Source organism: Triticum urartu, chromosome 6A (genome assembly GCF_056163025.1).
Source record: "Triticum urartu cultivar PI428250 chromosome 6A, HENAU_Tu73, whole genome shotgun sequence".
Taxonomy (NCBI): domain Eukaryota; kingdom Viridiplantae; phylum Streptophyta; class Magnoliopsida; order Poales; family Poaceae; genus Triticum; species Triticum urartu.
Window position 1 is genome coordinate 74,156,587 of NC_141878.1, and position 72,089 is coordinate 74,228,675.

Sequence of the window (72,089 nt, forward strand, 5' to 3'; positions counted from 1 at the left end):
GAGTGAGAACCGGAACCAGGGTGGTACTGGCGGCGGTGGTAGGGGCGGTACTACCGCTTGTGAGCAGTACTACCACCTCTACTGCCGCCTCTAGTGCCGCAAAACCCGACACGAGAGGCGACACCCTCGAGTCGAGGTGGTAGAAGCATAGCACACCAGCGGCACTACGACTGAGATCCTCAGGCGGTACTACCGCTGGGGAGCGGTACTGCCGCTTGTGGCTCTTAAGTGGTACTGCCGCTGGGGTCTGCCGTATTACCGTTGGGACCATATCTCACACAGGAAGCAGCTAAAGATCCTCCATCGAGGCGGGAAGGCTCAGAGGGTGCAAAGGGGATGTGTACGTTCTGATTCCACCCTAGCCTTTCCAATACGGACCCCCTCTTGATAGTACGGTGACTCCTATGAAACAAGTCCACCAAAACTGAAACGAAAGAGCTACACCATCTTTGCTTAAAACTCCGAGGGGAAGGGATCGTCTTGTGCCAAAGGATGAATCTATGGAATACTCAACGCACACGATTAGTCCACAAAAGCGTTGTCATCAATCAACAAAACTACTTAGAGAGAGACATGCCTTAACAAGAGGGAGGTGCACCAAGTGGGCACAACCCACCTGGGCGCGCCAGGACCCCCAGGCACGCCCTGGTTGGTTGTGGTTCCCACGTGGCCCCCCTCACTTATCTCTTCATATCACATCATCACCTACCTCCAGAAAAAAATCTACCTTGCTCTCCCTCCTGTGTTCTTGCTCTCATGCCCGTGGATTTTGATCTCTTCGCTCGAAGCTCCATTTCCGAAACTGTTTCGGGGGATTGTTGCTTGGTATGTGACTCCACCGTTTGTCTAATTAGTGTTTGTTTTAGTGGTTTATATTTTGAATAATTAGCTACTCTTGGTGCTGCTGTAGATGATATTGCATGTTGAATTCTTAGTGTTCTAAGTAGTTTGAATGCTTTCTATGGCCTCTATGTATCCCTATGAGTAGTTGGTATCATTTTTGTGAAGTTTTGTTGAGAAAATTTTGGGGGCTAATAAATTTCAGAATTTTGTTCATAGGAAAACCATGAATATCTTTAGGAAGTTTGGCTCTAGGAAGAACTCCAATGGTGTTATTGGGGAGTCATCTGATAGTGATCTCCATCCTCGAAGGTTGGCGGAAGTACGGCCGTGTGAATGGCCGCACACCCCGTTCCTGGAAGAGGCTAGAATCCTTCAGGAGTTCATGCAATATGCTGCCAATGCCAGCCTCACCGACTTCATCACAGATGAGTGTGAATAGCACCAAATCCTCACAAACATCTTTGTTCAATGTTTAACTTTCCTGCCTAGGAAAAATCCTCCTGAATTGAGCTTTGATTTATATGTTGAAAACCATCATATACCACTTACTGAATTTTGTGACATATGCATGATCCCTTCTGATGGGAGCTTAGCCGAGCCTAGGCCGGCTGAGTTTGAGGCCTTTTATCGTACTTTGACAGTGGGAGGAGAGAGGGGTGTCAGCTATCACTGCCGTTGGCTTGCATTTTCCTGCATTTCATTACTTTGCTCTTTTCATTGCAAACTGCTTTCTTGCTAGGGAGAAGGTGGGTGCGCTCAGCTCAACAGACCTTGTTGTTTTGCGTCGTGCATTAGAGGGAGACAACACTTATAGCTTGGGAGCTATTGTGGCTCGTCACCTCCACCTTAATAAATACAAGGGTAAAGTTCATGGTGGGATTTATGCTACTCGTTTGGCGGCTCACTTCGAGGTTGAGATACGCCCTCATGATTACCCTCTGACCAAGGTTTACCTAGACTGAGCAGCCATGGATCACCATCATTTTACTGATGATAGATCTCCTGACATTCCTATTCCATATACCCTGGTTTTTAGCATTGAAACTCATGATATTATTCCGTTGCCTGCTCCTTCTTTGTTTGATTCTGTTGCCATGGGCGGATATAGGATCATGCCTGCGAACATCATCGCCTACCGGAACGCTCAAGCTGCTACAGAGGCAGAGGAGGATCCTCCGCAGTGGGATCAGTGTATGCCCACTCCTCAGTACCCCTACTACCATCCAGATTACTAATCGACTACCAAGTTAGGCCAAAAGCCTAAGCTTGGGGAAGTACGTGTTTCTCACCAACATTACATTCATGTTCACTCATTCCATTTGTCGGTGTTCACACTTTTTCATTGTATCATCCATGCTTAGATTTATTTTTCTTGCTTTCTTCTTGTGTGTTTGAAAAACTTTAGAAAAACCAAAAAAATAGTTGTAGTTAGTTTACTTTCTATGCAAGCTTAGTTGTAATATTAATATAAAAAAGAAAACCCAAAAATATTTCCTTGTTCTCCTTTTTCTTGTTGGGAGCTTTGCTGTTTAAATAGTTTTTCTCATTTTTGCTTTTCCCTTTTATTTGCTTGCTCAAGAAAACTAAAAACTTCAAAAATATTTCAGTGTGTTTCTCTGATTTTCTTTTCCTTTTATTCGAGTTGTGCCAAGGAGAAGACCACGATGAAAATGTTGAGTGGCTCTCATATGAATAATTGCTGAACTAATAAAGAGCTCATTTTACCTTGTCTTCTCCTGTTGAATAAAATGTTTTGCAGATTCCAGCTTAGTCCATGGAACTCTTGCACTATTATTATTTTCACATCGTTTGGTCATGCAAGTGAAAGGCAATAATGACGATATTTGATGAACTAGCTGTGGCAGAGAGAAACTGGTATGCACTCGACTTGTTCTGTTTGTGTAAGTATGTTTAACCTAGTAACCATGATTCAGCCCATTATGATTAAACATGTTTGCAATGACAATTAGAGATTGTAGTTTCTCATGCCATGCATAAGTAGCTGGGAGTGCATAATGATTTATCTTTCATATCAACATTGCGTTAAAATGACTGTGATGTAGTATGATGATATGGTATCCTCCTATGAATGTTCGAGTGGCTTGACTTGGCACATGTTCATGCATGTAGTTGAATCAAAACCAACATAGCCTCTATGATATTTATGTTCATGGTGTTCATATCCTACTCGTGCTAGTGTCCAATGTTACTTATGCATAATGTATGATCATGATTGTTGTTGCTCTCTAGCTGGGCGCCTCTCAATCTAATTGCTAGCCTTCGCCTGTACTAAGTGGGGATTCTACTTGTACATCAAAAACCTTGAACCCAAAGTTATTCCAGATGAGTCCACCATACCTACCTATATGCGGTATTACCCTGTCGTCCTAAGTAAATTTGCATGTGCCACCTCTAAAAACTTTTAAAAAATATCCGTTTTGTGTGCTTGGATTGTTCATGGAACGATAGGAGGTGGTCGGTATCTTCCATGCTAAGTGGGTTATTCTCAGGTCAAGTCTTTATTCACTCGCCATCGCATGAGAAAAGGGCGGTAATAGGGATGCCCAGTCCCAAACTGCAAAGTACAAAAAGAGTTAATCGCTCGAATAATCAAACAAAAACTCCCAATGGAGTCAAAACCTTTACTTTTTATCGCTTGGGAATCGCCACTAGCTTGTTTAGCATGGGAGATATTGATAACTGATAGTCGTGAAGTAAATGAGAAGGGTGCATGTATCAAAATATCATTTATCTCTGCTTTAAAACTTGAGCTCTGGCACCTCTGCAAATCACCGCTTCCCTCTGCAAAGGGACTATCTATTTACCTATATGTTGTGTCATCACCTTCTAAAACAAGCACTAGAACCCGAGAGCACAGCTGTCATGACTTATGCATTGTGTGCAGCTAATGTTGGGTGCATCATGACTGGATCTTTTCTACCATGAATTACAATGTTTAGTCGCTGCTTGGACTTTGGAGGTGCTCTGCATTTATGTTTTGCGGTCTCAGAAAGGGCTAGCGAGATACCACTACTGTCATATTATATCATGGTTGTTTTGACAACATGTTGCCGTTTGAGATGTCTTATTATTGCTTGGTAGCTGATTATGTCATTGATATGAGTTAATATAATCTTTAAGAGTTATTGTCGACATGGTTAGTTATAATGTTGGCTAAAAACCTGGGTGCTGTTTAAGCTTATTTATGCAAACAAGAGCAAAAGAGTTTGTAAAGTTTTAATTTTTCACTTTTAGTTTATAAACTGAATTGCTTGAGGACAAGCAAAGGTTTAAGCTTGGGGGAGCTGATACGTCTCCAACGTATCTACTTTTCCTAATGCTTTTCCTCTTGTTTTGGACTCTAGTTTGCATGATTTGAATGAAACTAACCCCGGACTGATGCAGTTTTCAACAGAACTACCATGGTGTTGTTTTTGTGCAGAAATAAAAGTTCTCGGAATGGAACGAAACTTTGTGAGGAATTTTTATATCAGAAATAAGAATTTCTGTAGCCAAGACCGACCAGACGGGGGCACCTAGGTGAGCACAACCCACCAGGGCATGCCCCCCTCTCCTGGTGTGCCCAGGTGGCTTGTGCCCACCTGGTGGCCCTGCAGACCCTTAAATCGACGCTATAAAATCTTATTTTTCTAGAAAAAATCAGGGAGAAAGAATTATCACGATCCATGAGACGGAGCCGCCGTCACCTCGTTCTTCGTCATCACCAACCCTACTCCATCGCCAATTCCATGATGCTCCTCACCCGGAGTGAGTAATTCCTTCGTAGGCTCGCTGGCCGGTGAGGAGTTGGATGAGATTCATCATGTGATCAAGTTAGTTTTGTTAGGGCTTAATCCCTAGTATCCACTATGATCTAAGATTGATGTTGTATGACATTGCCATGCTTAATGCTTGTCACTTTAGGCCCGGGTGCCATGATTTCAGATCTGAACCATTTATGTTATCACCATTATATCTGTTCTAGATCCGATCTTGCAAGTTATAGTCACCTACTACGTGTTATGATCCGGCAACCCCGGAGTGACAATAGCCGGGACCACTCCCGGTGATGACCGTAGTTTGAAGAGTTCATGTATTCACCGTGTGTTAATGCTTTGTTCCGGTTCTCTATTAAAAGGAGGCCTTAATATCCCTTAGTTTCAATTATGGACCCCGCTGCAATGGGAGGGTAGGACAAAAGATGTCATGCTAGTTCTTTCCATAAGCACTTGTGACTATTTACGGAATACATGCCTACATTATATTCATGAACTGGAGCTAGTGCCATATCGCCCTAGGTTATAATTGTCTCATGATGAATATGATCCAACAAGTCATCAATCTAATGCATATGAATTTATCCTATATTGTTCTTGCTAAGTTACTACTGCTATCGTTACTATTGCGCTTGCTACAAAACTACTGCTATCACTGTTACCGTTATTGTTGCTGCTACTACTATTATCAAAACTATCATATTACTTTGCTACTGATCACGATGCTGCAGATAATTAATCTCCAGGTGTGGTTGAATTGACAACTCAGCTGCTAATACCTTCAAATATTCTTTGGCTCCCCTTGCATCAAATCTATAAATTTGGGTTGAATACTCTACCCTCAAAAATTGTTGCTATCCCCTATACTTGTGGGTTATGAGAGATCATCAGGGTTGTCACATCGGTGAAGTACCATCTGGGTACGGGCATCCTTCATAGAAAAACCAACACCGTCAAATTCAACAGTAAGTAGGTTCTCATGAGTAAGACGATGAACGGGGACTAAGCTAGTGACTAAGTCAGGTGAAACAAGGACATTAGAGATAGTGATAGGTGTGGAACTAGAAGGAAAACTAGTGCCAACGACATGAGTGATAGGTAAAGAAGAACCGTTGCCAATGGTGATGCGAGTGGGTGTGTTAACGGGAGTGGAAGAGGACAGGTTACCAGGATGAGCGTTCATGTGCGCAGTAGCACCCGAGTCCATGTACCAGTCGCCTCCACTGCCATAGTTACTCAGCGACGGCGCAGAGTGCAAGGTGGCCAGGAGGGCGGGATCCCGTGGCGCAGGTATCGGTGGCGGGTGTGGAGCTCTGTAGGGCGGCGCTTGGCCGAGCGGGCCATACCATCGAAAGGCGGCGACGTGAGGGGAGTGTCGTAACCGGTGCCAGCCGGCTGGTATGGTGCGCTAAAAACACCTACTGGCCCACAAGATGAGGAGCGAGGAGACCTGGCGCAGGAGCTCGTGTGACGGGCATATGATAGGCATGCATGACGCGGGTTCTGCCCGGCCGCCCACGGCGGAGGGGGCTGCTGATAGCGCCCCCGGCGCCTGATAATCCCCAAGTGCAAAGAATCATCATAGCAATTTCCAAAGTTAGAAGTTATAAGTATGGAGTGTTGAACCCAAAAGGAGCTAAAGGCAAGATCAATATTCTCTCAAGTCCTATCTGCCACTGATATGACTCTATGTACACAGAACGTTTGCTTTCATCTAGAAACGAGAAATAAAACTACGTTGTGGGTATGAAGAGGATATCTTTGCATGATATCGGAGAGCGAAAATATAAAAATAGGTGTTGTTAATATAACGTTAGAATATATTACTATATATTATAAATATCGAGTGTGGAATAATGATGGATCGGTGTGTGGAATTATCCTAGGAAATTGTTAACAAGATCGGTAATCGTCATTATAATTTTATATGAGGGAGAGGCATAAGCTAACATACTTTTTCTTCTTGGATCATATGCACTTATGATTGGAACTCTAGCAAGCATCCGCAACTACAAAAGATCATTAAGGTAAACCCCAACCCTAGCATTAAAGTATCAAGTCCCCTTTATCCCATACGCAACAACCCCCTTACTCGGGTTTATGCTTCTGTCACTCAAGCAACCCACTATAAGAAAATCATGAACATATTGCAACACCCTACAATGGGAATCCTTCATGCGTGTGTGGCACGGAAGGCACCATAGGACAGCACCAGAATAAAACATTCAACTCAAACCAATGTAGATCATCAATCAACCCAAAGGACCAAAGAAATCTACTCAAAACATCATAGGAGGGCAACACATCATTTGATCATAATATGTGGGATAAAGCACCATGTTCAGGTAGGGGATTACAGCGGGGTGCAGGAGAGTGGACCGCTGAAAAATGATGAGGAACATGATGAAGATGGTGATGTTGATGAAGATGATCACCACGGCGATAGTTCCCCCGATGGCACTCTGGCGCCATCGAGAGGGGGGGAGAGGGTCTCCCCCTTGTGCTTCCTCCTTCATGGCCTCCCCCTAGATGGGGAGAGGTTCTTCCTTTGGTCTTTGGCCTCCATGGTGACGATGGCCCCCTCCGAGATCCTCCTCCATGGCCTCCGATGATGATGGCCCCCTCCGGCAGGGTGCTAGAGAGGGCCTAGATTGATTTTTCATGGCTACAGAGGCTTGCGGCGCCGGAACTCCCGATCTAGGTTTATTTCTAGGGGATTTGGTATTTATAGTAATTTTTTGCATCGGTCTCATGTCAAGGGGGTCCACGAGGCAACGACAAGGTAGGAGGACCCTCCTAGGGGGTAGGGCGTGCCCCCTACCTTGTCGTTGCCTCAAGACTCTTCTAATCCAACTCTTGTGCTTCGGGGTTCTCTTTTGGTCCATAAAAAATCACCGTAAATTTCCAGCCCATTCCGGGAACTTTTATTTCTTCACAAAAAATGACACCACGGTAGTTCTGCTAAAAACAACGTTAGTCTGGGTTAGTTCTAATCAAATCATACCAAAACCATCTAAAATTATTGTAAACATGGAATGAATACTTCATTAATTATAGATACGTTAGAGACATATCAGCATCCCCAAGCTTAATTCCTGCTCGTCCTCGAGTAGGTAAATGATCAAAGAAATAATTTATGAAGTGTGAATGCTAGCATAGTGCATAAATTTGATCAATGATAGTTCCAAATACTTTGTCTAGCATTATTCTTTATCATAAAAAGTATCTCATCTCATAAAACTTCTCATGATCAAATAGCAAGCTATTCACATGTTAAAGTATAGACCATAAAGTTTCTTGAATACTAACAAACCATGTTCTCGGTCACCAAACAATTGCAATTCATCTTATTTTCAGGAAGGGTCTATGTAAGAGCTTTGATTTAGAAAATTTCACATACTCAACTATCATATAGCCTTCCATGATTGCTAACACTCAAAACATATTTTTAGAACAAATAGCATCCGTCAAACACAGAGAAAGATAGGGGCTTAATGTTTCGCCTCCCAACTTATTTATCATATAGATAATTGTCAACAATAATAATTCATGATCGAATATATTTGAATGGCCATATATGCTTGGATCTTTCCCACCACATGATGCTTGCCAACTAAAGAATAATGAAGGTTGAAATAAGAAGGAATACTACTAACTCTTGCATAAAAGTAAATACATGAAAGTAAAAGATAGGCCCTTCGCAGAGGGAAGCAGAGGTTGTCATGTGTTTTTTAATTTTGGATGTCCAAACCCTTAATGCAAATAAACGTCACGTTGTATTGCCCGATAGCAACCTTTATTATGTAGTCTGTCGCTTCTATTTCTTTACCATCACAAGTTCGTACAACGCTTATTTTCCCTTACAATAAAAGATCATACATATTTAGGAGCAATTTTTATTGCCTTTTGCACCGATGAAAACTTACTTGAAGGGTCTAATTCAATCCATAGGTAGATATGGTGGGCACTCATGGCATGAAATGGGGTTTAAGGGTTTTGGATGCACAAGTAGTATCTCTACTTAGTACAAAATTTTGGCTAGCATAAGATCCTAAGCAAGCACCACATGTTAGAGGATCAGTAACAATACAAGTTCTATGAAAATATACCCAAACATAACTCATTATGTTGTCTTCCTTGTCCAACTTCAACTAATTTTCTCGAGTTTGAAAATAATTAATGGGGCTCACAATCATAGAAGATGTCCAAGATAGTATATTTATATGTGAAATCTCTCTTCTTTAATATTCTTTCATGAATTGTTCAAGTGACCAATGTTGTGTTTGCTAACTTTCAATAAATTTTAACTCCTATACTTCTTATATGTGAATTCATTACTCCCCATGAGATAAGCATATGAAGCATATATAATTTCAGATTTATGATATTCAATTCATTCAACCATTTACTCATAGGATATAAGTGAAGCACGAGAGTAAATGAAAAAACTACTCCAGAATGATATAAGTGAAGATCAATGAGTAGTCAAATAGTTAAATAGCCATGGGAGGACTCTCTCTCATTAAAGGTTTCAGATCCAATGATTTTATTCAAACAGCAAGTAAAATTAAAATACGCTCCAAGCAAAACACATATTATGTGACGAATAAAAATATAGCTTTGAGTAAGGTATACCGATGGTTTTGAAGACGAAAGAGGGGATGCCTTCTGGGGCATCCCCAATCTTAGGCGCTTGAGTCTTCCTTGAATATTACCTTGGGGTGCTTAGGCATCCCCAAGCTTAGGGTCTTTCCACTCCTTATTCTCCTCGTATCCATATCTCACCCAAAACTTGAGAACTTCAATCACACAAAACTTAACGGAACTTCATGAGATGGGTTAGTATGATAAAGAGGAAATCATTCACTTTGGTACTGTCAAGATAAGATTCATAATTTTTATCACACAATGCCTACTATACCATATCATTTCTACAATTTATGTTGAGCAATATAAGTCATAGAAACTAGAAAACAAGCAAACTATGCATTGATAACAGAATCTGTCAAAAAACAGAATAGTCTGTGATTATCTGAACAACAACCATACTTATGTTACTCCAAAAATTCTAAAATATTAGGACAACCTTGGAAATTTTCATATTAACCTTGTTCAAAAAGAATCAATATTTTATCGTGCTTCTGTTAGAAACAAAAATTATTTTACTGGAAGCAAAAGTTTCTGTTTTTCAGCAAGATCAAATCATCCATCACTGTAAGCCACCCCAAAGGTCTTACTTGGCACAAACACTAAAACAAAATTACTACATAAGTAATAATGTGTATTTATTGAAAAACAGAACCAAAAACCAAAAAACATAAAAACAAAATTGGGTTGCCTCCCAACAAGCGCTATTGTTTAACGCCCCTAGCCAGACACGATATTCTAATGATACTCTTCCAAGCACAATTCCGATGATAATTTTATTCATACTCTAAAAGATAGTTGAGGGAGTCCTGGATTAGGGGGTCTCCGGACAGCCGGACTATATCCTTTGGCCAGACTGTTGGACTATGAAGATACAAGATTGAAGACTTCGTCCCGTGTCCGGATGGGACTCTCCTTGGTGTGGAAGGAAAGCTAGGCAATACGGATATGTAGATCTCCTCCCTTGTAACCGACTCTGTGTAACCCTAGCCCCCTCCGGTGTCTATATAAACCGGAGGGTTTAGTCCGTAGGACAACATACAATCATACCATAGGCTAGCTTCTAGGGTTTAGCCTCTACGATCTTGTGGTAGATCAACTCTTGTAATACTCATATCATCAAGAACAATCAAGCAGGACATAGGGTATTACCTCCATCAAGAGGGCCCGAACCTGGGTAAACATCGTGTCCCCTGGCTCCCGTTACCATCCGCCTTAGACGCACAGTTCGGGACCCCCTACCCGAGATCTGCCAGTTTTGACACCGACATTGGTGCTTTCATTGAGAGTTCCACTGTGTCGTCACCGTAAGGCTTGATGGCTCTTTCGATCATCGGTAGCGATGCGGTCCAGGGTGAGGTTTTCCTCCCCGGACAGATCTTTGTATTCCGCGGCTTCGCACTGCAGGCCAATTCGCTTGGCCATCTGGAGCAGATCGAGAGCTACGCCCCTGGCCATCAGGTCAGATTCAGAAATTTAAACTACACTGCCGACATCCGCGGAGACTTGATCTTCGATGGATTCGAGCCCGTGTCAGGTGCGCCGCACAATCACGACAAGCACGACGTAACTCTGCCGTCGGACAGTTTTCGAGAAATCACCTCTGCAACTACTCCGGCCTTCAATCCGGAGCAAATTGTGCCATCCAAGTACGGAGGGATAGACCCCGCCAGGGAGGCCGCACTCTCAGTGGTGATGGAGCCAGATACTGACTTCAACCCTTACGAGAGCCGTGTCACCGAACCACTGGATTCATCTCTGTCCACGGACTCCGAGCCGCCTGCATCCGTGCCTATCGAATCCGACTGGGCGCCAATCATGGAGTTCACCGCCGCGGATATCTTTCAGCACTCGCCTTTCGGCGATGTGCTAAATTCATTAAGATCTCTCTCCTTGTCAGGAGAACCTTGGCCGAACTATGTCCGGCTAGAATGGGATGCGGACGACGAAGAAATTTGCTGCCCACCCACCACCCACTTAGTAGCCAATGTTGACAACTTAACCGACATGCTCAACTTCGACTCCGAAGACATAGACGGCATGGATGAAGATGCAGGAGACGAACAGGAACCAGCGCCCACAGGGCGCCGGACAACCATTTCATCACATGACATATACATGGTGGATACACCCAAAGAAGGCAATGGTGAAGAGACAGCGGAGGATGGCCCCTCCAAGAAGCAACCCAAGCACCGACGTCAGCGGCGCCGCTCTAAGTCCCGCCATAGCAAAAACAGCGATAACAACGCAAGAGAAAATAACACTCTAGTCGACTCTAGAGGAAACGACGACCACATTGCCCCGGTGGCAGAGCACGATGAAGATGCAAGCGGCGAACATAGTACGGATCCAACGTCCGAACATGGCGATGCCGAGGATAAACCTCATCAAACCCCCTCTCGGGAGGAAAACAGTCCGGACGAAGATGCACACATCATCCTGGAAACACACTTGAAGCAAGAGAACCTCCGCAGAAGGCTTATTGCCACAGCGAGGAGTCTGAAGAAGCAGAAGCAAAGGCTTAAGGCCGCACGAAATACGCTCAACAGCAGGTGGAACAAGGTGCTCGACAACGAAGCAAAGTACGGTGGAAGTTACCACACAAAGAGCTATCCAAAGCGCAAGCTATTACCTGAATTCGATGATGAGGCCTTAGAGCCCACACAGCCAAAAAATGAAACGGCCAAACGGCCGGATCCACCACCTTGAGACCGCGATAGAGCGGCTAACAAAGTCGCACATAAGTCAACACACGATCTACGTGAGGACTTGCGCCAAAAGTCCGGTACGACCAGATCCATCTATGGATCTAGGAAGCGCGCTCCAGCACAAAATCAAAACCGAATACTACAACCGTCCGAATGCCATGGCACATACCAATACAGGGGTGCCGCACACCCCCTATGTTTCACCGATGAGGTGTTGGACCACGAATTCCCAGAAGGATTCAAACCAGTGAACATAGAGGCATACGACGGGACCACAGACCCTGGGATCTGGATTGAGGACTTTATCCTCCATATCCATATGGGTTGCAGACACGATCTCCATGCCATCAAATACTTGCCCCTCAAGCTTAAAGGACCAGCTCGGTACTGGCTGAAAAGCCTCCCTGAAAACTCAATTGGAAGTTGGGAGGAGCTCGAGGACGCTTTTCGGGCTAATTTTCAAGGGACATATGTCCGACCTCTGGATGCAGACGATTTAAGCCATATAATTCAACAGCCCGGAGAGTCCGCCTGAAAGCTTTGGAACATGTTTCTCACTAAGAAGAACCAAATCGTCGACTGTCTGGACGCCGAAGCCTTAGCAGCTTTCAAACACAGCGTCTGAGACGAATGGCTTGCCAGACACCTCGGCCAAGAAAAACCGAGAACAATGGCAGCCCTAACAAGCCTCACGACCCACTTTTGCACGGGCGAAGATAGCTGGTTAGCCCGCAGTAGAACCAGTGACCCAAGCACATCCGTAGTTAGGGATGGCAATGGAAAACCACGACGCAATAAAAACAAGCTTTGAAATAAAGAAGATAGCCCAGATAATACGGCGGTCAACGCCGGATTCAGGGGCTCTTGACCAGGTCAGCGGAAAATGCCTTCCAAAGACGGACCATCTGGCCTAAACAAGATTCTTGACAAACTATGTCAGATTCATGGCACCCCTGATAAAACTACAAATCACACCCACAGAGAATGCTTGGTCTTCAAGCAGGCCGGTAAGCTAAATGCTGAACACAAGGGGGGGAGACACCAAGCAAAGACGAGGACGAACCTCGCCAGCAAAGCACTGGAGGACAGAAAAAATTCCACCAGAGGTCAAAACAGTAAACATGATCCATGTGACGAAGAGGAGAAGCAAATATGCACTCCGAGACACACGCGCCATAGAGCCCGTCACCCCTAGGTTCAACCCCTGGTTGGCCTGCCCGATCACTTTTGTTCGCGGGGATCACGCGACAAGCATCCGGCACGAAGGATTGGCTGCCTTGGTGTTAGACCCAATAATAAACAGATACCATCTCACACGAGTCCTCATGGATGGCGCCAGTGGTCTAAATCTAATATATCAGGACATAGTCCGCAAAATGGGGATAGACCCGACACAAATAAGCCACAGTAATACTACCTTCAAGGGAGTAATACCAGGCCAAGAGGCCCGTTGTACGGGCTCTCTATTGCTAGAGGTTGTATCCGGTTCTCCCGATAACTTCCGAAGCGAAAGGTTAACTTTCTACATCGCTCCATTCCGAAGTGGCTATCAAGCACTACTCGGAAGAACGGCTTTCGCTCGTTTTAATGCAATACCGCATTACACTTCTCTCAATCTTAAGATGCCTGGTCCACATGGCACCATCACAGTTAGCGGAAATACTGAGCGTTTTCTACGCGCGAAAGAGTGTGCTGCGGCTTTAACAGCCGAGCACTAGACGGCCTCACCAACCAGAAAAATGACAGGTCGTCAAGACCACGGGCACGGTTAGACGAGTCCAGTGCACCATTACATATAAATGAGATTGGTTTGATGATCAAACCCTCCTAGACGGTACCAGGGGCTTCCCGCATGTAATCAAGGCTAGTCCGGCTCGACTTGACTTATCTTGAGTTTTAATAGTTTATTGATAATAACCAATTTTTTGGCACGGCAACTTTCACCTAAGTTCTTCTCTTTTACAGATGACAATCGTGCTACACCCGTCCAGGACACGGCACAATGGAGACACAGGCGCAGACATGTAGCAGGGACCCGCTCAAAGGTTTCTTTTCAGATTAAGACCCTACGGAAACCTTTTTTACTGTCTCTTGTTGTTCACATCATCCGGATACTCAATACAACCGAGAAGGATGCTGACGTTATTGGCATGTGGCCATGTCAGGATATTGCATGTACCTGGACACTTGGGGTTTATTATTAAGGGCATCGTTCATCCCGACATAGGCTATAAAGACCGAATACCTTATGGAGTGTTCGGCGTCGCGAGTTTGGCCTTATATGCATGAGCTCCGAATCATGTCTTTGGTCAAATGTTGGGTTTGCCTGGCTCCCACGTTTTGGTACCTTACGTTCCGCTATATCGGCTAAGGTAGCACTGGGAGAACTACTGCGATTGTGCCCTGGTTCATCCGGATGAGCACCTCAGTAGAGAAAGCCGAAAACTAACTATCATAATAAAGCGCGAGACTGGTCAACCACTCGATGACTCAACGGAATCTTCGGGATTCCTCCGCATTAACGAAGGGCCGTTTCCCAGTTATGTACGTACGTGCCCCGTATTCGGACGAGCGCAGAAGTACCAGGGGCTATATAGTAGCCCCACCATCAAACTCCTATGGCTAAGTGAAAGTGTTAAAGCAATATAGTCCGATTGCCTCGTTCGCTGCGCTACCACCTCCTTAATGGACCAAGACGTTGGATCAAGTGTGAATACGCGTTTTTTGCGAACACCCCTACATTATATGCATGCGGGCGAAAGCCGACGACTGCAAACTTTGAGGTTATATACATATATACATAAACGGCCGCACAGGAGGCATCATAATACTTTCAGGCAAAAGTATAAACATAGCCTTGATAACTCAATAAAACATTGTTTTTACAATGGGAGTACATATCACTAGAACATAATATTCTTCGAGTACTGATCCTCTATCGAACAAGCGCCTTCAAGAACTTCTTCAAAGTAGTGCTCGGCAGCCACTTGGCCCACGGCCAAAGCCTGTGTTGCAAAGTGGTGGCCTCCATCTCCGCCCAGTATGTCTCGACACGGGCAAAGGCCATCCGCGCACCCTCTACGCACGCTGACTTCTTCATAGCATCGATGTGCGACACAGTACCAAGGAATTGTTGCACTAAACTAAAGTAACTATTTGGCCTTGGCCCTCTCGGCCACAGATGATCCACAACAGACCTCATGGCAAGTCCGGACAACCTATGGAGCTCGGCCCACTCGGCCATTCGCTCATTCAACAGCAGCTGACGCACTGGAGCATGGAACTGTGACCAGAACGGCTTTTCCACTTCGCGATCTTTTTGATCCTTGAAGTACTCGGCCGCATCAGCAGCACTTGCCGCCAAATCCATGTAGGCGTCCGCAAAACTCCATAGATGATCAAGAGGAGCATTCTTCAGATCTTCGAACTTAGTCCGCAACAAGAAGAGCTTCCCAGCCATGATATGTGCAGCTTGACGAAGCTCCTCCTTCGCCGCTCTGATTTTGGAGCGGGCTTCCTTGGCGGCTACCATGGCCTTCTCTAGGTCCATCGCCCTCGCTCGGCTTTCTTTTTCAAGAAGCTTGTAACGGTTAGCGGCATCTTTTAACTCAACGGCCATCTTGGCTATTCTTTCCTTGCTCTGGCTGTGCGCGGCCTGTTCATCCCTCAGCTCTTCGACCGCCTTTAGAGCGGCCGCATCGCTATTCCTTGCTTGTTTCTTGGCTCGGGCAAGCTCTGCCCGAAGGGTCTCCATGGTGGCAGCTCCATCTGCAGTAACAACGTATTAAAGATATTGGCATCATGCTCCTCTCACTATATGTTGATCACCGGAGAAATCACTTACCCTGTGCCTCGTCAAGCCGCTTGTTGACAAGCACGATGTCGGAATCTGTCGCATCAAGTTGCCGATTTAGCTCGGCAAACCACTACTAGGAAAAGGGCTATAGATGGAATTGACACTAATGGCGCACCAGACATGTGGTGCGCCATTACTATATACTAATAGCACACCATGTGTTGGTGCGCCATTAGTGTGCAAATACTAATGGCACACCAAATCCACGGTGCGCCATTAGTAATTTTTTTTCAAATTTCATCAGAACTACTAATGGCGCACCATGTGAGTGGTGCGCCATTACTAGTTGAACTAGTAATGGCGCACCACTTCCACGGTGCGCCATTAGTAAAAAAAGTTTTTTTAATTTTTTTTTCAAAACTACTAATGGCGCACCGTGGGAGTGGTGCGCCATTACTAGTTGAACTAGTAATGGCGCACCACCCCCACGGTGCGCCATTAGTAACTTGGCCACCACTTCCACCGAATGACCCCCCCCCCCCCCGTGGACCGCCTTTTCAGTTTTAAAAAAATAAACAAAAATGATGGAAATGTTAAAAAAATAAAAGAAAAATTCAAAAATCCTCAAAAATCCCCCGTGGAACCCCGTTAAACATTTTCAAAATCATCAAAAACCTAACAGAAAAAAAGATACGGGGCTTTTCAGATCTGGGGAGGCAAAAAAATTCAAAAAAAATCAAACTTACTAATGGCGCACCTACCCATGGTGCGCCATTACTATCTTCCCGCCTTCAAAATTCAAAATAAGTCAAAAAAAATAAAAAAAGTTACTAATGGCGCACCTGCCCATGGTGCGCCATTAGTATCTTCCCGCCATCAAAATTCAAAATAAATCAAAAAAAAGTTAGTAATGGCGCACCTGCCCGCGGTGCGCCATTACTATGCCATATATATGGCTGGGCGTGGTCCTCTCCTCCTTCATTTTTCTCCTCCACTCCACCTCTCCTCCACTCCATCTCCTCCTCTCCTCCACTCCATCTTCCCTTCTCTCCTCCACCATACTACCCTCCTCCTCTCCGGCGACCTCCTCCTCCTCTCCGGCGACCTCCACCTCCTCCTCTCTGGCGACCTCCTCCTCCCTTCTCTCCTCCCCTCCCCTCCCCTCACGGTTTCTCCTCCCTCCTCTCCGGTGAGCTCCTCCTCCCTCCTCTCCAGTGAGCTCCTCCTCCCTCCTCTCCTCCCATCCCCTCATGGTTTCTCCTTCCTCCTCTCCGATGCTCCGGTGAACTCCTCTCCGGCGACCTCCTCCTCCTCCTCTCCGGCGACCTCCTCCTCCTCCTCTCCGGCGAACTCCTTGTCGTGGTTCTAACTCTGACAGAGATGTAGGGGGGTGAGTATGGAGAGGCTAGATCCTAGCTATTGGGAAGTTGTTACACGCGAGGTTTACGAGTTCAGGCCCTTCTCGGAGGAAGTAATAGCCCTACGTCTCGGAGCCCGGAGGCGGTCGACTGGATTATGCGTGTATAGATTACAGGGGTGCGAACCCTTCCTACTGAGGAGGGGGGTGGCTTATATAGAGTTCGCCGACCCCCTCCTGCCCTCAGTAATGCAGGGTTTTAAAGTACATTTAAGATGGGGCGTTACTGGTAACGCCTCTAATAAAGTGCTGCAATGACCATGAAGACTACTTAACAGCTGACCGTTTGCCTACGGAGTGACTATAGATCTCCTGGCAGTCGAGTGAATAGCTTCATGGTCGAGTGTCTTGAACCCGTCGAGTGGAGTACCTTCAAGTCGATTGATGGGTGATTTCTTCTAGGGATGTCCTTGGGTAGGACTCTTTGGGACGGGTCCGTGCTCCTACCCCAGGTACATAGCTTCATCACTCCTCCTCCTCCTCTCCAGTGATGTAGGCGTGCACCTCTCCGGTGACCTCCTCCTCCTCCTCTCTGGCGAACTCCTCTCCAGCAAAATAACATGGCAAAAGAACGTACAAGATCCAAAAACAGGAACAAAATTTGAAATAATATTGTGCCAAAAAACGAGCAAAAAATGGGCAAAAAAATCATGATCCAGATCCAAATTCAAAATTCAAAAATAGCAATGGCGCACGATGGGGGTTAGACGGTGCGCCACTACTATTTTCCCGCAATCAAAATTCAAAAATACTAATGGCGCACCAGTGGCCTATACTAATGGCGCACCAGTGGCCTATACTAATGGCGCACCAGTGGCCTATACTAATGGCGCACCAGTGGTGCGCCATTAGTAAAAAATACTAGTGATGTGATACTAATGGCGCACCAGTGATGCGCCATTAGTAGGCAAAACTGGTTCTTCGAGGTTGTAAGAGTGCCTCGCTTAGGGTCAGTTGTCGCGGACGACGTCACCAACCTCTTTCAGTCGCCTTGATCCATTCCAGGCCCTTCGTCGAGTGAATATCCTTGCTTGCGACATGCCGAGTGTTGGTACGAGCGGGATACTCTGTTTTTGGCAAGCGGTTTTGCGGCCCGCGGATCTCACGGGATTTGGATTTTGGGAAGCGCGCGGGACGGGAGTAGCCGCAGTAATCGGAAGTGAAAAAGCGGAAACTCCTCGATCCTCGCGTCGCCTTTTTCGCTACGTACTGCGCGCGCGTCTATTGCGGGATTTGACTGGGCTGCCTGGGCCTACCGGTCAGTCACTCGGGAGCAGCCCCTTATAAGTTGCCGGCTCGGGGTTTCCAAGCCGCGCGCTTCTCTTCTGCTTCCTTCTTTCTTTCTTCCTCTCTCCCTTCGCCAGCTCTCCTGCGACCCTCGGCCGTACCCTAGCACCGTTAGCCCGTGCGAGACCTCGCCGGCGACGATGGTGAAGGGCAAGACCACTGCTTTGGAGCGCGCGAAGAAGGCGGTGGCGGCGGGGAAAGGAAAGAAGTCTTCGCGAGGTGGATCTTCCTCCCGGACCACCCTGCCCAAGGGTTGGATTCAGGGCGATTGGATGCCATCGGTGCTCCGGCAGGAAGATCTCGACGACATGGTCGAGGGAGGAGCCATTCCCCACGAGGCCGCGCGTCTCCCGGGGAGGGAGATTGAGCCGCAACCCCGCGACGGTGAGTGTGTGCTCCTCGCCACCCACATCGACCAAGGGTTTTCTCTGCCTCCCCATCCATTCTTCCGGAGCTTCTTGAATTTCTTCGGAGTGCAGCTCGATCACTTTATCCCAAATTCCATAGTCTACCTTGCCGCGTTCATTTCCATGTGCGAGGCCTTCCTGGGTTGCCGTCCGCATTGGGGGCTTTTCAAGCATATCTTTACTTGCCGCTCCCAGTCGATGAAGAAGGCCAAGTCGAGTGACGAGAAGACGCAAGTCATCCAGTTGTGCGGGGGTCTGGCGATCCAGACGAGGGGGAAGAGCTGTTTCCCCTCTATCACCTTCCCGGAGTCGGTCCGCGGCTGGCAGTCGACCTGGTTCTACTGCCAGGACCAGGCGACCCCCGGGCAGTTGACCGGTCTTCCTCCTTTTTCACTCGACCGAGCCGAGAAGCCTATCTCTCTGAAGGTCACGCCGGAGGAAAGTGCCCAAGTCAAGGTATTGGCGGGTCGAGTGGTTGAACTTGTCCGTGAGGGGGTGGCTGGGATGGACCTATTAGAGGTCTTTCTCCAGAGGCACATCCAACCGCTCCAGGCGCGAGACCATCCGATGTGGCTGTATTCTGGCCTTGAGGACACCACTCGGATCCACTCGGAGGAGGTCACCGATGAGATGCTGGAGGGGTGGCTGTCAAGCATCACGGGGAACAAAGACAACCCCCGAGGAGCCAGAAGGGTGATTCCACTCGACAACTCATATGAAGTGGATCAGGTATGTCTTTGTGTCGGATATCTGGCCTTCTGTATTAGTCTTCTTTGTGTAAGTCGACTGACTTTCGTCCTGTCCGTTGTCCTCCAGGCTACCACTGAGATGTACTCGACGCCCAACGGGGCACAAGGGCCGACCGAGGAAGGTGAGGGGAGCGGAGGCGAGAGCGGGGACGACCAGGTCGAGTGGGAGTCCGACGGTGAGGGAGAGGAGGGCGACAACATCTTCTCCAGTGAGGAGGAGGAGGAGGAGGATGAACCCTCCCGCCCGGAGGGACGGTCCAAGCTCGCCCACGATCCAGCGCAGGAACGTGGCAAGGCGGCCACCCCTGTTGGGCAGTCGTCGAAACGCCCTCGGACTTCTTCTCCTCCGCCGACCGGGAAGGCTCCCAAGCACCCACGAACGGCGCCATCTAAGCCGCCCAAGGCCTTGCCCAAAATGAAGATAGCTGTTCCCACCATTTCAGGGTAACAACAACACTTGCTTTCCTTTGTCGACTGTGGACGGATCCTTGGTCGATTCACTGGGCCAACTGACTAACTTTCGAGATTTGCAGTGGTGCAACTTCTGAGGTCTCCGCCAGGAACGACGACCAAGAGATGGAGGACGCTGTCACCTCCAACCCTGGTACAATCACTGCCGTCCTGCTTACGAGTCGACTGAAGCGTTGGTCGATTGAATGTTTTCCTTGCAGCTCCTCCTCATGTTATCGACCTCCCGGACGACGACGACAACACACCACTGAGGGTGAAGAGGAAGAAGAAGGTGTTGGCTGGCAAGGCTCCGCAATCCACTCCCGCGCCTGAGGCTGCAGTTCGGGATGATGGCGAACCCACTCGGGCTTCCGTGATTTTCGCTGTTCCTTTGACGAGTGTGCAGCCTTCAGCGTCAACTGCAGATCCGTCTTCGCTTTTTGCTGCGTACCCCGTCCCTGAGGACCAAGCGGCTGCTGCGAAGGAGGCTGTACGCCAGGCTGGAGTCATGATGGAGCAGGTAAAAGTGGCTCGGGAGGCTTGCCAGGCGGCTTACGATGCAAGCTCGGCTCTTCAGAGCAATGTCCAGGTCAGTCGACTTCAACACTTGGTCGGTTTTGGTATGTTCTTTGAAGAATCTCTTTTCCGAAGATCTTTAAGTTTGTACACCCACTGGGTGTTTTTTTTTGGACGAGTGGGGGCATGCTAAGTGCACCCACTGGGTGTAGTCCCCGAGACTACGGTCGACTGCTGGCGGTCGGCTGTAGTCTTCAAAGTGAGTCGTAGTTGAGTTTCTTCGCTCTGTCTGATCGGGCCATGTAAAATTGAAGTCGACTGCGGGCAGTCGACGTCTTTCTCTCTCTTTTTTTACTGGGTGTAGGCTTATTGTCTCTCAGCTGCTCGGAAGCAACTTGTCTTTGACTCAACTTCAGGGGTCAGTCGGGTGGTCTTTGACTCGACTTCAGGGGTCGGTCCGGTGGGATAGGAACCGGTGGGGGCACGCTAAGTGCACCCACTGGGTGTAGTCCCCGAGACTATGGTGGACTACTGGCAGTCGACCGTAGTCCTAGTATTTATTGTCTTTGTTGCTCTTCTTCTTGGTCGGTTTTGGTATGTTCTTTGAAGAATCTCTTTTCCGAAGATCTTTAAGTTTGTACACCCACTGGGTGTTTTTTTTGGACGAGTGGGGGCACGCTAAGTGCCCCCACTGGGTGTAGTCCCCGAGACTACGGTCGACTGCTGGCGGTCGGCTGTAGTCTTCAAATTGAGTCGTAGTTGAGTTTCTTCGCTCTGTCTGATCGGGCCATGTCGAATGGAAGTCGACTGCGGGCAGTCGACGTCTTTCTCTCTCTTTTTTTTACTGGGTGTAGGCTTATTGTCTCTCAGCTGCTCGGAAGCAACTTGTCTTTGACTCGACTTCAGGGGTCGGTCGGGTGGTCTTTGACTCGACTTCAGGGGTCGGTCCGGTGGGATAGGAACCGGTGGGGGCACGCTAAGTGCACCCACTGGGTGTAGTCCCCGAGACTATGGTGGACTGCTGGCAGTCGACCGTAGTCCTAGTATTTATTGTCTTTGTTGCTCTTCTTCTTTTTTTACTGAGATTGCAACTCCTCCCCTTTGACTTCAGAAGTCTTGTGATCTTGGAACCCGCTTGGCTGACCTGGAGAAGCAGCAAATTCAAATGAACCTCGATCTGGAGCTGGCCAGGACGGAGCTGCAGAAGGTCAGAGACGGCGCCGCAGGTAAGACGCCTTTGTCGACTGGTTAGTTTTCAGGCTTGAGTATCTCTTCGCTTTCTCCGACTCAATCATCATTTTTGCAGAAAAACTGAAAGAAGCTCTGGCGAAGAAGGATCAGGACTTGGCTGCTGCCCGTAAGGAGGCTGATGACAAGACCGCTTTGGCCGCGCAGAAGCTGGCTTCGGTCGACCAATTAGAAGGGGAGAACACCAAGTTGAAGACCGCTCTGAAGGAAGCCAACAGGGAGTGTTCACGTTGGAAGAAGGAGCACCTCACCCTGAGCGAGAAGATGGAAAGCATCGCTCGCAGGAGAGACGACCTGGAGAGCTACTTGAGGAGCTTTGCCAAGAAGCTGTACATCAAGCTCGAAGGTGCACAATCAGTTTTGACTGGTTCTTTTTGTGTCGACTCAGTTTTATGAAATTTGACTTATCTTTGGGTCGTGCATGCAGAACTTTGCCAGAACTTCGAAGAGGAGACCGGGCGGATCGAAATAGGTTTGGATCCAATCAACTCTCCGGTGCAAGACGAAGCTGCCATGAACCTGCTCCGACTGGAATCCCGCGTTGACGGCGTCGTGGATTACTTGGCTCGACTGAAGGTCGCCATGACGCGGATCGACCCGACGCTTTGGCCAGAGTCCACGCTCCAGAACGATCTCGAGTCTCTGATGACTCGACTCAACGGAATCCCTGACCGAGTGCAAGAGTGGAAGAAGTCTTCAGCTCGGTGTGGTGCCGACGTGGCTCTGTCTCTGGTCCGCGTCCATTGTAAGGAGGTGTGGGAGGAGAAGCTGGCCGCCATCCAAGTTGCCAACACGAGGAAGCACAACTTCCAGGAGTTCATGGAGACATTTATTGCTGCTGCTACCCGCATCGCAGATGGGATCGACTTGGATGAGTTTGTCGCCCCTGCCAGTCCTCCTCCTCCTGAGGAATGAAAAAACTTGCCTCGGGATGCCGAGTGTATTTTGTAATCCGTTAAACTCTGCCTTAAATTTGCCTCAGAATGCCGAGTGGAAGTGTAACAGTTAAACTCTGCCGAGCTATGGGCTCGAGTACTTCGATCTGAGGTCTCTCGGATATTTTAGGCTTTATTTGAACTTGATTTGTTGTTGAATCTCTTTGTGGATGACCCGTCGAGTGGGATTTGATCTTCACTCGAAATAACTTTGTGTCTGTGGTGCAGCTCCGAAGGAGAAGGTGGCGGTCGACCTGCCTCTCGTCATCCTTGTGAAATGAGAAGCGTTTCATACTTAGGCGAGTGCGGGACTGCAGCTAAGCCTCCGAGTGGGAGGATTGCTCTCCACTCGGTAGGATTTTCCAAACTTAGGCGAGAGCTGACTGCAGCTAAGTCTCTTGTAAGAGAACTTAGGCGAGTGCTGGACTGCAGCTAAGCCCTCGAGTGGGAGGTTTGCTCTCCACTCGGTAGGATTTTTCAAACTTAGGCGAGTGCCGACCGCAGCTAAGTCTCTTCGTAGGAGAACTTAGGCGAGCGCTGGACTGCAGCTAAGCCCCCGAGTGGGAGGTTGGCTCTCCACTCGGTAGGATTTTTCAAACTTAGGCGAGTGCTGACTGCAGCTAAGTCTCTGCGTAGGAAAACTTAGGCGAGTGCTGGACTGCAGCTAAGCCCCCAAGTGGGAGTTTTGCTCTCCACTCAGTAGGATTTTTCAAACTTAGGCGAGTGCTGACTGCAGCTAAGTCTCTTCCTAGGAGAACTTAGGCGAGTGCTGGACTGCAGCTAAGCCCCCGAGTGGGAGTTTTGCTCTCCACTCAGTAGGATTTTTCAAACTTAGGCGAGTGCTGACCGCAGCTAAGTCCCTTCGTAGGAGAACTTAGGCGAGTGCTGGACTGCAGCTAAGCCCCCGAGTGGGAGTTTTGCTCTCCACTCGGTAGGATTTTTCAAACTTAGGCGAGTGCTGACCGCAGCTAAGTCTCTTCATAGGAGAACTTAGGCGAGTGCTGGACTGCAGCTAAGCCTCCGAGTGGGAGGTTTGCTCTCCACTCGGTAGGATTTTTCAAACTTAGGCGAGTGCTGACTGCAGCTAAGTCTCTGCGTAGGAGAACTTAGGCGAGTGCTGGACTGCAGCTAAGCCTCCGAGTGGGAGGTTTGCTCTCCACTCGGTAGGATTTTTCAAACTTAGGCGAGTGCTGACTGCAGCTAAGTCTTTGCGTAGGAGAACTTAGGCGAGTGTTGGACTGCAGCTAAGCCCCTGAGTGGGAGCTTTGCTCTCCACTCAGTAGGATTTTTCAAACTTAGGCGAGTGCTAACTGCAGCTAAGTCTCTGCGTAGGAGAACTTAGGCGAGTGCTGGACTGCAGCTAAGCCCCCGAGTGGGAGTTCTGCTCTCCACTCAGTAGGATTTTTCAAACTTAGGGGAGTGCTGACCGCAGCTAAGTCTCTTCGTAGGAGAACTTAGGCGAGTGCTGGACTGCAGCTAAGCCCCCGAGTGGGAGTTTTGCTCTCCACTCGGTAGGATTTTTCAAACTTAGGCGAGTGCTGACCGCAGCTAAGTCTCTTCATAGGACAACTTAGGCGAGTGCTGGACTGTAGCTAAGCCTCCGAGTGGGAGGTTTGCTCTCCACTCGGTAGGATTTTTCAAACATAGGCGAGTGCTGACTGCAGCTAAGTCTCTGTGTAGGAGAACTTAGGCGAGTGCTGACTGCAGCTAAGTCTCTGCGTAGGAGAACTTAGGCGAGTGCTGGACTGCAGCTAAGCCTCCGAGTGGGAGGTTTGCTCTCCACTCGGTAGGATTTTTCAAACTTAGGCGAGTGCTGACTGCAGCTAAGTCTCTGCGTAGGAGAACTTAGGCGAGTGCTGGACTGCAGCTAAGCCTCCGAGTGGGAGGTTTGCTCTCCACTCGGTAGGATTTTTCAAACTTAGGCGAGTGCTGACTGCAGCTAAGTCTCTGCGTAGGAGAACTTAGGTGAGTGCTGGACTGCAGCTAAGCCTCCGAGTGGGAGGTTTGCTCTCCACTCGGTAGGATTTTTCAAAGTTAGGTGAGTGCTGACTGCAGCTATGTCTCTGCGTAGGAGAACTTAGGTGAGTGCTGGACTGCAGCTAAGCCTCCGAGTGGGAGGTTTGCTCTCCACTCGGTAGGATTTTTCAAACTTAGGCGAGTGCTGACTGCAGCTAAGTCTCTGCATAGGAGAACTTAGGCGAGTGCTAGACTGCAACTAAGCCTCCGAGTGGGAGGTTTGCTCTCCACTCGGTAGGATTTTTTTTTGAACTTAGGCGAAACTGGTTCGCGTCTAAGTCACCCACTGGGGGTTCTCGTATGTAAACAGAAGTGACAGCAATCATTGGAACACTCTTGACTTTGATAAAAATGAACTGCGGAAGTTTCTCTTATTACATCTTTATGGGAAGGAACTTAAGTGTAAAAGGGGCGGAGTAGTTCCACATTCCAAGCTCGCGGCTCGTCAATCTGCGATCAACATTGTAGAGGTGATACGCTCCGTTGTGGAGGACTCTGGTGATGATGAAGGGGCCTTCCCAAGTAGGAGCAAGCTTGTGTGGTTTCTGTTGATCCACTCGGAGGACCAAATCTCCTTCTTGGAAGGCTCGACTCTTCACATGTCGGGCATGGAATCGACGCAAGTCTTGCTGATAAATGGTCGATCTGATCATGGCCATCTCTCTTTCTTCTTCCAGGAGGTCTACTGCATCTTGCCGAGCCTGTTCTGCTTCTTCTTCGGTGTAAAGCTCGACTCGGGGAGCGTTGTGAAGGAGATCACTTGGCAGAACGGCTTCGACTCCATAAACAAGAAAGAACGGGGTTCTTCCAGTCGACCGGTTAGGGGTGGTCCTTAATCCCGACAAAACTAACGGAAGCTCGTCGACCCAGGAACCTGCTGCGTGCTTGAGATCACGCATTAGCCGAGGCTTTAGTCCTTTGAGGATCCGACCATTTGCTCTTTTAGCTTGTCCATTCGACTGGGGATGGGCGACTGACGCATAGTCGACACGAGTGCCTCGAAAGGCGCAAAAGGCTCTGAACTGGTCTGAATCGAAGTTTGACCCATTGTCAGTGATGATGCTGTGAGGGACTCCATATCTGAATGTTAGTCCTCTGACGAAACTAATAGCAGTGCCAGCATCGAGGTTCTTGATGGGTTTAGCTTCAATCCACTTGGTAAACTTGTCGACTGCCACAAGCACATGGGTGAAACCGCTCCTACCTATTCTCAGAGGACCGACCATGTCCAGTCCCCAAACAGCGAAGGGCCAGATGAGTGGAATGGTCTTCAGGGCTGATGCGGGTTTGTGGGACATGTTGGAGTAGAACTGACACCCCTCACACTTGTCAACTATCTCCTTTGCCATCTCATTTGCTTTTGGCCAGTAAAATCCCGCTCGGTATGCTTTGGCCACAATGGTCCGGGAGGATGCATGGTGACCGCAGGTCCCCGAATGGATCTCATCAAGGATCATCTGACCTTCTTCCGGAGTTATGCACTTCTGACCGATTCCAGTCACGCTTTCTCTGTACAACTGCCCCTTTATGACTGTGAAGGCCTTGGATCGGCGGACGATCTGTCGAGCCTCTTCCTCGTCCTCTGGGAGCTCTTTCCTTAGGATATATGCGATGTATGGTATCGTCCAGTGGGGAGTGATGGCCAAGACTTCCATGATCAGGTCGACCACAGCAGGAACTTCGACTTCAGTCGGATCAGTGGCACTTTTCGGTTGTGGGACTTCTTCTGTGAAAGGATCCTCCTGGACTGACGGTGAGCGGATGTGCTCCAAAAACACAATGCTGGGAATGGCTTCTCTCTTGGAGCCTATCTTTGCCAGATCATCGGCTGCTTGATTTTTGAGTCGGGGGATGTGATGAAGCTCTAACCCCTCGAATTTCTTTTCTAGCTTTCTCACTGCGTTGCAATAACCGGTCATAGCCGGACTTCTGACATCCCACTCCTTCATCACCTGATTAACCACCAAATCTGAGTCGCCGTAGACCATGAGGCGGCGGACGCCGGGTGAAATGGCCATGCGCAACCCATACAGAAGTGCTTCATACTCTGCTTCATTGTTGGAGGAATCGAAGTGAATCTGGAGGACGTATCTGAGCTTTTCTCCTCGGGGGGAGACTAGAACTACCCCAGCACCGGAACCATTCAGCATCTTAGATCCATCGAAGAACATGGTCCAGTGCTCCGAGTGAACTTGAGTCAGAAGATGCTATTCAATCCACTCGGTGACAAAATCTGTGATTGCTTGGGACTTAATAGCCTTCTTTGCTTCAAACCTGATATCTAAGGGAAGGATTTCAATCGCCCACTTGGCCACTCGACCAGTTGCATCTCTGTTATGCAGTATCTCTGACAGTGGGGCGTCGCTGACGACTGTAATGGAGTGGTCAGAGAAGTAATGTGCAACCTTCTTCGTGGTCATGTAAATCCCATATACAAGCTTCTGGTAGTGAGGGTATCTTTGTTTTGAAGGGGTCAAAACTTCAAACAGATAATAGACTGGGCGCTGAACTCTGAAGGCCTTTCCTTCTTCTTCCCGCTCGACCGTGAGTACTGTACTGACAACTTGTCCCGTGGCCGCAATGTACAGCAGCAGAGGCTCTTTGCTGATTGGGGCAGCAAGCACCGGCTGGGTGGAGAGCAGAGCTTTGAGTTCTGCAAACGCTGCGTCAGCTTCTGGAGTCCACTCGAACTTGTCAGACTTCTTCATCAGTCAGTAGAGAGGCAACGCCTTTTCACCGAGGCGAGAAATGAATCGACTCAAAGCGGCCAAGCAGCCTGTAAGCTTTTGGAAATCGTGCACGCGAACAGGACGCTTCATCCGGAGTATGGTGCCAATTTTCTCAGGATTGGCGTTGATCCCTCGTTCGGAAACAAGAAAACCGAGTAACTTTCCGCCTGGAACTCCGAATGTGCATTTTGATGGATTGAGCTTGATATCATACCTCCTGAGGTTGGCAAAAGTTTCAGCAAGGTCAGCTCGCAGGTCGGAATCTTTGCGTGACTTGACCACAATATCATCCATGTATGCCTCCACATTCCGACTGATTTGAGTGAGTAAACACTTCTGAATCATTCTCATGAACGTGGCTCCGGCGTTCTTGAGGCCGAACAACATAGTGACATAACAGAAGCATCCGAAAGGGGTGATGAAAGCTGTTTTGATTTCGTCAGGTCCATACAGACGGATCTGATGGTACCCGGAATAAGCATCTAGAAAAGACAATCTCTCGCACCCCGCAGTCGAGTCGACTATTTGGTCGATGCGAGGGAGAGGAAAATGATCTTTCGGGCAGGCCCGATTGATATGTTTGAAATCAATGCACATGCGAAGTGTCTTGTCCTTCTTGGGGACCATGACGACATTGGTGAGCCACTCGGAGTGGTAAATTTCTCGGATGAACCCTGCTGCTAAGAGCCGAGCCACCTCCTCGCCAATGGCTTGCTTCTTCTGGACGGCGGACCGTCGAAGATGTTCCTTCACAGGCTTGAATTTTGGGTCGACCCGTAGACGGTGCTCAGCCAGCCCCCTGGGAACTCCAGGCATGTCGGAGGGTTTCCATGCGAAGATGTCCCAGTTCTCACGGAGGAGCTGGATGAGCGCTTCTTCCTATTTGAGTCAAGCGTCGTTGAGATGTGAGTCGGGGCAGCGTCGGGGTCGGTCGGGTGAATGTTGACTGTTTTTGTTTCACCGGACGACTGGAAAGCTGATTCTGAAGCAGGCTTCTTGGCTCGTAGCAACTCGCTTGGGTCGGCAGTCTTTTGGTACTCTTGCAGCTCGACCACTGCCATCTGAGCATCTGCAATCTTTGAGCCCTTCTGAAAGCACTCTTCCGCCTTCTTCCGATTGCCTGTGACAGTGATCACACCTTTGGGGCTAGGCATCTTCAGTTTGAGGTACACGTAACATGGCCGGGCCATGAAGCGTGCGTAAGCTGGCCTGCCCAAAATGGCGTGATAAGCACTTTGGAAGTCCACGACCTCGAATGTCAACTTTTCCTTGCGGTAATTCTTTGAATCACCGAAAACCACATCAAGAGCGATCTGGCCGAGTGATTGGGCTTTCTTCCCAGGAATGACTCCATGGAAACTCATGTTACTGGTGCTGAGTCTGGACATCGGAATGCCCATTCCTTTCAATGTTTCAGCATACAGTATGTTCAGGCCACTGCCTCCATCCATCAGGACTTTAGTCAGTCGAGTGCCTTCAACAATTGGGTCGACCACCAAAGCTTGCCTCCCAGGGGTGGCAATGTGCGTCGGGTGATCAGACTGGTTGAATGTGATGGCAGTCTGGGACCACTTCAGGTAACTGGGTGTTGCCGGGGCAACCATGTTCACCTCTCGATTAATGACTTTCAGTCGACTTTTGCTTTCGACATCGGCAAAAATCATCAGGGTGGAATTGACTTGGGGGTATCCATCGTCACTGTCTTCCTTGTCCTCGACTCTGTCCGACTCTTTTTCCTTATCCTTGGACTGTTTTCCTTGGAACTGCTGGATCAGGAGCCGGCACTGTCGAGTGGTATGCTTTGGGTAAATAAAATTACCCTCTTCATCCTTCTTGGTGTGGATGTGACATGGCAGATCCAAAACATCATTTCCGTCTTAATCCTTGACTTTTTTGGGCTTCCAGGTGCCCTTGGGTTTTCCCTTGAAGTTTCCCTGGGTTACGGCCAGGGCCTCTCCAGGGGCGGCTGGCTCGGCCTTCCGCTTCTGCTTCCCACCGGAATTGCCTCCAGTTTCCTGGGCGATTGTTTTCTGCTTGCCACTCCGGAGTCGATCTTCGTCTTCTCCGTTAGCATACTTGGTGGAAATCTCCATCATCCGATTCAGAGACATCTCTCCAGTTCGACCGAACTTCAGATTCAACTCTCTGTATTTAACACCTTCCTTGAAGGCACAAACCGCTTGATGGTCCGGCACGTTCTCAACCGAGTGATGCAGCGTGATCCACCTCTGGATGTATTCCCTCAGAGTTTCATTCGGCTTCTGCACGCAAGACCGCAGCTCGGTTAGGCCTGCAGGTCACTTGCATGTTCCTTCAAAGGTTGTGATAAACACTTGGGAGAGGTCCTCCCAAGTGTAAATGCTGCTGGGTGCCAACTGATTTAGCCATGCTCTGGCCGAGCCCTCTAACATGAGAGGCAAATGCTTCATGGCCACCTCGTCATTGCCACCGCCAATCTGTATAGCCACTCGGTAATCTTCGAGCCAGGTGTCAGGCTTAGATTCACCGGTGAACTTGCCGATTCCAGTCGCCAACCTGAAATTGGGAGGTATCACTGCGGCTCTGATGGCTCGACTGAAACACTCTGGCCCTGAAGCACGTACTCTGCTGCTGGCAGGCGCATCCCTGTTGTGGCCTTCTCGATGAGCTCTGTTCCTGTCAACCAAACCTTGAACGAGGATGGATCTCGCATCAAAGCCTGGGTCTCTGGGGTCGACTGGAATCCTCTGCCCAACACTATGAGGGCGTCTGTCATCTTGCCGTCGAGGCGCATATGACCCACTCCTCGGGGGAGGGGTTGGCACTCGACGTCGATCATCACGGTCGAATCGGTGATCATACTGCTCGTTCCTCCTGTACTGATCATGCTGGCCACCACGTCCCTCACGCCTCGGGGGCGATCTCGGGCTGTGAGCTGACTCGACTGTATCTGTTGCGACAGACCGACTGTGGATCCTATTCCGCGACTGTGAGATAGCGGAATTCTGGTCTCCCGCCGCCCGGAGCAATGCTCTGATCTGTAACAAGCCCCTGCCAGCCTCCGACTGGGAGGGCTGAATCAATTCTGCTATATGGGCCGCGGCGGCCAGATTCTGAACTGGGTTCGATATACCTGCGTCGGCCGGAAGAGCTGGCGTCGACTAGACTCGGGAGCCCGCTGACGCGCTTGCTCGTTGAGTGCTCGCTGGAGATTCTCCAGTCAAGTGCGCTCGGCCAAGTTGGCCAAACGCGCATCCTCCAAGGCCCGGGCCTCGGGGGTCTCTCCGACGATAGGAGTGCGGAACGCGTCCATGTTCCGGCGGCGAAGCTCCTCTCGCTGCAATGACGTGAGAGGTTCGGGGAGATACTCATCATGGGGATGCGACGGATCTCCCCCACCCGCGCCTCCATCAGTGCGAGGGAAACCAGGGGGACTGTGTGTTCCATCGACCGCCAAAACCTCAGCCGCTGGATCGCTGCTGTCGCACTCGGATGCGGTCTCCATGGAGCCAGTCGACAGGTCGAACATGCCGTAGAGGGATTCGATGGGCTCGATGGCCGCGACTTGCGGGGCTGCCGATTGGCGGGCCACGGCGTGCCTCACCCACCGCTGAAGTCTTGACCGACCGGAGCGCTTGCGCTGGTGGGAGACAGGGCGGGGAGACGATACGGGGGCCGACCCATATTGGGTCGACGGTTGCCGCAGGAGGACGCCACGAACGCATGCGCGGAAATGTGTCGCACCGCGGGCGGGGAGCGCGTCGATGTCGAGCGGTGCCTCCTGAAGCCAGGCGGAGTCGTCGACGATGAAGGTGAGCGCGCCGAGACGGATCTCGCGGTCCTCCACCAAAACTCCGCAAGAAAGCATGATCAAAGGGATCGAGAAAAATCACAACTTCTCCAACTAAGCGCTAAGATTCCGCCCCACGGTGGGCGCCAACTGTCGTGGTTCTAACTCTGACAGTGATGTAGGGGGGTGAGTATGGAGAGGCTAGATCCTAGCTATTGGGAAGTTGTTACACGCGAGGTTTACGAGTTCAGGCCCTTCTTGGAGGAAGTAATAGCCCTACGTCTCGGAGCCCGGAGGTGGTCGACTGGATTATGCGTGTATAGATTACAGGGGTGCGAACCCTTCCTACTGAGGAGGGGGGTGGCTTATATAGAGTTCGCCGACCCCCTCCTGCCCTCAGTAATGCAGGGTTTTAAAGTACATTTAAGATGGGGCGTTACTGGTAACGCCTCTAATAAAGTGCTGCAATGACCATGAAGACTACTTAACAGCTGACCGTTTGCCTACGGAGTGACTGTAGATCTCCTGGCAGTCGAGTGAATAGCTTCATGGTCGAGTGGTAGCTTCTTGGTCGAGTGTCTTGAACCCGTCGAGTGGAGTACCTTCAAGTCGATTGATGGGTGATTTCTTCTAGGGATGTCCTTGGGTAGGACTCTTTGGGACGGGTCCGTGCTCCTACCCCAGGTACATAGCTTCATCACTCCTCCTCCTCCTCTCCAGTGATGTAGGCGTGCACCTCTCCGGTGACCTCCTCCTCCTCCTCTCTGGTGAACTCCTCTCCAGAAAAATAACACGGCAAAAGAACGTACAAGATCCAAAAACAGGAACAAAATTTGAAATAATATTGTGCCAAAAAACGAGCAAAAAATGGGCAAAAAAATCATGATCCAGATCCAAATTCAAAATTCAAAAATAGCAATGGCGCACGATGGGGGTTAGACGGTGCGCCACTACTATTTTCCCGCATTCAAAATTCAAAAATACTAATGGCGCACCAGTGGCCTATACTAATGGCGCACCAGTGGCCTATACTAATGGCGCACCGTGGCCTATACTAATGGCGCACCAGTGGTACGCCATTAGTAAAAAATACTAGTGGCGTGATACTAATGGCGCACCAGTGATGCGCCATTAGTAGGCAAAACTGGTGCGCCATTAGTAGCCCTTTTCCTAGTAGTGAACCCATCAGTCCGGCTAGCCACCGGAGCTTCAGCCACCTGCACATAAAGGCGGTATGGTTATTACCTGGGACTATGATCCTCTGTTTGCCGCCGTTTTCGACGACAACCAGAGTCTCAGGGGCTACTATCTGCATAGGGCACACCTTGTTGGGGAACGTAGCAATAATTCAAAATTTTCCTATGTGTCACCAAGACCAATCTAGAAGATGCTAGCAACAAGAGAGACGGGGTGCATCTTCATACCCTTGAAGATCGCTAAGCGGAAGCGTTACAAGAACGTGGTTGATGGAGTCGTACTCGCGGCGATTCAAATCGCGGAAGATCCAATCTAGCGCCGAACGGACAGCGCCTCCGCGTTCAACACACGTACAGCCTGGGGACGTCTCCTCCTTCTTGATCCAGCAAGAGGAGAGGAGAAGTTGAGGGAGAACTCCGCAGCATGACGGTGTGGTGGTGGAGTTTGTGGTATTCCTGCAGGGCTTCGCCAAGCTCTACGGAGGAGAAGGAAGAGTTGGAGGAGGGAGGGGCTGCGCCAGGGAAGGGGTGCCGCTGCCCTCTCTCTCCCACACTACATATAGGGGGAAGGGGGGTGGAGGAGGCGCCCTAGGGTTCCCTAGGGGAGGGGCTGCGGCCACAGGGAAAACCCTAGATGGGTTTGGGCGCCCCCAACCCTAGGAAACTTGCCCCCCAAGCCGGGAGGGGTGGCTGCCCTAGGGGAGGCGCGCCCCCTCTCCAAGTTACGTGAGATGGGGTGGGAGGGGCGCATAGCCCCTTAGTGGGCTGGTGTGCCCCTTCCCCTTGGCCCATAAGGCCCCCCAACGCTTGTCGGGCCTCCGAAACCACTTTCGGACATGCTGGTCGTCACCCGGTACCCCCGGAACAATTCCGGTCTCCAATACCCTTCGTCCAATATATCAATCTTCACCTCTGGACCATTCCGGAACTCCCCGTCACGTCCGGGATCTCATCCGGGACTCCGAACAACCTTCGATAACCACATACTATTTCCCATAACAACTCTAGCGTCACCGGACCTTAAGTGTGTAGACCCTACGGGTTCGGGAACCATGTAGACATGGCCGAGACATCTCTCCGGCCAATAACCAATAGCGGGATCTGGATACCCATATTGGCTCCCACATGTTCCACGATGATCTCATCGGATGAACCACGATGTCGGGGATTCAATCAATCCCGTATACAATTCCCTTTGTCTATCGGTATGTTACTTGCCCGAGATTTGATTGTCGGTATCCCCATACCTCGTCCAATCTCGTTACCGGCAAGTCTCTTTACTCGTACCGTAACGCATGATCCTGTGGCTAACTCATTAGTCACATTGAGCTCATTATGATGATGCATTACCGAGTGGGCCCAGAGATACCTCTCCGTCACACGGAGTGACAAATCCCAGTCTCGATTCGTGCCAACTCAACAGACACTTTCGGAGATACCCGTAGCGTTCCTTTATAGCCACCCAGTTACGTTGTGACGTTTGGAACACCCAAAGCATTCCTATGGTATCCGGGAGTTCCACAATCTCATGGTCTAAGGAAATGATACTTGACATTAGAAAAGCTTTTAGCAAACAAACTACACGATCTTGTGCTATGCTCAAGATTGGGTCTTGTCCATCACATCATTCTCCTAATGATGTGATCCCGTTATCAATGACATCCAATGTCCATGGTCAGGAAACCATAAGCATCTATTGATCAACGAGCTAGTCAACTAGAGGCTTACTAGGGACATGTTGTGGTCTATGTATTCACACATGTATTATGGTTTCTAGTTAATACAATTACAGCATGAACAATAGAAAATTATCATGAACAAGGAAATACAATAATAACCATTTTATTATTTCCTCTAGGGCATATTTCCAACAGTCTCCCACTTGCACTAGAGTCAATAATCTAGTTCACATCACTATGTGATTGTAATGAATCCAACACCCATGGGGTTTGTTCATATCTCGCTTGCGAAAGAGGTTTATTAGTCAATGGGTCTGAACCTTTCAGATCCATGTGTGCTTTACAAATCTCTATGTCATCTTGTAGATGCAGCTACCACGCACTACTTGGAGCTATTCCAAATAACTATTCTACTATATGAATCTGGTTTACTACTAAGAGTCATCCGGATTAGTGTCCAAGTTTGCATCGACGTAACCCTTTACGACGAACTCTTTTACCACCTCCATAATCGAGAAAATTCCTTAGTCCACTAGTTACTAAGGATAAGTTTGACCACTGTCATGTGATCCATTCCTGGATCACTGTTGTACCCCTTGATTGACTCATGGGAAGGCACACTTCAGGTGCGGTACACAACATAGCATACTGTAGAGCCTACGTCTAAAGCATAGGGGACGACCTTCGTCCTTTCTCTCTCTTCTGCCGTGGTCAGGTCTTGAGTCTTACTCAATACTCACACCTTGTAACACAGCCAAGAACTCCTTCTTTGCTGATCTATTTTGAACTCCTTCAAAATCTTGTCACGGTATGTATTCATTTGAAAGTACTATTAAGCGTTTTTGATCTATGCTTATAGATCTTGATGCTCAATGTTCAAGTAGCTTAATCCAAGTTTTGCATTTAAAAACACTTTTCAAATAACCGTGTATGCTTTCCAGAAATTCTGCATCATTTCTGATCAACAATATGTTAACAACATATACTCATCAAAAATTCTATAGTGCTCCCACTCACTTCTTTGGAAATACAAGTTTCTCATAAACTTTGTATAAACCCAAAATCTTTGATCGTCTCATCAAAGTATACATTCCAACTCCAAGATGCTTACTCCAGTCCTTAGAAGGATTGCCGGAGCTTTGCATACTTGTTAGCATCTTTCAGGATTGACAAAACCTTCTGGTTGTATCATATACAACCTTTCCTCAAGAAAATCGTCGAGGAAACAATGTTTTGACATCCCATCTGCAAGATTTCATAAATAATGCAGTAACTGCTAACATAATTCCAACAGACTCTTAGCATCGCTACGAGTGAGAAAGTCTCATCGTAGTCAACTCCTTGAACTTGTCGGAAAACATCTTAACGACAAGTCAAGCTTTCTTAATGGTGACACTTACCATCATTGTCCGTCTTGCTTTTAAAATCCATCTGCACCCAACAGCCTTACGACCATCAAGTAGTTCTTCCAAAGTCTATACTTTGTTTTATACATGGATCATCTCTCGGATTTTATGGCCTCGAGCCATTCATCGGAATCCGGGCCCACCATCGCTTCTCCACAGCTCGTAGGTTCATTGTTGTCTAGCAACATGACTTCCAAGACAGGATTACGTACCACTCTGAAGTAGTACGCATCCTTGTTGACCTATGAGGTTTGGTAGTGACTTGATCCGAAGTTTCATGATAACTATCATAAGATTTCACTTCAATTGGTGTAGGTGCCACAGGAACAACTTCCTGTGCCCTGCTACACACTAGTTGAAGTGACGGTTCAATAACCTCATCAAGTCTCCATCATCCTCCCACTCAATTCTTTCGAGAGAAACTTTTCCTCGAGAAAGGACCCGTTTCTAGAAACAATCACTTTTGCTTCCAGATCTGAAATAGGAGGTATACCCAACTGTTTTGGGTATTCTATGAAGATGCATTTATCCGCTTTGGGTTCGAGCTTATCAGCCTGAAACTTTTTCACATAAGCGTCGCAGCCCCAAACTTTTAAGAAACGACAGCTTAGGCTTTTCTAAACCATAGTTTATACGGTGTCGTCTCAATGGAATTGCTTCGTGCCCTATTTAAAGTGAATGCGGTTGTCTCTAATGCCTAACCCATAAATGATAGTGGTAATTCAATAAGAGACATCATGGTATGCACCATATCCAATAGGGTGCAGTTATGATGTTCGGACACACCATCACACTATGGTGTTCCAGGCGGTATTAGTTGTGAAACAATTTCCACAATGTCTTAATTGTGTGCCAAACTCGTAACTTAGATATTCATCTCTATGATCATATCATAGACATTTTATCCTCTTGTCACAACGATCTTCAACTTCACTCTGAAATTACTTAAACCATTCAATAATTCAGACTTGTGTTTCATCAAGTAAATATACTCAGCATCTACTCAATTCATCTGTGAAGTAAGAACATAACGATATCCACTGCGTGCCTCAGCACACATTGGACTGCACACATCAAAATGTATTACTTCCAACAAGTTGCTTTCTTGTTCCAACTTACTGTAAACGAGGCCTTTCAGTCATCTTGCCCATGTGGTATGATTTGGATGTCTCAAGTGATTCAAAATCAAGTGAGTCCAAACGATCCATCTGTATGCATATCTACCAATAGACATGGTTCGCATGTCTCAATCTTTTCAAAAATGAGTGAGTCCAAGGATCCATCAACATGGAGCTTCTTCATGCGTTTTATACCAACATGACTCAAATGGCAGTGCCATAAGTATGTGGTACTATCATTACTACCTTATATCTTTTGGCATGAACATGTGTATCACTACGATCGAGATTCAATAAACCATTCATTTTAGGTGCAAGACCATTGAAGGTATTATTCAAATAAATAGAGTAACCATTATTCCTTAAATGAATAACCGTATCCCGATAAACATAATCCAATCATGTCTATGCTCAACGCAAACACCAAATAACAATTATTTAGGTTTAACACCAATCCCAATGGTAGAGGGAGCGTGCGATGTTTGATCACATCAACCTTGGAAACACTTCCAACACATATCGTCATCTCACCTTTAGCTAGTCTCCGCAGCCTTTTATTTCGAGTTACTAACACTTAGCAACCGAACCGGTATTTATTACCCTGGTGCTACTAGGAGTACTAGTAAAGTACACAATAATATAACGTATATTCAAAATACTTTTGTCGACCTTGCCAGCCTTCTCATCTACCAAGTATCTAGGGTAGTTCTACTTCATTGACCGTTCCCCTCATTACAGAAGCACTTAGTCTTGGGTTTGGGTTCAACCTTGGGTTTGTTCACTACAGAAGCAACTGATTTGCCATTTCATGAAGTATCCCTTCTTTCCCTTGACCTTCTTGAAACTAGTGGTTTAACCATCAACAATTGATGCTCCTACTTGATTTCTACTTTCGCGGTGTCAAACATCGTGAGTTGCTCAAGGATCATCATGTCTATCCCTAATATGTTATAGTTCATCACGAAGCTCCAATAGCTTGGTGGCAGTGACTATGGAGAACCATCACTATCTCATCTGGAAGATTAACTCCCACTCAATTCAAGCGATTGTAGTACTCAGACAATCTGAGCACATACTCAACGACTGAGCTTTTCTCCCTTGTTTGCGGGCTTAAGAAACTTGTCAGAGGTCTCATACCTCTTGACGTGGGCACTAGTCTGAAATCCTAATTTCAGTCTTTGGAACATCTCATATGTTCTGCGACGTTTCAAAAACATCTTTGGTGCCACAATTCTAAACCGTTAGCATTACGCACTGAACTATCACGTAGTCATCAAAATATGTATGTCAGATGTTTCCCAACATCTGCAGACGACGCTCGAGGTTCAGCACACTGAGCGGTGCATTAAGGACATAATCCTTCTGTGCAGCAATGAGGACAATTATCAGTTTACGGACCCAGTCCACATAATTTCTACTGTCAACTCTCAACTAAATTTTCTCTAGGAACATATCTAAAATAGTAGAACCAAAGTGTGAGCTACGACATAATTTGCAAAGATCTTTTGACTATGTTCATGATAATTAAGTTCATCTAATCAAATTATTCAATGAACTCCCACTTAGATAGACATCCCTCTAGTCATCTAAGTGATACATGATCCGAGTCAACTAGGCCGTGTCCGACCATCACGAGAGACGGACTAGTCATCATCGGTGAACATCTTCATGTTGATCGTATCTTCTATACGACTCATGTTTGACCTTTCGGTCTTCCGTGTTCCGAGGCCAGGTCTGTACATGCTAGGCTCGTCAAGTCAACCTAAGTGTGTTGCGTGTGTAAATCTGGCTTACACCCGTTGTATGCGAACGTTAGAATCTATCACACCGATCATCACGTGGTGCTTCGAAACAATGAACCTTCGCAACGGTGCACAGTTAGGGGGAACACTTTCTTGAAATTTTAGTGAGGGATCATCTTATTTATGCTACCGTCGACCTAAGCAAATAGGATGTAAACATGACAAACATCACATGCAAATCATAAAGTGACATGATATGGCCAATATCATCTTGCGCTCTCCATCTTCTAGGTGCGGCATGAACACCATCGTCACCGGCATGACACCATGATCTCCATCATCGTGTCTTCATGAAGTTGCCTCGCCAACTATTACTTATACTACTATGGCTAATGGTTAGCAATAAACTAAAGTAATTACATGGCATTTTCATTGACACACAGGTCATAAATAAATTAAGACAACTCCTATGGCTCCTGTCGGTTGTCATACTCATCAACATGCAAGTCGTGATTCCTATTACAAGAACATGATCTATCTCATACATCACATATATCATTCAATCCTTTTGGCCATATCACATCACATAGCAAACCCTGCAAAAACAAGTTAGACGTCCTCTAATTGTTGTTGCATGTTTTACGTGGCTGCTATGGGTTTCTAGCAAGAACGTTTCTTACCTACGCAAAACCACAATGGTAATATGCCAATTGCTATTTATCCTTCATAAGGACCCTTTTCATCGAATCCGATCTGACTAAAGTGGGAGAGACAGACACCCGCCAGCCACCTTATGCACCAAGTGCATGTCAGTCGGTGGAACCAGTCTCACGTAAGCGTACGTGTAAGGTCGGTCCGAGCCGCTTCATCCCACAATGCCGCCGGATCAGATAAGACTAGTAACGGTAAGCAAATTGAACAAATCATCGCCCACAACTGCTTTGTGTTCTAATCATGCATAGAATCTACGCATAGACCTAGCTCATGATGCCACTGTTGGGGAACGTAGCAATAATTCAAAATTTTCCTACGTGTCCCCAAGATCAATCTAGAAGATGCTAGCAACGAGAGAGAGGGGGTGCATCTTCACACCCTTGAAGATCGCTAAGCGGAAGCGTTACAAGAACGCGGTTGATGGAGTCGTACTCGCGGCGATTCAAATCGCGGAAGATCCGATCTAGCGCCGAACGGTTGGCGCCTCCACGTTCAACACACGTACAGCCCGGGGACATATCCTCCTTCTTGATCCAGCAAGAGGAGAGGAGAAGTTGAGGGAGAACTCCGGTAGCACGACGGCGTGGTGGTGGAGTTTGTGGTATTCCTGCAGGGCTTCGCCAAGCTCTACGGAGGAGAAGGAAGAGTTGGAGGAGGGAGGGGCTGCGCTAGGGAAGGGGTGCCGCTGCCCTCTCTCTCTCCCTCACTATATATAGGGGGAAGGGGGTGGAGGAGGCACCCTAGGGGAGGGGCTGCGGCCACAGGGAAAACCCTAGATTGGTTTGGGCGCCCCCACCCCTAGGAAACTCGCCCCCAAGCCAGGAGGGGTGGCTGCCCTAGGGGAGGCGCCTCCACCTCTCCAAGTTACGTGAGATGGGGTGGGAGGGGGCGCCGCTTAGTGGGCTGGTGTGCCCCTTCCCCTTGGCCCATAAGGCCCCCCAACGCTTGCTGGGGCCTCCGAAACCACTTTCACACACGCTGGTCATCACCCGGTACCCCCGGAACAATTCCGGACTCCAATACCCTTCGTCCAATACATCGATCTTCACCTCCAGACCATTCCGGAACTTCTCATCATGTCCGGGATCTCATCCGGGACTCCGAACAACCTTCGGTAACCACATACTATTTCCCATAACAACTCTAGTGTCACCGAACCTTAAGTGTGTAGACCCTACGGGTTCGGGAACCATGCAGACATGACCAAGACATCTCTCCGGCCAATAACCAATAGCGGGATCTGGATACCCATATTGGCTCCCACATGTTCCACGATGATCTCATCGGATGAACCACGATGTCGGGGATTCAATCAATCTCGTATACAATTCCCTTTGTCTATCGGTATGTTACTTGCCCGAGATTCGATCGTCGGTATCCCCATACCTCGTTCAATATCGTTACCGGCAAGTCTCTTTACTCGTTCCGTAACGCATGATCCTGTGGCTAACTCATTAGTCACATTGAGCTCATTATGATGATGCATTACCGAGTGGGCCCAGAGATACCTCTCCGTCACATGGAGTGACAAATCCCAGTCTCGATTCGTGCCAACTCAACAGACACTTTCGGAGATACCCGTAGTGTGCCTTTATAGCCACCCAGTTATGTTGTGATGTTTGGCACACCCAAAGCATTCCTACGGTATCCGAGAGTTCCACAATCTCATGGTCTAAGGAAATGATACTTGACATTAGAAAAGCTTTTAGCAAACGAACTACACGATCTTGTGCTATGCGCAGGATTGGGTCTTGTCCATCACATCATTCTCCTAATGATGTGATCCCGTTATCAATGACATCCAATGTCCATGGTCAGGAAACCATAACCATCTATTGATCAATGAGCTAGTCAACTAGAAGCTTACTAGGGACATGTTGTGGTCTATGTATTCACACATGTATTATGGTTTCCAGTTAATACAATTATAGCATGAACAATAGACAATTATCATGAACAAGGAAATACAGTAATAACCATTTTATTATTTCCTCTAGGGCATATTTCCAACACACCTAACGTGTGCGATACTGTCAAAAACATACACTATTTCACGTACCTCAAAGCCTTTCGGCAGACTCATAAAAGCTTCATGCAATCCGCTTTCAGCGGATGAAATCCTTTCAATTACCGTACCCATTAGCATATGATGCGCTTCTGAGATGGCCACTTGCTCCAGAAGATCCTTTAGTGCGTCCGACCGCACACTGTACGGTTCCAGACTCTTTCTGTTGCTTTCTTTAGGAGCTGAATACTGAGGACTCCGGGTAGCCAAAGGATTACCCTCTGGCCTTGGCGGAGCAGGAGAGACCCTCTGCAACGACACTTTAGGGTCGCCCGCCTCATGAGGCGGGGTGGCAGGGGGAGGTGTTTCGCTCTCCATCATCTCCGGAAGAAGATCCCCCGAAGACGAACTCTATTGAGAAGGGCTACGATCCGAACTACAAGATATAAGCTTCGGTTATTGTCTTCGGAAGTAAGGTAGGACACTTTCACTATTAAAGTTCTTTTTGACTACTTACAGCTCGGTAGAGGGATGATCCCCTTGCTGACATTGTGTGGCAAGAATACCCTTTGAAGCAGGACCCTCTGGCGTGGATTTCTTCACCCGTTTGGAAGCCTTTGTTTCCGGATCTTCAGAGGTGGTCCCCTTCCTCGGGGAGAGGGAATGTCAGATTCTTCTCCTTGGTTATCCTCCTTCTCGGAGGTGCTAATTACCTTGCTTGCGGCCTCTTTATTCCCCCCTTCATCTTCCTTTGAGGGCACCTGATAAGGCGCCGGCTCGAGCATTCTGTCCAGTACTGGATTGGCCAAGCCTTCGGGAAGGGGGGGGCGAACACCTGATCATATTTGCCTTTGTTATCCAGTCCTGGTCAAAGAGCGACTTTTCAGAATGATTTCATGATAAATAAAAGGACATCATGTTCGGCCATGGGATTACTTACTTGGGTATCAGGGCGGTTGCAGCTCAGACCCGCATCCTCGGTGGTATCCGGACACTCTATTTGGGGTCCGAATAACAATTTGTACATCTCCTCGAGCGTCATGCCGAGGAAGTGTTGGATAGTTCGCGGTCCTTCCGGGTTGAATTCCCACATACGGAGGGGTCAACGTTTGCAAGGCTGGACTCGGCGAACTAGCATAACTTGCATTACCATAACCAGGCTGAAATCTCTCTCAAAGAGATCTCAGATGCGGCTCTGCAATATCGGCACATCATTTGCTGGACCCCAGCTCAGCCCCATGCTGATCCATGACGTCAGTTGTGGCGGGGGGCCCGAGCGAAAGGCAGGGGCGGCTACCCACTTGGTACTTCGGGGAGCTGTGATGTAAAACCACTCCCGCTGCCACAAGCTGGACGCCTCTGGGAAGGAACCCTCTGGCCATGGAGCATCAGCGCTTTTTCTTATCACAGCACCTCCGCACTCTGCGTGTCTCCCCTCGATCATCTTCGGCTTCACATTGAAGGTCTTGAGCCACAGGCTGAAGTGAGGGGTAATGCGGAGGAAGGCCTCACATACGACGATGAACGACGAGATGTGAAGGAGGGAATCCGGGGCCAGGTCATGGAAATCCAGCCCATAATAGAACACGAGCCCCCTAACAAAGGGATCCAGAGCGAGGCCTAGTCCTCGGAGGAAGTGAGAGATGAACACAACACTCTCGTTGGGTTCGGGAGTGGGGATGACCTGCCCTCGGGCGGGCAGCCTGTGCGAAATTTTGGCAGTCAGATATCTGGCCTCTCTCAGCTTCTTGATGTCCTCCTCTGTGACAGAGGAAGGCATCCACTGACCTTGGAGGTTGGATCTGGACATGGCTGATGGTCTGAAGCGCCTGACCTGAGCCTGGGGTGTTGGAACTCGAGGCGGGGGAAAGATTCGATTGAGCACAAGAGGAAAAAAGGACAGGTCTTGGACTCTTTATAAAGAGGGTGAATATCAAGCGTCCTCCTCGCGACCGTTTTGGACTCGCCTAAAATCAAGGAGTCATGCCAACGGGCATGAGTACCCACGCCCGTATTGATGAGAATCCCGTAATAAGGGGGACACCATCTCTGCTTCAACAAGACGTGTCAAGAAAACTACCTCGCAGTATGTGCAGTGCTGGTTGGGGAAAATGGTTCGGATAAGGACCGGGTCATGACATGACGTCGTGTTGTCAAAACGCGTCAGCAGAATAGATTTGTGGAAATGTTATTCTCTCTACAGTGGTATGTGGAAATTGTTTTGCAGAGCCGGACACCATCCTTGGGTCCAAAACCTTCTTGGCAGTATTCAGAGGAGGAACCCGCCTTGCAATGCCGAAGACAATACTGCGCCCCGGACTCATCGTCATTGAAGCCTGGTTCAGGGGCTACTGAGGGAGTCCTGGATTAGGGGGTCTCCAGACAGCCGGAATATATCCTTTGGCCAGACTGTTGGACTATGAAGATACAAGATTGAAGACTTCGTCCCGTGTCCGGATGGGACTCTCCTTGGCGTGGAAGGCAAGCTAGGCAATATGGATATGTAGATCTCCTCCCTTGTATCTGACTCTGTGTAACCCTAGCCTCCTCCGGTGTTTATATAAACCGGAGGGTTTAGTCCGTCGTACAACATACAATCATACCATAGGCTAGCTTCTAGGGTTTAGCCTCTACTATCTCGTGGTAGATCAACTCTTGTAATACTCATATCATCAAGAACAATCAAGCAGGACGTAGGGTATTACCTCCATCAAGAGGGGCCGAACCTGGGTAAACATCGTGTCCCCTGCCTCCTGTTACCATCCGCCTTAGACGCACAGTTCAGGACCCCCTACCCGAGATCCGCCGGTTTTGACATCGACAATAGTCCCTCCGTCCCATAATGTAAGACGTTTTTTTTACACTAGTGTAGTATCAAAAAACGTCTTACATTATGGGACGAAGGGAGTATAAGTGAAGTTCATAGATCATTCTACAAATAATATAGATTTACCAGTATCCAAGCTCAAAATATATAAGTGAAGAACACGAAGCATTCTATAAAGCCATACTCAAAAGATTTAAGTGAAACACAAAGAGCATTCCATAAAGCCATACTCAAAAGATTTAAGTGAAGCACAAAGAGCATTCTACAAATAAATGATGGACTATCTCATACTAGCAAGGATCATATAGGAAAATAAAAGATAAATAAACACAAAAGACGCATATCATGTGAACAAAACAAAAACCGAGGTATACCGATAATTGTTGAAGAAGAAAGATGGGATGCCAACCGGGGCATCCCCAAGCTTAGATGCTTGAGTATCCTTTAAATATTTACTTGGGGTGCCTTGGGCATCCCCAAGCTTGAAATCTTGCCTCTCCCTACTCTTCTTATATTGATAACTCCTCAATCTTCGAACACTTCATCCACACAAAACTTGACAAAACCCTCGTGAGATCCGTTAGTATAATAAAGAAAATCACAACCTTTAGGTACTGTTGTAAACTCATTCCAATTTAGCATTATATATACGGTATTCCAACTTCACCATGATTCATACCCCTCGATACAACCCATAGATTCATCAAAACAAGCGAACAACACATAGAAAACGAAATCTGTCAGAACAGGACATTCTGTAGCAATCTGGAACTTTCGTATACTTCTGTAACTTCAAAAATTCTAAAAAATTAGGATAGTCTAAACAATTTGTAGAGGAGGGCCAATTCATCAATTTAAACAATTTTTACCAGCAATTGTCTAATGATCACATTCATATTAGCCTCGATATATAGTGATGTTAGGGGGGCAGGGCCCTTGCTTCCCCCTGTCTTCGCCATTGTGCTCGCATCTGAGAGATGAAGCAGAAGGCATGGATGATGAGAGGGGGGCGTTGGGTATATAATTAATGTGGGTGTATTAGCTATATATGTAATCCTATATAGAGAGGTATAGATTGATTGATGTGGACGTGGGAAAGAGGGTGAGACCTCACTAGATATATAGATTGATCGGTTTATGTGGAAAACTATGAAAGACCTAGCTATACACACACACATAGAGGAACATCGATCATTGCGCATGCACGTGAGATATAAAGAATGCCCGATATGATGGAGAGGGGGATGTGTGTGTGTGCCTTGATGGGAGACCGACCTGAAGAAAAAGATTGCATGTGTGCGATGGATAATGCCGACTGGTAGTGTGTGTGCATGCATGCACGAGAGAAAGTTAGTGGTACAATTATAAAGAGAAGACCAATGTGTGGGTGTAAAAGACTAGGTGAGGTCATAAACAATGTAAAGTTGAATTCAAATATTTGAATAAGAGATCATGATGTTTGAAACCCATGCATGCATGAATATAACCGAGATCTGCGCGGTTGTGGTTTGGAAACGAGCATGTTGTAATGTATACACATTGAACAAGGTCAGAGTAGTTTGAATTTGAGATACCGATGGCAGACATCGTTTGGCCACATTGCATCCATGCATGGACACACTATTCTAATTGGAGATGATGGGTGGCTTTCGCATCACATATCTATATGTATACCCCTATATATATTATATTTTATATTTTTTATATAGTGTGAGAATAACTTTAACTTTGAAAGATGGTCGTTGGATGAGGCCAATCCGATGGTGCAGAGCTGGCAAATTTGAGCACCATTGGCCCTTGGATATCATCTAGATTCCACCAGATTTTGCCACATGTACAATCTAGAAGACTCTATGGTTGAACTTAAGCATAATGCACAAACCTCAAAACACAAGCACTTCCTCTTTGTTCTAGAATCTTCCGTATCAGAATTGCCCAAATGTTTTTCTACATGATTTCCTTTTACTTTATGCCTTACAATAAACAATTCCATGAATCTGAAAATAGATTAGCTTTCTTATAAAAACTAGATGATTTTGAATGAAATGAACTATAATAATTAAACGAACATCTACATCATGCATATATGACTCAAAGCTTACATGCTATAATGTGGTATTTATTCATAATTAGTTGCCAAATCTCATGCGTGCAATGCACGTGTACCTTACTAGTCTAAATAGTGTCTGTGTGTTGTGCGTGTCAAACACATTGTACGTAGTATATCAAACTAGTCTAAAATGTCTTTTTTGGGGTACACGTTAAGCTTGTTCTCCCGAAATTTCAAGCCGCGCCTTGTTATGCCGAAATTTCAAGCTAGCGTCTCTGTCTATCATGCTGTGAAACTCCTGCCTCTTCAACCCGTGCCTTGTTACACCGAAATATTTAAGATAAATCTTTGTCTCGTTGTGCTCCGAAAACTCCCTCTATCTTAACCCGTGCCTTGCTATTCCAAAATTACAACACACGCGAAAACTCCCACCTCCTGTGATGTCCCGACACGCGAAATGCCTGTGATACCCCTGAACCAAAAGAACCGCCTCAAATCGGTGGGGGTACTTCCATAACTTACCCCACATTTCGGACAAGCGCGTCCATAAGCCATGGTTCCCCACTCCCATCCCATCCGTCCACCTATTCGTACACTGAGGCCAGGAAAACCCGCGAAGGCCCACACCCTCCTCCGTCCGCCACCCAGCCGGAGCCTCTTCCCCAATGACGTCGTCCACAGCAACACCTCAACGTCCCTCATCCACTGTACCGGATGAGGATCCGTCGTCGATCTGGTCGTCCCGCCGATTCAGCCACCCTGTCCTCCACCTCCAAGGAGCTGCCCCGACGTTCCCCTCGTCTTTCGCGCCACATCCATTCCCACACCGCAGTCTTCACCTACACCACCGGAAGAGCATCATCATCACCGTTTCCTTGGATGAAGTTGCGGCCTAATCGGCGCCACCAAAGAGGTTGTACACTAATCGCCGCATTTTCTTCTTGATTCGATCTCACGGTGTTGCCGGCGCTCGGTCCCGAGCCGACACGGCGCGGCTCCATCCACGGCGGTGTCGCCGGCCACTTCCTCCACGGTGGCGCTCCCTCAGCGGTGACATCCACATCAGTAGGAGCTGCTGCTGCTTTAGCTCTCGCCCACACTGCTGCTCTGCTCTTGCTCTCGGTCCCCTGCCTTGTCTGCTCTTGCTCTTGCTTGCGTTGCTGCTCTCGCTCTTGCTCTTGCTTGTGATGCTGCTCCGATTTAGTTACACTTCAGTCGACTGAATCGACTTTTGGGTCAGTCGATTTCCAGGGGGTGGGGGGCTCGCCGGAGTTAAGGAAGAACCAGCCGCGGCGGGGAGGGGGGCTCGCCGGAGAGGTACCCCACTATCTATCTTAGGGTTCAGGGTGGGGGCGGTGGTCGCCGGCGATGGTGGGGCGGTGGCGTAGGGATCGCCAGAGAAAAAGCTCGGAATGGGGGGGGGGGCTAGAGGGATGGCCGGGGCGGCGGCGGACCGGCGGTGGGGAGTGTTTTCGGGGCGGGCGGGGCGGAGCACCACCAGCCGCGGGCGGCTGTTTGGCCGGTGGTGGCTGGCGGCTCAGGGGGTGGAGGTTGAAGATGAACTGTGGGCCCTTGATTTCGTATCCAACGGCTTCAAAATCGACTGACCAGAGATGAAAAAGTCAGTCAACTGACATGTAGCCTCACCTCTAGTGCATTCAGTTTCGACAGTAAAATTCAGTTTTGACAGCAAAATTCAGTTTCGACAGTCAAGTTCAGTTTCGATAGTTAAATTCAGTTTCGACAGTTAAGTTCAGAGATGAGAGGCTGATGTATTTTACATCTAGCACTTTGTGGTTATGTATTTTACGTCGTCTATTGGAGATGCTATTAGAATTTCACTTAGGTTGACGTTGTCTCTCTTGTCCTGCTTCAGCCTCGGCATCGTACAACTCACCGGAGCTGCTCCAACGACGAAATCCTCCATCACAGCGGAGCAGTACCTCGGGCTCCATCTCTAGATGCCTAAGATCTTCCCCTCCTCCGACAGCCAAGTCAGCTGGAACATCCTCACCGGCCAACCCAATCACGCTGAGATCGACATGGTTTTGCCAAAGAGGTTGTACACTTGTTGCATATCTTTTTTACTCTACATGTTATATATATTGTCCACTGAGCACACGGAGTAACGGGAAATACGATTATTTTATCCTACTATATGACAAGTAGTAAGGTACCAGGCAACGTAGCTATCCGTGATGCACTCTCTTGAACGCCATCATTATTTATCTCTGCGCGTTTGAGCTATGCATTTGTCGATGGCCCTGGGAGTTGAGCTAGTAGGGTAGTGTCCTGGGTCCAAAGTAATAGAAGTAGCACAAAAACATTTTTTAGTGTAGGCTTTTCCTTGCTCAAGCCTACCTACTAGAATCGCCAGTGCTTGAAAGGAAAATTGAATGAAAAACATAGGAATTGGAAAGTTTCCTATGGTACTACTTTTCATGAATTTGGTGCAAAGGAATGGAGCAAAGGAAAACTGTAGGATTTGTTCCTTTAGTGTCTCCTTGAAAGAAAAACCTTAGGAATTTTAATTTCCACTTGTCCTCCTTTCCAAATTCCTATTCATGAAGCACAAGACTAAGAGATAGTAGCATAATAGCATTATAACCGTACATTTTCTTGTGGTTTGACTTAATCTCACCGTGCTTCTTTGCATCCTGTGATCTTCCAATTCTTGTGAACCAAACACCCAGATTGGCTGAAATCTTGTGTTTTCAAATTCTCTGTTTTGCACGTGCATTCCTATCCTATTCCTGTCTATTTCCTATCCCTGCATTGTTAGAATCCTCAAATTCAAACAAGCCCTTACACAATTACTTCTGTTATAGATATGTGTCAAAGAAAACCTTGTGTGGTTTGTCCTGCTCCTGCGGTGCTGTGTTCCACCCCAGCTCAACTGCTCCAACAATGGATGGGTTCACCATAGCAGGGATCCGCTCTCCATACTGTCTTTCGCCACCTCATATCTTCTTCCCCGCCGCCGGCAGCCACGATAATTGCATTACCATCATCAACTGAGCAGATGACCTTGAGGACTACACTGGTCCGCAAGAGAGGTCACACTCTTCCGTGTCTGCTTACGTTATGCATCGCTTAATATGATGACATGCTACTTTATCGTCGTGTTCACCTATTAGACTCCGAGTCAGGTCCAAACTTATGCTGAAACTTGAGTTTTTAAATGGTTGTGGGGTACATATTGGGGCAGCAATCAGTACTATCTGTCTACTATCTGGTTAATCTCGGGTGTCTACTATGAGTTTCATGTTGGGTGCAAACAAACATTAAAGGAGCCATTATATGTATTTTTAACTAAAGCTATTATCTGCCTGCTATCATTGGTTTTGGGTCTATCCACAGTTTGCACCATCACTCTGGATTTGTGCATGCACTCCTTACATAATCTCACTATGTTTTATTCCTATGCATGTCAGTTATTGTACACAATGGAGCTGAACATGTAGAGAAAAAGAGACGAGCCTTGCGTGGCAATAAAATTTCATGCAGACGTCGCTCCATGGTGGGCGCAAAGGTGCCCCCCTCCACCTATTTCGGATAGTAATCAAGAGGAAGATAACTGTTCTGAGGGGGATTCAGAAGCAAAAGACCACTCCTATTTACCCCATGAGGTCTTCGCTCTAACTTGGCATGCTGATGTTGGTAATATCATGCATATGGTGCCTTGCATTGCTTACTGTATAGATCAAAGATGTCATCTGCTTAGTTTAGACATGCTTTGTGTCAATGCCATCTGTTTAGTTTCTTTATCGTATATGTGAATCATGCAATGCCATCTTGTTTAGCCAGACATCATATATGTGAATTTTGCAATGCCACCCTGGTTAGCTAGTCATCTTATATGTGAATTATATCATGACATCATTTTTTTACTACGTGTTAAATTTGTCAACAATTTTAGTACATTCAATTACTCTTTCTGTGCATCAGCCATTCGGCATAGTAATGGAAAAATCTGGAGTGGAAACAAGGTCTTCAGAGCAGACAATGCTATCTGACGAAGCGTATGTCTTGCTGGTTACAGATAGCTCCTCAGAGGAGGATCCAGAGACAGATGACCCGTCCTATTTCCCCCCCGAGGTGCATGCTCTAACTTGGCAGGGTTATGTTTCTCATATCGTGCGTATGGTTGCTACCTCTTGAGCACTGTGTTGGATTTCCCCGAAGAGGAAAGGATGATGCAGCAAAGTAGCATAAGTATTTCCCTCAGTTTTTGAGAACCACGGTATCAATCCAGTAGGAGGTTGCGCATGCGTCCCCTAGTACCTGCACAAAGCAAATGACTCCTCGCAACCAACGCGATAAGGGGTTGTCAATCCCTTCACGGTCACTTACGAGAGTGAGATCTAATAGATATGATAAGATAATATATTTGGTAATTTTGTGATAAAGATGCAAAGTAAAACGAAGGCAAAGTAAAAAAGAAAAGAAAAGGAAATAACTAAGTATTGGAAGATTAATATGATGAAGATAGACCCAGGGGCCATAGGTTTCACTAGTGGCTTCTCTCAAGAGCATAAGTATTTTACAGTGGGTGAACGAATTACTGTTGACCAATTGACAGAATTGAGCATAGTTATGAGAATATCTAGGTATGATCATGTATATAGGAATCACGTCCGAGACAAGTAGACCGACTCCTGCCTGCATCTACTACTATTATTCCACTCATCGACCGCTATCCAGCATGCATCTAGAGTATTAAGTTCATGACAACATAGTAATGCCTTAAGCAAGATGACATGATGTAGAGGGATAAATTCATGCAATATGATAAAAACCCCATCTTGTTATCCTCAATGGCAACAATACAATACGTGCCTTGCTGCCCCTACAGTCACTGGGAGAGGACACCGCAAGATTGAACCCAAAGCTAAGCACTTCTCCCATTGCAAGAAAGATCAATCTAGTAGGCCAAACCAAACTGATAATTCGAAGAGACTTGCAAAGATAACCAATCATGCATAAAAGAATTCAGAGAAGACTCAAATATTGTTCATAGATAAACTTGATCATAAACCCACAATTCATCGGTCTCAACAAACAATCCGCAAAAAGAAGATTACATCGAATAGATCTCCACAAGAGAGGGGGAGAACTTTGTATTGAGATCCAAAAAGGGAGAAGAAGCCATCTAGCTAATAACTATGGACCCGAAGGTCTGAGGTAAACTACTCACACTTCATCGGAGAGGCTATGGTGTTGATGTAGAAGCCCTCCGTGATGGATACCCCCTCCGGCGGAGATCCGGAACAGGCCCCAAGATTGGATCTCGTGGATATAGAAAGTTACGGCGGTGGAATTAGGGTTTTGGCTCCGTATCTGATCATTTGGGGGTACGTAGGTATATATAGGAGGAAGGAGTACGTCGGTGGAGCAGCAGGGGGGCCACGAGGGTGGACGGCGCGCCTGGGGGTAGGCGCGCCTCCCTACCTCGTGGCTCCCTCCTTTGTTTCTTGACGTAGGGTCCAAGTCTTCTGGATCATGTTCGGCGAGAAAATCATGTTCCCGAAGGTTCATTCTGTTTGGACTCTGTTTGATATTCCTTTTCTTCGAAACCCTAAAATAGGAAAAAAAACAGCAATTCTGGGCTGGGCCTCCGGTTAATAGGTTAGTCCCAAAAATAATATAAAAGTAAAATAAAGCCCAATAATGTCCAAAACAGTAGATAATATAGCATGGAGCAATCGAAAATTATAGATACGTTGGAGACGTATCAATGGTATCTTGCATTGCTATGTCATTTGCTTAGTTTAGACATGCTTTGTGTGAATGCCACTTGTTTAGTGTCTAATTACCATATATGTGAATTATGCAATGCCATCTTGTTGCAAGACATTATATATGTGAATTATGCAATGCTATCTTGTTGCAAGGCATTATATATGTGAATTATGCAATGCCATGCTGTTTAGCCAAGCGTCATATATCATGCCGTCCTTTTTTTGTATTTCTCATTGCTTTTGTCGACAATGTTTATATATTCAACTGCTCTTCCTGTGCATCATCCATTTGAATTGGTGATGGAGAAATCTGGAGTGAAAACAAGGTCTTCAGAGCAGACAATGCTACCTGCTGACGTAGATATCTTGCTGGTTACAGATAGCTCTTTAGAGGAGGATTCAGAGGCAGATGAGCAATCCTATTATCCCCTTGAGGTGTATGCTCAAACTTGGCAGGGTTATATTAATCATATCATGCATATGTTGTATTGCAATGCTTAGTTTTTACATCATATACACGATATTGAATGCCATCTCCTTAGTTGACACATCATATATGCGATTGCCCTCTGCTCACTTCCTTATTATATAAATCATATATTTGAATTATATCATGCCATGATGTTTACATAGACAGCATGTATCTGAATTATGGCATGCCAACCCATTTTCTAAAGACATAATATAGTTATATCATCTCATCCTGATCACATAGTCATCATATTTTGAATTATGTCATTCTATCCGTGAATTATATCATGCCATCATGTTTCCATCGACGGCATGTTTGTGATTTATGGCATGCAAACCACTTTAATAGACACATCGTATAGTTATATCATGTCATCCTGTTTACATAGTCATCATATTTTGAAGTATGTCATTCTATCCTGTTTAGTTAGCCATCATACATGTGAAATTGTGTCATGCTATCCTGTTTAATTAGCCATCATAATGAAATTATGTCCTGCTATTCTGTTTGGTTAGATAACATAAATGTGAATTATTTCATGCCCTGTTTTCTTCCCTACTATCCATTGCATCTGTCTGTCTTACAATGTTTGTACATTTAATTACTTTTCTTGTTTATCAGCCATTTCAATTAGAGGGGGTGATGCCAATATCCATGGGAGTAAAAACATGGTCTTCAGAAAAGACCGTGGTACCTGTCGATGGAGATAGAACCATGGTTGTACTTGCCCAAGAACCAGCCCCGCCACACATAACCCAGACTCACGCAGATTGTAACCCTACCCAGTTGGACAGAGCACCAGTTACACCCCTTCTAACCCCAACCCCAGCAGATAGTAACCCAGTTCCCGTTGACACAACACCGTCTCCACCATAGAGAACCCAAACACGAGCAGTTAGTAAGGCAACTGCAATGCCCAAAGCACGAGGACCACCACTCCGAACCCCAAGTCAACGCTTAAAGTAGAAGAAGAATTGTTCTCAGGTCAGGTTCCGTAGTTATGGTTCATACTACTTTGCACTTGCATCACTGTATTTACTCATACCAACTAATTTCAAATTTGAAGGATGCAATTGAAACTCCAATGGCGAAACAGGTATGTTTTAAACCTGTTTCTTTAACGTGTTTGCTGTTGTAACTTGCTCTATGTTGATTTCAGTTTCAATTGAATAAACAGTTCTGTTCTCATGCCATGCACATTACAAGTGTTGTTATTGCTGTGTAGTTTCCCACACTTATATTCTGTCTATGGTTGATGACCCACAAGTGTAGGGGATCTATCGTAGCCTTTTCGATAAGTAAGAGTGTCAAACCCAACGAGGAGTAGAAAGAAATGATAAGCAGTTTTCAGTAACTTATTCTCTGCAAGCACTGAAATTATCGGTAATAGATAGTTTTGTGATAAGGTAATTTGTAACGAGTAGAAAGTAATAAAAGTAAATAAGGTGTAGTAAGATGGACCAATCTTTTTTGTAGCAAAGGACAAGCCTGGACAAACTCTTATATAAAGGAAAGCGCTCCCGAGGACACACGGGAATTATCTCAAGCTAGTTTTCATCACGTTCATATGATTCGCGTTCGGTTCTTTGATAATCTGATTTGTGGGTGGACCGGTGCTTGGGTACTGTCCTTACTTGGGCAAGCATCCGCAACTACAACAAAAGTATCAAGGTAAACCTAACCATAGCATGAAACATATGGATCCAAATCAGCCCCTTATGAAGCAACGCATAAACTAGGGTTTAAGCTTCTGTCACTCTAGCAACCCATCATCTACTTATTACTTCCCAATGCCTCCCTCTAGGCCCAAACAATGGTGAAGTGTCATGTAGTCGACGTTCACATGACACCACTAGAGGGATGACAACATACATCTTATCAAAATATCGAACGAATACCAAATTCACATGAGTACTTATAGCAAGACTTCTCACATGTCCTCAGGAACAAACGTAACTACTTACAAAGCATATTCATGTTCATAATCAGAGGGGTATTAATATGCATAATGGATCTGAACATATGATCTTCGACCAAATAAACCAACTAGCATCAACTACAAGGAGTAATCAACACTACTAGCAACCCACAGGTACCAATCTGAGGTTTGGATACAAAGATTGGATGCAAGAGATGAATTGGGTTTGAGATGAGATGGTGCTGGTGAAGATGTTGATGGAGATTGACCCCCTCCCGATGAGAGGATCGTTGGTGATGACGATGGTTATGATTTCCCCCTCCCAGAGGGAAGTTTCCCCGGGAGAACAGCTCTACCGGAGCCCTTGATTGGTTCCGCCAAGGTTCCGCCTCGTGGTGGCGGAGTTTCGTCCCATGAGCTTGCTTATGATTTTTTTCTCGGACGAAAGACCTCATATAGCATAAGATGGGCATTGGAGAGCCACCAGGGGGCCCACGAGGCAGGGGGAGCGCCCAGGAGGGTAAGGCATGCCTCCCACCCTCATGGACTATGGGCGGCCCCCCTCGGGTACTTCTTATATATTCTGAAACATGCTCCCCTGAAGTTTCAGGACTTTTGGAGATGTGCAGAATAGGTCTATAATATTTGCTCCTTTTCCAACCCAGAATTCCAGATGCCGGCATTCCCCCGCTTCATGTAAACCTTGTAAAATAAGAGAGAATAGGCATAAGTATTGTGATATAATGTGTAATAACAGCCAATAATGCAATAAATATCGATATAAAAGCATGATGTGATGAAGATATGTACCTAGGGTAGGGTCATAGGCCTGACCTAGACACCCTCCCCTAGGACGTCACCTTAAAACCAGAAGCATTCGAAGAGCAGTCATCATCCACTCAACCATGAGGACTTCCACTCGGAAGACTTGAAGTCACTCGACCGCAGGGACTGTCACTCGACCACCAGAAGGTCTAAGGTCACTCCAGACCACAACGGTCGGACATCACCTCATAGCTTTAATGGCCATTATGTCTCTTTATTTACTAGCATTACCAGTAATGTCTCCCCTTTAATGTACCTTAAACCCTTTGTAATGTGGGCCGGCTGGGGTCCCGGCGCACTCTATATAAGCCACCCCCCTCCACAGGCACAAGGGTTCGCATCTTTTGTAAACACACATACACATATAATCCAATCGACCGCCTTAGGGCACTGAGACGTAGGGATGTTACTTCTTCCGAGAAGGGCCTAAACTCGTAAAACTCGTGTGTACAACTACTCCATAGCTAGGATCTTGCCTCCTCATACCTACCCCCCATTCTACTGTCAGTCTTAGAACCACGACAGTTGGTGCCCTCCGTGGGGCAGGTGTCTGAGCAGTTTATTGGAGAAGTTGCGATTCTTCCGATTCCCATCATCGTGGTTTCCGGCGGAGGATTGGCTGAAGGCCGCGATATCCGTCTTGGCGTGCTCATCTTCATCGCCGACGACTCCGCTTGGCTCCACGAGGCACCACTCGACGTTGAGGCGCTCCCCGTCCACGGGGCGACGCACTTCTGCGCCTGCGTCCGCGATGTCCTTCTTCGACAACCATCGACTCAGTATCGGTTGGCTCCTAAAACATCCTCGCTTCCTGTTGTTCGCCAGTGCCAGTGATCCAGTCAATCACGGCTTCAGCGGTGGGTGAGGCGTGCAGTGGCCTGCCAATCGCCCACCCCACAAATCACGGCGATCGAGCCTGATGAAACTCTCTACATCATGTTCGACCTATCGACTGGCTCGGTCGAGACTACATCCGAGTGCGACAGCAGCGACCCCGTGGCGGAAGTTTTGATGGTCAATGGACCCCGCAGTCCTCCTGGCTTCACCCGTGAAGATGGTGGTGATGGCGTCGGCGACCCATCACATGCCCATGTGGAGTATCGCCCCGAGCCCCTCGCTTCACAGCAGAGGGAAGAGCTTCGCCGCCGTAACATGGATGCACTTTACACTCCTATCATTGGAGAAACCCCCGAGGCCCAGGCCTTGGAGGAGGCACGCCTGCCCAACTTGGCTGAACGCACTCGACTGGAGAACCTCTAGCGCGCACTCGACGAGCGTGCTCGGCAGCGAATTCCTGAATCCAATCGACGATGATACGTCTCCAACGTATCAATAATTTTTGATTGCTCCATGCTATATTATCTACTGTTTTGGACATTATTGGGCTTTATTATCCACTTTTATATTATTTTTGGGACTAACCTATTAACCGGAGGCCCAGCCCAGAATTGATGTTTTTTTGCATGTTTTAGGGTTTCGAAGAAAAGGAATATCAAACGAAGTCCAAACGGAATGAAACCTTCGGGAACGTGATTTTCTCACCGAACAAGACCCGGGAGACTTGGACCCTACGTCAAGAAAGAAAAGAGGAGGCCAAGAGGTAGGGGGGCGCGCCCACCCCCACCAGGCGCGCCCTCCATCCTCGTGGGACCCCCATTGCTCCACCGACGTACTCCTACCTCCTATATATACCTACATACCCCAAACGGTTAGATACGGAGCCAAAAACCTAATTCCACCATCGCAACTTTCTGTATCTACGAGATCCCATATTGGGGCCTGTTCCAGAGCTCCGCCGGAGTGGGCATTGACCATGGAGGGCTTCTACATCAACACCATAGCCCCTCCGATGATGTGTGAGTAGTTTACCTCAGACCTACAGGTCCATAGTTAGTAGCTAGATGGCTTATTCTCTCTTTGTATCTCAATACAATGTTCTCCCCCTCTCTTGTGGAGAACTATTCGATGTAATCTTCTTTCTACGGTGTGTTTGTTGAGACCGATGAATTGCGGGTTTATGATCAAGTCTATCTATGAATAATATTTGAATCTTCTCTAAATTCTTTTATGTATGATTGGTTATCTTTGCAAGTCTCTTCAAATTATCAGTTTGGTTTGGTCTACTAGATTGATCTTTCTTGCAATGGGAGAAGTGCTTAGCTTTGGGTTCAGTCTTGCGGTGTCCTTTCCCAGTGACAGTAGGGGCAGCAAGGCACGTATTGTATTGTTTCCATCAAGGATAACAAGATGGGGTTTTCTTCATATTGCATGAGTCTATCCCTCTACATCATGTCATCTTGCTTAAGGCGTTACTCTATTTTTAACTTAATACTCTAGATGCATGCTGGATAGCGGTCGATGAGTGGAGTAATAGTAGTAGATGCAGGCAGGAGTCGGTCTACTTGTCTCGGATGTGATGCCTATATACATGATCATACCTAGATATTCTCATAACTTTGCTCAATTCTGTCAATTGCTCAACAGTAATTTGTTCACCCACCATAGAATACTTATGCTCTCGAGAGAAGCCACTAGTGAAACATATGGCCCCTAGGTCTATCTTTATCATATTGATCTCCTACTACTTACTTATTTCCTTTGCTATTTACTTTGCATCTGTTTTACTTTGCATCTTTATCATAAAAATACCAAAAATATTATCATATCATATCTATCAGATCTCACTCTCGTAAGTGGCCTTATAGGGATTGACAACCCCTATTTGCGTTGGTTGCGAGGATTTATTTGTTTTGTGCAGGTACGAGGGACTCGCGCGTAGCCTCCTACTAGATTGATACCTTGGTTCTCAAAAACTGAGGTAAATACTTACGCTACTTTGCTGCATCATCCCTTCCTCTTCGGGGAAAACCAACGTAGTGCTCAAGAGGTAGCAAGAAGGATTTCTGGCGTCGTTGCCGGGGAGGTCTACGCAAAAGTCAACATACCAAGTACCCATCACATACCCTTATCTCCGACATTACATTATTTTCCATTTGCCTCTCATTTTCCTCTCCCCCACTTCACCATTGCCGTTTTATTCGCCCTCTCTCTCTCTCTATCCTTCCTCTCCCTCTATATTTGCCTCTTTTTGCCCGCTTGCTTTTTGTTTGCTTGTGTGTTAGTTTGTTTGCTTGTCGTTATGGCTAGTACTTCACCTTCTACCTCTATGTCTGAAATTGGGGAAACTATTGTCGATAATAACTCTGATGCTCCTACTAAAGAACCCACTATCTCACATACAAAAAGATTCCGTGTTGGTAGTGGTAATATTATTGGAAAAGGAGTTATTCAAGATTTCTTTACTTGTGTCGGTGCTTTACCCTCTATGGGTAGTTCTATCCTTCATAGAACTGGTAGTCTCGCGAACGCCATTGCCATGCTTGTAGTTGAACTTGAAAGACAATTCATGCACATGCATCCTTCCATACAAAGGATTTTTCTGGTATTTTCTAATATTGAGCATTCTTCTGTTAAGCGTGCCGCTACTATATTTTTGGCTCATGAGTATAGATTCATAATAAAAGAGGCCAAAGAAATCTTTGCACATTATAGGGTGGACGCTTGCCGTCCTCACATAGTGGCTATCCTCTTTGATCAAGAAGAAATAATGCGTTTTCAATCTCTAGACTATGTTGGTTTCAATGAAAATCTTAGAAAAAGGGTTCCTACCAATGTTTTAGTTGACAGAATCTTTGAAATTAATGATGATTTGGCTATTCGAAATAATGAACTAGGATATTCTCTTGAATATAGGCTCACAAAGTTCTGTCAAAAGAATGCTTATAATGATGAATTGGTTGTGCAATATGAAGGACCAAAGGAGGAACCTATACCTCCGAAGGTTGATCTTGGGGACTTTTGTCCCATTAAATTTAGCCCTTTTGATTACTTTTTCTTGCCTCAAAGAAAACTTGCCGCCAAACTTAGAAAATATGAGATGATTTTTAATAATCTATCTTACTATTATGGCAATACCTAGATCTATTCTTGCTTGTTATGCCTAGCTAGGGGCGTTAAACGATAGCTCTTGTTGGGCGGCAACCCAATTTTATTTTTATTCCTTGCTTTTTGATCCTGTTTAGTAATAAATAATTTATCTAGCCTCTGTTTTGGTTGTGTTTCTTGTGTTTAATTAGTGTTTGTGCCAAGTAGAACCGTTGGGAAGACTTGGGGAAAGTCTTGTTGAACTTGCTGTAAAAAAACAGAAACTTTAGCGCTCACGAGAACTGCTATCATTTTTATTTGGAGAGTACTATTTAGTTAATTATTTTTGCATATGATTAATAGATAAATTTCCTCACGTCCAGCAAGTTATTTTAGAATTTTTGGGGTTCCAGATCTTCCACTAGCTACAGATTACTAAAGACTGTTCTGTTTTTGACAGATTCTGTTTCTCGTGTGTTGTTTGCATATTTTGATGAATCTATGGCTAGTAAAATAGTTTATAAACCATAGAGAAGTTGGAATACAGTAGTTATAAAACCAATATAAATAAAGAATGAGTTCATTACAGTACCTTGAAGTGGTCTTTTATTTTCTTTCGCTAACGGAGCTCACGAGATTTTCTACTTTAAGTTTTGTGTTGTGAAGTTTTCAAGTTTTCGGTAAAGATTTGATGGATTATGGAACAAGGAGTGGCAAGAGCCTAAGCTTGGGGATGCCCATGGCACCCCCAATATAATCTAAGGACACCTAATAGCCAAAGCTGGGGGATGCCCCGGAAGGCATCCCCTCTTTCGTCTACTTCTGTCGGTAACTTTACTTGGAGCTATATTTTTATTCACCAAATGATATGTGTTTTGCTTGGAGCGTCTTGTATTATTTGAGTCTTTGCTTGTTAGTTTACCACAATCATCCTTGCTGTACACACCTTTTGAGAGAGCCATACATGATTTAGAATTTGTTAGAATACTCTATGTGCTTCACTTATATCTTTTGAGTTATATAATTTTGCTCTAGTACTTCACTTATATCTTTTAGAGCACGGTGGTGGATTTGTTTTATATAAAATATTGATCTCTCATGCTTCACTTAGATTATTTTGAGAGTCTTAATAGCATGGTAATTTGCTTAAAATCCTAATATGCTAGGTATTCAAGAATAAAAAAATATTCTCTTATGAGTGTGTTGAATACTATGATAAGTTTGATACTTGATAATTGTTTTGAGATATGAAGATGGTGATATTAAAGTCATGCTAGTTGAGTAGTTGTGAATTTGAGAAATACTTGTGTTGAAGCTTGTGATTCCTGTAGCATGCACGTATGGTGAACCGTTATCTGATGAAGTCGGAGCATGATTTATTTATTGATTGTCTTCCTTATGAGTGGCGGTCGGGGACGAGCGATGGTCTTTTCCTACCAATCTATCCCCCTAGGAGCATGCACGTAGTACTTTGTTTCGATGACTAATAGATTTTTGCAATAAGTATATGAGTTCTTTATGACTAATGTTGAGTCCATGGATTATATGCACTCTCACCCTTCCACCTTTGCTAGCCTCTCTAACACCGCGCACCTTTCGCCGGTATCATACACCCACCATATACCTTCCTCAAAACAGCCACCATACCTACCTATTATGGCATTTCCGTAGCCATTCCGACATATATTGCCATGCAACTTTACACCATCCCGTTTATCATGACACACTCCATCATTGTCATATTGCTTAGCATGATCATGTAGTTGACATCGTATTTGTGGCAAAGCCACCATTTATAATTCTTTCATACGTGTCACTCTTGATTCATGGCATATCCCGGTACACCGCCGGAGGCATTCATATAGAGTCATATTTTGTTCTAAGTATCGAGTTGTAATTGTTGAGTTGTAAGAAAAATAAAAGTGTGATGATTATCATTATTAGAGCATTGTCCCAGTGAGGAAAGGATGATGAAGACTATGATTCCCCCACAAGTCAGGATGAGACTCCGGACAAAAAAAGAGAAAGAAAAGAGGCCATAAAAAGAGAAAAGGCCCAAATAATAAAAAATGAGAGAAAAAGAGAGAAGGGACAATGTTACTATCCTTTTACCACACTTGAGCTTCAAAGTAGCACCATGATCTTCATAGTAGAGAGTCTCTCATGTTATCACTTTCATATACTAGTGGGAATTTTTCATTATAGAACTTGGCTTGTATATTACAATGATGGGCTTCCTCAAACTGCCCTATGTCTTCATGAGCAAGCAAGTTGGATGCACACCCACTTAGTTTCTTTTTGAGCTTTCATATACTTATAGCTCTAGTGCATCCGTTGCATGGCAATCCCTACTCACTCACATTGATATCTATTGATGGGCATATCAATAGCCCGTTTATATGCCTAGTTGATGTGAGACTATCTTATCCCTTTTTGTCTTCTCCACAACCACCACTCTATTCCACCTATAGTGCTATATCCATGGCTCACGCTCATGTATTGCATGAAGATTGAAGAAGTTTTGAGAATGTCAAAAGTATGAAACAATTGCTTGGCTTGTCATCAGGGTTGTGCATGATTTAAATATTTTGTCTGGTGAAGATAGGGCATAGGCAGACTATATGATTTTGTAGGGATAACTTTCTTTAGGCATGTTATTTTGAGAAGACATAATTGCTTAGTTAGTATGCTTGAAGTATTATTATTTTTATGTCAATATGAAATTTTGTCTTGAATCTTTCGTATCTGAATATTCATACCACAATTAATAAGAATTACAATAAAATTATGCCAAGTAGCACTCTGCATCAAAAATTCTATTTTTATCATTTACCTACTCGAGGACGAGCAGGAATTAAGCTTGGGGATGCTTGATACGTCTCCAACGTATCTATAATTTTTGATTGCTCCATGCTATATTATCTACTGTTTTGGACATTATTGGGCTTTATTATCCACTTTTATATTATTTTTGGGACTAACCTATTAACCGGAGGCCCAGCCCAGAATTGTTGTTTTTTTTGCCTATTTTAGGGTTTCGAAGAAAAGGAATATCAAACGGAGTCCAAACGGAATGAAACCTTCGGGAACGTGATTTTCTCACCGAACAAGACCCGGGAGACTTGGACCCTACGTCAAGAAAGAAAAGAGGAGGCCGCGAGGTAGGGGGGGCGCCCACCCCCACCAGGCGCACCCTCCACCCTCGCGGGCCTCCTGTTGCTCCATCGATGTACTCTTTCCTCCTATATATACCTACGTACCCCCAAACGATCAGATATGGAGCCAAAAACCTAGTTCCACCACCGCAACTTTCTGTATCCACGAGATCCCATCTTGGGGCCTATTCCGGAGCTTCACCGGAGAGGGCATCGATCACTGAGGGCATCTACATCAACACCATAGCCCCTCCGATGAAGTGTGAGTAGTTTACCTCAGACCTATGGGTCCATAGTTAGTAGCTAGATGGCTTCTTCTCTATTTTTGGATCTCAATACAATGCTCTCCCCCTCTCTTGTGGAGAACTATTCGATGTAATCTTCTTTTTGCGGTGTGTTTGTTGAGACCGATGAATTGTGGGTTTATGATCAAGTCTATCTATGAATAATATTTGAATCTTCTCTGAATTCTCTTATGTATGATTGGTTATCTTTGCAAGTCTCTTCAAATTATCAGTTTGGTTTGGCCTCTAGATTGATCTTTCTTGCAATGGGAGAAGTGCTTAGCTTTGGGTTCAATCTTGTGGTGTCCTTTCCCAGTGACAGTAGGGGCAGCAAGGAACGTATTGTATTGTTGCCATCGAGGATAACAAGATGCATGTTGGATAGCGGTCGATGAGTGGAGTAATAGTAGTAGATGCAGGCCAGAGTCGGTCTACTTGTCTCGGACGTGATGCCTATATACATGATCATACCTAGATATTCTCATAACTATGCTCAATTCTGTCAATTGCTCAACATTAATTTGTTCACCCACCGTAGAATACTTATGCTCTCGAGAGAAGCCACTAGTGAAACCTATGGCCCCTAGGTCTATCTTTATCATATTGATCTCCTACTACTTAGTTATTTCCTTTTCTATTTACTTTGCCTTTGTTTTACTTTGCATCTTTATCATAAAAATACCAAAAATATTATCTTATCATAGCTATCAGATCTCACTCTCGTAAGTGGCCTTATAGGGATTGACAACCCCTATTTGCGTTGGTTGCAAGGATTTATTTGTTTTGTGCATGTACGAGGGACTCGCGCGTAGCCTCCTACTGGATTGATACCTTGGTTCTCAAAAACTAAGGGAAATACTTATGCTACTTTGCTGCATCATCCCTTCCTCTTCGGGGAAAACCAAAGCAGTGCTCAAGAGGTAGCAGACGACAACTTTTTCCGCCTCCGACTCAGGTATATCGAACTCCGATCCAGAATCTCACAGGTGCAGCTCGAATAGCAGAGTCAATTCAACCTTCCCAATCAGAAGCTGCCCGAGGTTTGATGCAGATCTGGGCTTTGCTCCGGGCAGCGGGAGAGCAGAATACAGTAGTATCTCAGTCACGGAATAGGATTCATAGCAGATCTGTGGTGGCAGACAATGTCCAATCTGCTCACAGCCCAAGATCGCCTCCATGGTGTGAGGAACGTGGGCATCGGCAAGATCAGTACAGGAACCGTGAGCAGTATGATCATCGACTCGACCACGATGGCCGTCGTCGAGTGCCCACGCCTCCTCTGAGGAGTGGGTCATACGTGCCTCGGCGGGAAGATGACAGGCGCCCCCACAGCGGCGAATGAAGAATTCCAGTCGACCACAGAGAGCCAGGCTTTGATGCAAGATCTATCCTCGTTCAAGGTCTGGTGGACAAGAACAGGGCACAGAGAGAAGGTCACGATAGAGATCATCCGACTGGAAGCAGGGTGCACGTTTCAGGACCCGAGTGTTTCAGCAGAGCCATCAGAGCAGCAGTGATTCCTCCCAACTTCAGGTTGGCGACTGGAGTGAGCAAGTTCACCGGTGAGTCCAAGCCAGACACTTGGCTCGAGGACTACCGAGTGGCTGTGCAGATTGGTGGCGGCAATGATGATGTGGCTATGAAGCACCTCCCCTTGATGTTGGAGGGCTCATCCAGAGCGTGGTTGAATTTGTTGGCTCCTGGCAGTATATATAGTTGGGAGGAACTTGCTCGAGTGTTTGTTAGGACCTTTGCGGCACTTGCAAAAGGCCGGCAGAGTTGACAAAATTGTAGTGTTGTGTCCAAAAACCGAATGAAACCTTGAGGGATTATATCCAGAGATGGATCACGTTGCACCATACAGTGGAAAATGTGTTAGATCACCAGGCAATTTGTGCCTTCAAGGAAGGCGTTAAGTATCAGGAGTTGAATCTGAAATTCGGTCGGACAGGAGATATGACTCTGACTCGGATGATGGAAATTGCCGCCAAATATGCCAATGGTGAAGAGGAAGACCGACTCCGGAGTGGCAAGCAAAAACCAGTCGCCCAAGAAACCGGAGGAGGGAATTCCAGTCGGAAACAGAAGCGAAAGGCTGAACCAGCTGCTCCTGGTGAAGCTTTAGCTGTTACCCAAGGAAAGTTCAAAGGAAAGCCCAAGGGGCCCTGGGCTCCCAAAAAATTTAAGGATAAAGATGGGAATGATGTGTTGGACTTACCATGCCATATTCATACCAAAAAAGATGAAGAGGGGAACATCATTTACCCTAAACACACCACTCGACAATGTCATTTCCTTATCCTGCAGTTCCGAGAGAAGCAACCCGAAGAGAAGGAAAAGGAGTTGGACGGAGGTGAGGATAGGGAGGAAGATGATGATGGTTTTCCCAATGTCAATTCCACACTGTTGATTTTTCCTAATGTTGAAAGAAAAGGTCGGTTGAAAGTTATTGACAGGGAAGTAAATATGGTTGCTCCTGCAACATCGAGTTATCTGAAGTGGTCTCAGACTGCCTTCACATTCAACCAGTCAGACCATCCAGCTCATATAGCCACCCCTGGGAGGCAAGCACTGGTGGTCAACTCGGTAGTTGAAGGCACTCGACTGACTAAAGTGCTGATGGATGGTGGCATTGGCCTGAATATCCTTGATGCTGAAACCTTGAAGGGGATGGGCATTCCGATGTCCAAGATTAGTGAAAGCAACATGAGTTTCCATGGCGTGATTCCTGGCAAGAAAGCTCAGTCACTCGGCCAGATCGCCCTTGATGTGGTTTTTGGTGATTCCAAGAATTACCGCAAGGAAAAGTTGACATTTGAGGTAGTGGATTTCAAGAGTGCTTACCATGCTATTCTGGGTAGGCCCGCTTATGCATGTTTTATGGCTCGACCATGTTACGTGTATCTCAAATTGAAGATGCCCGGTCCTAAAGGAGTGATCACTGTCACTGGCAATCGGCAGAAGGCGGAAGAGTGCTTCCAAAAGGGCTCAAAAATTGCCGATGCATAGATGGCAGTAGTAGAACTGCAAGAGTATCAGAAGAATGCAGATCCGAGTGATTTGCTGCGAGCCAAGAAGCCTGCCACAGATTCTGCATTTCAGTCGTCCAGTGAAACAAAGCCGATTCATATTCACCCGACCGACCCCAATGCTGCTCCGACCCATATCTCAACAACACTCGACAGCAAATAGGAAGAAGCGCTCATCCAGTTCCTTCGTGAGAACTGGGACATCTTTGCATGGAAACCTTCTGACATGCCGGGTGTACCCAGGGGACTGGCTAAGCATCGTTTATGAGTCGACCCAAAAGTAAAACCAGTCAAGGAACATCTCCGACGGTCCGCCGTCCAGAAGAGAAAAGAAATCGAGAGGAAGTGGCTCGGCTCCTAGTAGCTGAGTTCATCCGTGAAAGCTACCACTCCGAGTGGCTTGCCAATGTTGTCATGGTCCCTTTCAGTGTCAAAACCAGCGGATCTCGGGTAGGGGGTCCCGAACTGTGCGTCTAGGCTGGATGGTAACAGGAGGCAGGGGACACGATGCTTTACCCAGGTTCGGGCCCTCTTGATGGAGGTAAAACCCTACGTCCTGTTTGATTAATATTGATGATATGGGTAGTAAAAGAGTAGATCTACCACGAGATCAGAGAGGCTAAACCCTAGAAGCTAGCCTATGCTATGATTGTATGTTGTGATTGTTGTCCTACGGACTAAAACCCTTCGGTTTATATAGACACCGAAGAGGGTTAGGGTTACACAAGGTCGGTTACAAAGGAGGAGATATCCATATCCGTATTGCCTAGCTTGCCTTCCACGCCAAGTAGAGTCCCATCTGGACACGAGATGAAGTCTTCCATCTTGTATCTTGATAGTCTAACAGTCCAGCCAATGGAGATAGTCCGGCTGTCTGGAGACCCCCTAATCCAAGACTCCCTCAGTAGCCCCTGAACCAGGCTTCAATGACGATGAGTCCGGCGCACAGTATTGTCTTCGGCATTGCAAGGCGGGTTCCTTCTCCGAATACATCATAGAAGAATTTGAATACGAGGATAGTGTCCGACCCTGCAAAATAAGTTCCACATTCCACCGTAGAGAGAATAATATTTTCGCAGATCTAATTTGCTGGTTTGTTTTGGCAGCATGATGTTATGTCATGGCCTGGTGATTATTCGAACCGTTTCTTTTAACCAGCTCCGCACATAACGCGAGGCAGTTTTTCAACACGTCTTGTCAAAGCAGAGATCGTGTCCCCTTATTACGGGATTCTCATCAATACGGGCGTGGGTAACCCAACCGCGCCATCAATCGCGGCGCTTGGGGGATAAGCGAGTTTTATCAGGCAAGTGGGGACGCTTAATTTCGTCTGCCCATATAGAGGGATAAGGATTCACCTTTCTATCCATGCCTTCTTCCTCCCTTACCCATCCGTTTTCGCACACTCGAGCTCTAGCGCCCAAGTCCGCACTTCCCACCTCGACCTTCTCCAATCATGTCCGGAGCAGGAGGCAAGTGGATGGTCTCCTCCGTCATGGAGGGAGACATCAAGAAACTGAGGAGAGCCGGATACCTGCCCGACGACATCGCGCACAGGCTCCCAGATGAGGGGCAGCTCATCCCCACCCCCAGGCCCCATGAGAGGGTAGTATTCCTCACCATTTCCTCTGCGGACTGGGAGTCCCTCTCCATCCCTTCGTCCGGGGGCTCATGTTTTATTATGGCCTAGATTTCCACGATCTAGCCCCGAACTTCATCCTCAACATCTTGGTGTTTGTCATCGTGTGCGAGGCCTTCCTCTGCATCAAGCCCCACTTCGGGTTATGGGTGAAGACCTTCAATGTCAAGCCGAAGGTGGTGGGCGGCCGCCAGGCGGAGTGCGGAGGCGCCATGGTGGGCAAGATGCCCAACGTAACATGGCTCGAGGGCTCCTTTGTGGAAACCATAAAGGGCTGGCAATCGGGGTGGTTCTATATCACCGAGCCGCTCGACCCTGCATGGGCAGCGGCCCCCGAGTTCCGATCTGGCATCCCCACGTGGCTCACCTCCTGGAAAGAGAAGGGCATGTCCTGGGGTAGTTCGAAAGATCCGACCAGACTCCAAACATGTATTCAAAACATGGTGGACAAGAAGCTCAAGCTTGTCAACATAGTCCAAGTTATGCTCATCCGCCAGATACTCCCGTGCCAACAACGGGAGTTCAACTTGTGGGAGTTCAATCCGGCGCAGCACCGAACACTGAACAGGCTCTTCGACACAACTCATGAAGACGCCTGGAGGGTGCTGTTCAAAAGTGCCGAGGTCCCCCCCCCCCCTATAACTGAGGATCGCGGATTCAGCGCGAAACGCCAAGCCAGTGCGGTAAGCTTCTTTACCTTTCACAGGATACTTATTTTTTCCATATAGATTGACTCTATGCGGGATCTAAACTCCCGTACCTTTGACAGGACTGGCAGAAGATGGCCGGACATATCGACTGTCCGGCTCCTTTGCCCGAAGGCCCCGCAGACGCTTTTCTAGTGAAGATGTTGACTCTGACCCCTTATACAGTGCCGGAGAAGACCAAGAAGGCCAAGGGAACCCGAAAGAGTTCCCGACGCCAGGCGTCGTCGGACTCACCGTCCGATGACTTTGCGGCGCACTCTTCCCCTGAAGACGAGGAACGGGAAGAAGAAGATGCTCCCCCACCGACTGGGGGAGACAAGAAAAGGAAGGCCGCCCCAACTGGGGAGGCCGGAGGGTCCAAGAAGGGAAGGACTCTCCTTCCGGACAGTTCCATCGCCGCCGATGAAGGCGAAGACGAGTGGTTGCCCAGGGTTAAGCCCCCGGGGAGATCATAAGTATTCGGATACCAGAGTAACTCCTAGGATTCCTTTGTCGCACTGCTTTCCCTAACGCCGAACGCAATTATGCAGGCTGCCACGAGCCAGCATCGATGTATCATCGGATGGCTCCTTGGGCTTGTCGGACATGGATAGCGATGCAGTCCCCACCGCCACCTCCCCTCATCCCGCCGACGATGCGGAGGTGTTGTCTCAAGAGGCACCGGATCGAGGGGAGACTGTCCTGGGGGCGCCTCAAGGCGACCTTCCGGACTGCGGGAGCCGAGGGGACGAGGCCCCTGAGAGCTCCGAGTTTGGCCCTCAGCCGAACACCGCGCCGGAACCTCCAGCGGTTCCAGGCTCGGGCAGGCGGTCTCCTTCTAAGAGGGGCAGGACGCCTGTGCCGATGACCTCTGTCCATCCAGAGGCACCGGACAATCTGCTAGAAGCGCTTCGCAGCGCATCCATCGACGAGGAGCACTGCACTATCATGAGTGGGGTGATCCAGAAGGTTCAGTCCACCAAGAGCGGATTGACTGAAGCCTGTGCCGGCCTTCTAACAGGCTTCGAGGTAAGTGTTTTAAAATGTAGTAGCAATATTACCGCATAGAAAGTAGCCCCTGATGCTTTGTTCGGTGTTCACAAAGAAAAGCCGAACAGAGGATCAAATAATATCGCAGGAGTCTAATATAAGTATGTCAATATGCATATGCATGCTTCGCTGCTGGTGTCCGCCGCACTAACTGCGGAGGTCGCCGTACTGAAGCAGGACCTCGAGGGGTCCAGGAAAGAGCTCGGCCTTGCCAAGAGGTAGCTCGAGGAGAACAGGGGTAAGTAATACCCCGTCTATAGATATTTATATATAAAAAAGGACGCGATTGCCAAATGACAGGATCATTGTATGTTTGCCAGGGGCCACGACCGAGGTGGCGAGCCTGAAGCAAGCTCTAACTAAGGCCGAAGATAAAGCGGCCAAGGAGCGCACCGAGCGAGAGAGGCATGAGGCTCGGGTGGGCGAGGTGCAGCAAGAGCTCCAGGCTCTCGTGACGAAGCATGAGGCGTTGGAGCTTGACTCGAAGACGCGAGAGTCTGAGCTTGCCGCGGCCCTTGAGAGCGCAAAGAGTGCCAAGGCCGAGGCCCAGAATGCCCTCCAGGAGATCGACGCGATGAAGAAGATAGCGGCGGGTAAGGCTTTCTATATGCAAAGCAAGCATGTAAAATTAAATTACCGATTACTTACCCAGATCCGGAGCTCTTCAGGAGCATTCGCAGATTTGCCCCGCAGTGTGTCCGATGCCGCACAATTTTACCAGGCCGATGACGGAAGCTCGACGGAGACGCTGTTCTGGTCTTAGTATGCTGAGGCTGAACATCTGGTGCCAATGAGCGACCAACTGAAGCAGCTGGTCGAGCTGCACAAGGCGGCCGAACAGGCCATGAAGGGCCTTATAGTCTGGCTGTGGCCTGGCGACGTCCTTCCGGACAGCTACTTCGGCCTGGTGAGGCGGCTTGTGGATGCCTGCCCACGGCTGGAGGTCATCAAGCGGTCCGTCTGCATCGAAGGTGCACGCCGGGCTTTCACCTGTGTGAAGGTGCAGTGGGCCAAGCTAGACGCTGTGAAACTGATCAAGGAAGGGCCGCCGCAGGGCAAGGAGCATCGCACCCCCGAAATTTATTATGAGGGTGTCCTGAAGGGTGCCCGTCTTGTAGCGGACGAATGTTCAAAGGATGTAATATTTGAGTGAACTTGCTCGTGTGATCCTGTATGATGAAAACTTGTTTCATATGCGCTGTGCAACGCTTGTGTGAATTTAAAATATTACCTTCTGTTTGGATGTTTATCCAATCTGAGAGATGGCTAGTCCTCGGCTTCTGCCCCCATGCCACGAGTGCTGGGGTGTTCGGGATAAACCTGAGCACTCTTGTTCCCATATTTGGGTTCTTCGAGGGAGGTGCTCAGCACAACGAACAAGGCAACCTTACTAATAATGCTTTATCACTCGCACTTAGCCATAGAATTCTATAATTTTAAATTTCGGCGAAGCCCGTGATATTCGGAAGGCTGAATTTGGGGCGCGATACACGCCTGTAAGCCAGACAGGGCCGGCCCCTCGCCCTAAGCGGCATAAGTCTTTAGGGACTCGAAAAACCTCGCCGAACAACGACCAGTCTCTCGCCTTATCATGACAGTCAGTTTTAGCTTTCTCTACTGAGGTGCTAAGCCCGGCAGAACTGGGGCACAATCGCAGTAGTTCTCCTAGCGCTACCTTAGCCGATAGAGTGGAACATAAGGTACCAAAACATAGGAGCCGGGCAAACCCAACATTTGACCAAAGACATGATTCGGAGCTGATGCATATAATGCTATAAGTTTAGGGTGCCGCACTTGTGGAAGTGTTCGGACTTTTCACACTGCATTGTGGGGTATGTAAGCCCCTGGTGTATTGGCCGTACCAGAGTGTACGGTTGCAAGGCGTCATTAATGAACACACACACATACATATATATATAACAAAAATGCAATAATAGTCGTAATGCCATGCATTGTTTATTAAAAAATTGTGTTAAAGCAGAGTGATACAGATAGTGCGATAAGCAAAGAGTAGGACTATGTCCCTTCCAAGGGCAAGCTGAGGAATGATATTAAATTGAGTATTTCACTTGTTACTGTAATCAACCTGGGAATTCCGTGGTATAACGTAGCTGTCTGCTTCCTTTGTTGCTGCATCATGTGTTCGGCAATAGTGCTGCCGAACAGTGTTTCCAGAGATTAAAGTCCTGAAAGAAAAAGAAAAATAACCAAACGGGAAGCCCCTAGTGTGGTTTAGGCCGCGTTTTGGGGCGTGCCGCAGTTGTGCCCCCTCCCCACCTGTGCCCATGGTATTTTTAATGCGTAATTATGTATGCGTGGCACAAATATCGCCGTTGGGGTGGGATTGGGGTGGCCGCCGTATTGCTACGCGAGCTCAGATCGCGCCAGGTGGTCTATTTGCCGATTGCCCCGAGCGCGCCTGAAGGTGTCCGGGCTTTGAAGTGCCGAACTGGTTGATTGCCTTGAGAGGCTGCTTTGCGCTTCTGCTACGAGGGCCGCGGTGTGCTCCTCTGTTCGGAGAGAGTGCTCTGTGTTTCCATTGACTGTAATAACTCTGCGAGGTCCTGGCATCTTGAGCTTGAGGTATGCATAATGCGGTATCGCATTGAATCTAGCAAATGCGGTTCGCCCGAGCAGCGCGTGATAACCACTGCAGAACGGGACTATATCAAAGATTAATTCTTCGCTTCAGAAGTTATCCGGGGATCCGAAGACCACTTCCAGTGTAATTGAGCCTGTGCAATGGGCCTCTACACCTGGAATGATGCCCTTAAAGGTCGTTTTGGTTGGTTTGATCCTTGAGGGGTCTATACCCATTTTGTGCACTGTGTCCTGATAAAGCAGGTTCAGGCTGCTGCCGCCGTCCATAAGGACTCGAGTGAGGTGAAATCCGTCGATGATTGGGTCTAGGACCAGTGCGGCGAATCTGCCATGACAGATACTAGTGGGGTGATCCCTGCGATCGAAGGTGATCGGACAGGAGGACCAAGGGTTGAACTTTGGGGCGACTGGCTCCAACTCATATACGTCCTTGAGCGCATGCTTCCGCTCCCTCTTGGGGATGTGGGTTGCGTATATCATGTTCACCGTCCGCACTTGTGGGGGAAACCTCTTCTATCCTCCAGTGTGCGGCTGCCGGGGCTCCTCCTCGTCATCGCTATGCGGCCCCTTGTCCTTGTTTTCGGCTATTAACTTGCCGGCCTGCTTGAACACCCAACAATCCCTGTTGGTGTGATTGGCTGGCTTGTCTGGGGTGTCGTGTATTTGACACGAGCGATCGAGTATACGGTCCAAGCTGGACGGACCCGGCGTACTTTGTTTGAATGGCTTTTGCCG

At 47.2% G+C, this 72,089-nt stretch overlaps 1 protein-coding gene across 1 annotated transcript; it reads right to left on the reverse strand.

Moving 5' to 3' along the window:
* Positions 1 to 13,591: 13,591 nt before the first annotated feature.
* LOC147964023 (uncharacterized) lies at positions 13,592 to 41,534 on the reverse strand. Its single transcript, XM_087529797.1, has 5 exons — positions 41,208 to 41,534; positions 32,477 to 32,510; positions 15,819 to 15,899; positions 15,246 to 15,742; positions 13,592 to 13,600 (listed from the first exon to the last, which is right to left on the reverse strand). The coding sequence occupies exons 1-5, from the start codon at positions 41,532 to 41,534 to the stop codon at positions 13,592 to 13,594; spliced, it is 948 nt and encodes a 315-aa protein (XP_087385923.1).
* Between the last annotated feature and the right edge of the window lie 30,555 nt (positions 41,535 to 72,089).

Bases quoted from the DNA above. Each gene is read 5' to 3' on its own strand.
- LOC147964023 (XM_087529797.1), bottom strand. From the start codon at position 41,534: ATGATGGAGAGCGAAACACCTCCCCCTGCCACCCCGCCTCATGAGGCG. The intron at 15,900-32,476 runs GGTTCACTACTA...TTTCCTAGTAGT, and splicing joins GGTGGCTAGCCGGACTGATG to GGTTTGCCGAGCTAAATCGG. The intron at 15,743-15,818 runs GTAAGTGATTTC...TTGTTACTGCAG, and splicing joins GCGGCTTGACGAGGCACAGG to ATGGAGCTGCCACCATGGAG.